This window comes from Zingiber officinale, chromosome 9A, assembly GCF_018446385.1.
Source record: "Zingiber officinale cultivar Zhangliang chromosome 9A, Zo_v1.1, whole genome shotgun sequence".
Classification (NCBI taxonomy): Eukaryota; Viridiplantae; Streptophyta; class Magnoliopsida; order Zingiberales; family Zingiberaceae; genus Zingiber; species Zingiber officinale.
This window is the reverse complement of record NC_056002.1, coordinates 58,076,444-58,148,532: the sequence shown is the minus strand read 5'-3', so window position 1 is coordinate 58,148,532 and position 72,089 is coordinate 58,076,444. Positions and strand designations below refer to the sequence as shown.

At 36.0% G+C, this 72,089-nt stretch overlaps 1 protein-coding gene and 1 long non-coding RNA gene across 2 annotated transcripts; both read right to left on the bottom strand.

The window, feature by feature from the left end:
* Positions 1-33,547: 33,547 nt before the first annotated feature.
* Positions 33,548-40,986, bottom strand: LOC122021675 (uncharacterized membrane protein At4g09580-like). The gene is made up of 4 exons (XM_042579823.1): positions 40,550-40,986; positions 36,874-37,144; positions 36,558-36,728; positions 33,548-33,917 (listed from the first exon to the last, which is right to left on the bottom strand). Exons 1-4 carry the CDS (start codon positions 40,807-40,809, stop codon positions 33,786-33,788), a joined length of 834 nt encoding a protein of 277 aa, XP_042435757.1. The 5' UTR covers positions 40,810-40,986; the 3' UTR covers positions 33,548-33,785.
* Positions 40,987-42,828: 1,842 nt separating this feature from the next.
* On the bottom strand, positions 42,829-43,913 carry LOC122018918. Its single transcript, XR_006121950.1, has 2 exons — positions 43,857-43,913; positions 42,829-43,024 (listed from the first exon to the last, which is right to left on the bottom strand). It is a non-coding gene; the product is annotated as an uncharacterized LOC122018918 (long non-coding RNA).
* Positions 43,914-72,089: the final 28,176 nt, after the last annotated feature.

The window sequence follows — 72,089 nt, the reverse complement described above, 5'->3', positions numbered from 1 at the left end:
TTACAGTTCATGTTTATATGCCTACTGCTAGTTAGTATGTGATAGTTTTAAACATGACATCAGTAGTTATATAACTGTGATTACATTAGTTATGTTATGTTCTCTATGTCTTTAGAAATGGCACGAGGACGCCCAGCTAGAAGGGCACTAGCTACTGAGCCCCAGCAAGAGGCAGGCAGTTCAGTGCCTCCTCCTGACCTTACAGCATTAGTGGCTCAGTTACAGCAACAACTATCTGAACAGCAACAGGAAATAGCCACCTTAAAGGCTAATTAGCAGAGTACCCCCACAGTCACCACGGAACCAAATCTGACGACTCCAGTAGTCTTAGAGGTTCCACCAGCTCAGCCCACAGCACCAGCACCAGCAGTCCCAACAGCTGAGCCAAGAAAGGAAGCCTATCTGATCCAGTGGCAGGGAGTCAAGCCAGAGAACTTCTCAGGCACTAGTGAACCATGGGATGCACAAGCCTGGTTCAAAACACTGGAGAGCACGATGGAGCTTCTGGACTGGTCAGAACACGAGAGGGTGAAGTGTGCCTCCTTCTGCTTGACAGGAGACGCACGCATGTGGTGGGAAAGAATCAGAACGAAGCGCCCAGTGAACCAGATGTAATGGGCTGACTTCGAGAAAGAATTCTTCGAGGAGTTCTTTCATATACGGGTTACAAACCGCCACTACGACGAGTTCACTGAGTTTCGTCAGGGCAACCTTTCAGTTGAGGAAGCCATGAAGAAATTCAACAGGTTGGCTCGTCTATGCCCAGAGCTAGTCAGCACAGAGAAGGAATGAATCCGGTTGATGCTCAAGATGCTGAGGCCAGAGATAACAGTGAACATGGCTGGTGGCATATATAGGCCACAAACCACAGAGGAGTTAGTGAGCAGTGCCTTGACCACAGAGCATTACCAGAACAGCATAAAGCAGCAGAAGCAAGTCTCCTCAGAGTCCAAAGGCCAAGGAAACTCTCACACTCAAAAATAGCAAGGCCACAGCTCTAACTGGAAAGGAAACTCCAACAGCAAGCGCAAGTCAGGGAGTGAACCAAAAGGAGGACCATCTAGCAAGCGACCCAATTATCCAAAGTGTGCTACTTGTGGGAAATTCCACCCAGGGGTTTGTCGCAAGGGCACACGAGGATGCTTTGAATGTGGACAAGAAGGGCACATGGCCAAGCAGTGCCCGAACAAGACCGGTCTTCCTCAGCCACAGCAGATTCAGTATGCAGGCCAGCCAGCTCAGTTATATCAAATGCAGGCCGCTCTAGAAGGTCCACTTATCAGCCAGGGCAGATTAGAAGCCCCTCCAGCAACGGCGAATGCGAGGATCTACTCACTCACCAGAGAGGACGTAGCCAATGCCTCGACAGTTGTCACAGGTCAGATTAACATTTTACAGTATAGTGCTACTATTCTATTTGATACTGGGGCAACCCATTCATATATAGCCAGGACGTTTTCCGAAAAATTAGAAAGACCCTCAGAGGTACTCAGTGGTCAGTTTATGACGGCCCTACCTTCAGGAGAGATCATGGCATCCACGCATTGGCTCAGAGTAGTGCCGGTCATCATAGCAGACAGAGAGCTCTTTTGTGATCTGATAGTGCTAGAAATGACCGACTATGACGTTATCTTTGGAATGGACTTTCTGATCAGATACGGTGCTACCATAGAGTGCCGTAAACAGAAAGTCATTTTCCAACCTGAGGCGGCAGTGCAATTTGAATACAGCGGAGAACCAAAGAGAAAGGCCAAGAAGTTTCTCTCAGCTATGAAAGCACTGAAGCTACTGGATTCAGGAGGTACAGGATTCCTAGCACACGTAGTCAACGCCAGTCAGGACAAGAACCAACAGCTAGCAGAGGTTCGAGTCGTATGTGACTACCCAGCAGTCTTCCCTGAAGAGTTGCCAGGCTTAGCACCAGACAGGGAGATTGACTTTGAGATAGAGCTCATTCCCGGTACGAATCCTATCTCCAAAGCGCCTTATCGCATGGCTCCAGCAGAACTGAAGGAACTTCAGGAGCAATTACAGGAGCTGCTCGACAAGGGTTTCATACGCCCGAGTCACTCACCATGGGGAGCGCCTGTATTGTTCGTGAAGAAGAAGGATGGAAGCATGCGACTGTGCATAGACTACAGATCACTGAACCAAGTCACAATCAAGAACAGGTATCCCCTTCCCAGAATCGATGACCTGTTCGACCAGCTGAAGGGAGCAGCAGTGTTCTCTAAGATAGATCTCAGATCAGGTTATCATCAAGTGAAGGTTAAAGAAGGGGATATACCCAAGACAACATTCAGAACCAGATACGGACACTACGAGTTCGTAGTCATGCCCTTTGGCGTGACCAATGCTCCAGCTACATTCATGGATCTCATGAACAGAGTATTCAGGGAGTATTTAGATAAGTTTGTTATTGTATTTATCGATGACATTCTTATCTATTCAGGAACTCAGGAAGAACATTCAGAGCACCTGAAACTAGTATTGCAGACCCTTCAGCAGAACCAGCTATACGCCAAGTTCACGAAATGTGAATTTTGGTTAGATCAGGTGTCCTTCCTGGGTCACATCATCTCAAAGGATGGTATTATGGTAGATCCTAGCAAGATAGAAGCAGTAAGTAACTGGAAGAGACCTAAGAACGCTAGCGAAATCAGGAGCTTTCTGGGATTAGCAGGATATTACAGAAAGTTTGTAGAGGACTTCTCCAGGATAGCCTCCCCACTGACAGCTCTTACCAGAAAGAACAGGAAATTTCAGTGGACAAAGGACTGTGAGAACAGCTTCAGCGAGCTAAAAAGGAGATTGACCAGTGCACCAGCAGCTTTGACATCTATAGTGATGCCTCTAAGTTGGGACTAGGAGCAGTACTGATGCAAAACGGCAAGGTGTTCGCCTATGCCTCCAGACAACTCAAGGATTATGAGAAGAATTATCCTACTCATGACCTTAAGCTTGCAGCAGTAGTGTTCGCTCTCAAAATTTGGAGACATTACTTATATGGAGCTCAGTGCAAAGTGTATACAGATCATCAGAGTCTGAAGTACTTCTTCACTCAGAAGGATCTGAACATGCGACAGCGCAGATGGCTTGAGCTGGTCAAAGACTACGATATAGACATCCTCTACCATCTAGGGAAAGCCAATAAGGTAGCCGACGCACTTAGCAGAAAATCCAGTGCTACCTTATTATCTCTTACAGCCATATCACCGCCCCTACAGAAGGAGATCGTAGATTTCGGTCTCGAGCTCATCGTTGGACAGCTCTCTAGTATGACCTTAGAGTCTACCTTGTTTGGTGATATTCAGTCAGCTCAGGAGCAGGACCCTGAAATTCAGAAAATCAAGCAAGGGCTAGCAGAATCAGAAAGTAGAGAATTCAGAGTGTCCGATAGCGGGGTGTTGTATGTTGGTGACAGACTCTGTGTTCCAGATCAGGAGGAGCTACGGAGACGGATTTTAGATGAGGCTCACAAGACTCCCTATGCGATGCATCCAGGTTCCACCAAAATGTATCAAGACCTGAAGAACCATTTTTGGTGGCCCGGGATGAAGCGAGACATCGCCAGATATGTTAGCATCTGCCTCACCTGTCAGAGGGTCAAGGCAGAACATCAGCGACCAGGAGGAGTTCTGCAGCCTATACAGATTCCAGAATGGAAGTGGGAGGATATCTCTATGGATTTCATAGTGGGACTGCCCAGAACCACGAATGGTTTTGACGCCATCTGGGTAATAGTCGATAGGTTGACTAAATCAGCTCACTTCTTAGCTATCAAGATATCCAACTCCATGGAGAAGCTAGCTCAGTTGTATCTCCAGGAGATCGTCAGACTACATAGAGTCCCACGAACCATCATTTCAGACAGAGAGAGTGTGTACAGTCAGCGTTGGGCACTAAGTTAAAGTTCAGCACAGCATTCCATCCTCAGACAGATGGTCAGACGGAGCGAGTAAATTAGGTACTCGAAGATATGCTCCGAGCGTGTGCCCTAGACTTCAAGGGAAGTTGGTGCAAATATCTGAGCTTAGCAGAATTTGCATACAACAACAGCTATCAGGCCACTATCGGCATGGCACCTTACGAGGCTCTCTATGGGCGGAGGTGTAGATCTCCAATCTGCTGGTATGAGAGTGGTGAACAGAAAGAACTAGAACTTCAGACAGATCTAGTAGCAGATACCACAGCAGCTATACAGCAGATCCGCCAGAGGATAGAGACAGCTCAGAGCCGCCAGAAGAGCTATGCTGATACACGGCGCAGACCCTTAGAGTTTTCAGTTGGGGATTCAGTGTTCCTCAGGGTAGCTCCCATGAAGGGAGTAATGCGTTTTGGGAAGAAGGGCAAGCTAAGTCCCAGATATGTGGGACCATACCTTATTAGCAGAAGAGTGGGCAAGGTAGCATATGAGCTAGAGCTACCCCAGGAAATGTCAGTTGTCCACAACGTATTTCATGTCTCTATGCTGAAGAAGCATACCCCAGATGCCACCCAGGTGATTGAGCCCCAGTCGGTACAGGTCCGCGAAGATCTCAGCTATGACAGTCGGCCTATTCAGATAATAGACCGAGCAGTTAAGACATTGCGGAACAAGGAAGTACCGTTAGTAAAAGTCATTTGGCAAAGTCACACAGCAGCAGAGGCAACTTGGGAGACAGAAGCCAGCATGAGACAGAAGTACCCAGAATTGTTCTAAGTTCGAGGATGAACTTTTTATAAGGTATGGGGGATTGTAACGCCCGAAAATTCTCAAACTTGCATTAGAATTATTCTATGATTTTTCTGGAATTTTTAGATATTTTTCCGGAATTTTTCGAGTAGCGGAAGTAGCAAAAGTAATTAGATAAGCAAAATGGTTTAAGCGGGAATCAAACCCGGGACCTCTCGGGTCCGCTAAACCTTTAGTTAGCCGTAGTAACCGGTGAACCCAGCAGGGCCGTGCTGAAAGAAAGAGGAACCAATTATATTTATATTAGAGTTGGGTTCAATAATCCACTTAATATAAATTAAGAACTTAAGTTGGGTTTGGTTTAATTTGGTTCGGCAACCCTCTCCCTCTCCAAACCCTCACGCCGAACACCTCTCCCTCTCCTCCCTCTCTCAGCGCCAACAACAAGGGAAGAACTAGGGTTCCATCCCTAGGGTCCCAAGGTCACTTTCTGGCGACGATTTCGGCACAAGGACGTTCCCCTCCGCGAGTAGAGCACGTGGACGCGAGCAAATCGTCGAGAAGTCGTCTCCACCGGAATTTCTAGCGATTAGATTTGTAAGAAATCTAGCACACGAGGTAAGAAACCCCTCACCTGCAGTATATGTAGCTTCCGTTTGGTTTCTATGCACTAGTTTAGTTATATGCAGACTTTTCGACATATAGGGTGTATTTAACCCTCCTCGCAGGTTTAGGGATTTAGTGAGTACCTTTAGATGGGTCGGACACGTCTTTTCCCCTTCAGTTGGAGGTTTAGGTGCTGTTGGGTGCCTAAAGGTAGTCTCCCTAATAGAGAGGGGAGTTAAAGCACACTAGGTGTTCGATAAATTAGCTAGTTAAGTAAAAATGTAAATTAGGCATTTTAACAGTTCAGTTGAATGGATTAGAAGCATCTAAATCAGTTTATTCTAGCTTATATGGGACTACGGTCCAATGGGTGGGCTCCCACAGTCGCCTCTAGGTTCAGACAACCTAGCTCTAGGTTCAGATAACCTAGAAACAACCAATTTAAACAGTTAGCTATATTCAGTATTTTACCTTCAGAGGAACTGTACTGGATCAGATATCCATTGGGTTGGACTCCCACAGTCGTCCCTAGGTTTAGATAACCTAGTTAACCCTACTAAATTCGGGACTTGCAAACCCGGGTCTAGTTAGGGATGCGCGCATAGCAAGTACAGTTGCCGAGCCCAAACAGCATGTTTAGTATTTTCACTTACTATATGTATATGGAGTTTAACCTTTCACAAATTAGTTCGCGAATTCAGTACAGTCCTAGCAGTAGCTCAGTATTAGCTTAGTTCAGTTTTTAGTATCAGCTTAGTTCCTCATTGATACCATGTGATTGATATCATGATCAATTTTAGATATGCCATGATTGTATGCTTATATGTCATGCCATGTTTAGTTTATTCAGTATACTTAGCATAACCTTTTAAACAGCATGATTTAAAAACATATTTGCATCGTATGCATGTTTTAGTGAGGTAGATGGTTTCTTACTAAGCTTTAAACTTACAGATACTATTTTCCCTTATACTGCAGATAAAGGTAAAGGGAAGATGGACTAGCAGAGGAAGCTGGAGTTCAATGCAAAGATGGTGTGTGTGGCAGGAACTGGAATAAAAGATCCTCAGGGGTTTTAGCAAGCTTAAATAGTTGGATTCTTAGTATTTCTTCTTTCATGCATTTTCAGACCTTAGAATGTAGTGAACCATGGGAGATTTATTTAGTTTGTTAGTAATTATGTTAGAATGATGGTTAATAGTTGCTAGAATACATTCTAATTGATTTTAGAATTTGTTGTGTGAGGTTTTGGCACGCCAGAGTGCTGAAATCAGAGTTTCAGTGCGAAATCAGAAACTCCGATCGATCCATGGATCGATTGGGGGCTGATTCCGCGAACAGAAGGCTTCTGGATCGATCAGCCGATGGATCCAGACACATTCTGTCGCAAACAGAAGGCCTCTGGATCGATCAGTCGATCGATCCAAGCTATTCCTCGCGAACAGAAAGGTTTTTGATCGATCATTGGATCGATTGACTTATGTTGGATTGATCAGCCGATCGATCCAAATAAAGTCCCGTGCACAGAAGCACGCTGGATCGATCACTGGATCGATCGGTGAGCCTGGATCGATCAGCCGATCGGTCCAGATTATCACCCGAGCACAGTAGCGGTCTGGATCGATCCCTGGATCGATCCAACATAGAGCAATCGATCCAGTTCAGTCTGGATCGATTGGGAAGTTTAGTTTCGACCAGGAAACTTAGCAGATCAGCTTCTAGTCCATAGGGAATATAGGATACACCTAGCATCCTTTAGATTCTACCCTTCAGCACATGTAGAACCAAGAATAGTTATCAGATAGTAACTAAAATTTAAATTAGATCAGTTTTCCGCACAGCTAGTAGAAGGCGGGTCGTTACATATATGTGCTTGTTAGTATATCAGGATTAAGAGTACACACATCCATAATAATAGAAGTTATGTTCTTTTATGCAGTCGGTATAAAAGGAATAATCTCAAATGGTCCTGCTCAATATACACATAGTGTACTAGTGTAATTTTATAGTCAAGATAAACTAATAACAAATTACACTACAACCATTCTAATGATTTATCCCAATCCATCTTGGTTGTGAGCTACTATTTATAATTTATAAGGAACTGATAACATGATCTTCTGTGTGACACCACACACCATGTTATCTACAATACAAATTAAATGGGCAACTGCATTTAACTAAATGCATACATTCGACCAATGTGATTCTTATTACAAAATAAATGTTCATTCAATAAATGTTTATACAAAAAGCTAGGCTTTTAGTATACATCCTAACAATCTCCCACTTATACTAAAAGACTATGCTGCCATATATCTGCCATACATCTGATTCCCATCCCCTCAACATGCCTATCAAAATCTCTCGCCAGAAGGGCTTTAGTGAAAGGATCTGCCATATCTTCTGATGCAATCTTGGCGACAACAACTTGTTCTTGCTTTACGATGTCTCGTATCAGGTGGTACTTGCGCTCAATGTGTTTACTAGCCTTATGGGCTCGTGGTTCCTTCGAGTTTGCTACTGCACCACTATTATCACAATAAATTGTGATAATTTTGTACAAACCAGGAATCATATCTAAGTCCATTAAAAAGTTTCTGAGCCATACACCTTCTTTGGCTACCTCAGAGGCTGTCACATCCTCAGCTTCCATGGTGGAGTCCGAAACATATTTCTGCTTAACACTCCTCCATGTTATGGCTCCACCTCCTAAAGTAAACACATACCCTGAGGTTGACTTACTATTGTCCATGTCTGATTGGAAATCTGAATCTGTGTATCCCATAGGGAGCAAATCATCTTCCTAGTAAACCAGCATATAATCTCTAGTCTTTCTCAGGTACTTTAATATATGCTTTACGACAGTCTAATGTCCCTATCCTAGATTACTTTGATATCTGCTAGTCATGACCACGGCAAAACAGATATCCGATCTCGTACATAGCATTGCATACATTAGGCTTCCTACAGCCAAAGGATATGGAACTGCCTTCATGTCCTCTATCTCCTTTGATGTTTTAGGACACATCTCTTTAGATAAAGGTACTCCATGCCGAAAAGATAGAAAACCTTTCTTGGAGTTTTGCATGCTAAAACAAGCTAGGATAGTATCGATGTATGAAGCTTGGGATAAGCACAATATTCTTTTCTTACGATCCCTTTTTACTTGGATCCCAAGAATATGTCCACATTCTCCCAAGTCCTTAATATCAAACTGTTTGGACAATCATACTCTTACGTCTGACAACACTTTGACATTGTTGTCAATGAGTAAAATGTCATTTACGTATAGTACAAGAAATACCACCACATTTACATCACTCTTCTTGTATACACAAGACTCATCCGGACACTGAATGAATCCATAAGACTGGATCACTTCGTTAAATCGGATGTTCTAAGATCTCGAAGCTTGCTTCAGTCCATAAATAGACCGATTGAGCTTACATACAAGATGCTCTTTGTCCTTCGCAATGAATCCCTCTGGTTGCTTCATATGGATGTTTTCTTCAAGACTTCCATTAAGGAAAGATGTCTTGACATCCATTTGCCAAATCTCATAATCAATATGAGCGGCAATAGATAAAAGAATCCGGATAGACTTAAGCATGGCTACCGACAAAAAGGTTTCCTCATAATCGATTCCCTCTTTCTGAGTATACCCTTTTGTAACAATCCTTGCTTTGATAGTTTCCACCTTCCCATCTGTCCCTCTTTTTCTTTTGTAGATCCATTTACACCCAATGGTTTTTACACCATTTGGTGGTTCTACAAGCACCCAGACTTGATTAGAATACATAGATTCTATTTCAGAGTACATTGCACTTTGCCAAGATGTTGCATCTTTATCTTGGAGTGCTTCATCATATGTGCAGGGATTAGGTTCATATTTACCATGGATCAAGTCCGAAGACTCTCCCAAAAACATGAATCTATCAGGTTGTCGAACAACTCTCCCACTACGACATGACACTGCTTGTAATTGTGCATTATTTGTGACACGTGTTGCAGTTTCTTGTGGTATCTCATCTTGTACCGTTGGTACTAAGGTAGACGTGTCTTCTCTTATTTCTTCAAGAACAATTTTACTCATGGGCTTGTGGTTCATTATATAGTCCTCTTTTAAAAATTGGTCATTGGTGCTAACAATGACCTTCTGATCTTTAGGACTGTAAAATAAACCGCCTTTTGTTCCTTTATGATAACCCACAAACAAGCAAACTTCTGTGCGTGATTCCAACTTATCAGTGTCTCCCTTCAGCACATGTGCTGGACTACCTAAATCCAAATATGCTTCAGACTAGGCTTACGCCCATTCCGCAATTCTGAGGGAGTAGAGGGTACTGACTTAGAAGGTACCAAGTTTAGAATATACATTGTCGTTTCCAGAGCATATCCCCAAAATGAATTTGATAATTCTGAATAACTCATCATTGATCTAACCATTTCCATAAGAGTCTTATTCCTTCGTTTTACCACAACATTCTATTGGGGTGTACCAGGTGCAGACAGTTGAGATTGAATCCTAGCCTTTGATAAGTAACTTCTAAACTCTCCTAAGAGGTACTTGCCACCACGATCAGATCGTAATGTCTTGATACTTTTACCAAGACGTTTCTCCATATCAGCCATGTACTCTTTGAACTTATCAAAGCACTCAGACTTGCGGCGTATCAAGTAAATGTACCCGTATCTTGAATAGTCGTCTATAAAAGAGATAAAATATTCAAAACCACCTCTTGCCTGGATAGTCATAGGCCCACACAAATCAGAATGAACCAATCTTTGGCTCTATATCTCGTGGCTTTAAAAGGTCTCTTGGTCATTTTTCCTTCCAAGAAAGATTCGCATGTTGGAAAATTTTCCACCACTAATGAACCCAAAGGTCCATCAGCTATTAACCTTTGAATCATACTTAAGTTAATATGACCTAGCCTTAGATACCAAAGATATGTTTGGTTCATTTTCAAATGTTGCTTTCTCTTATTAGAATTAAAAGATGTGTTATTAATTTCTATTTGTTGCAGCGTGGGAGTTATTGGATTTAGAGTATACAAATTATCAACCAATGTACTAGAACAGATAACTTCCCTATTTTTCTTGACAACTACTTTGTCATCAAAAGAAACAGAATATCCATCCATAAAGAGTTTAGAAACTGAAATTAAGTTCTTTCTAAAACTTGGTACATAAAGACAATTTCTCAAAATCAATCTTTTATTCCTATCAAAAGACAAATAAACATCTCTGTTAGAGTGTATACTAAAAGCCTAGCTTTTGTATAAACATTTATAAGAATCACATTGGTCAAGTGTCTACATTTATATATACCAAATGTAGATGTTCAATTAATTTATATTGTAGATAACATAGTGTGTGGTGTCACATACAGAAGATCATGTTATCGGTTCTTTATAAATTATAAACAGTAGCTCACGACTAAGATGGAAAGGAACAAACCATCGGAAAAGTCGTAGTGTAATTAGGTAAGATGTTTATCTTGACTAATAAATTACACTAGTACACTCTAAGTGTATTGAGCAGGACCATTTAAGGAAAGTTCTTTTTATATTGACTTAATAAAAGAACAAGTCCTTAGTTATTATGGAAGTGTGTGCTCTTAATTCTAATATAATAACAAGCACATATATTTAATATTTATTTCTTTAACTTATCAAAGGGAGAGATTTAGCTTGATAAATCAATAAGCCCGATAAGTTGGGAAATGATATTACTTATAGTGTGTGTTGTTGATTATAGAAGGAAACTGTGTCCTAGTAATCTAGGTTGATAATGTCCCCAAGAGGAGCTCATAAGGTTTTTCATGTTAAATCCTACAGGTGGACTTAGTCCGACATGACGATAAGGTTGAGTGGTACTACTCTTGGACTGAGATATTAATTAAAAAAGTTGTCAGTAACTCAATTAATTAGTGGATATCCGACATCTTAAATACAGGGAGACTAACACACTCATAATAAGAAGGAGCCCAAAATGTAATTTGGGATTGGTGCGGTAGTTCAATAATAATTCTTTAGTGGTATGAATTATTATTGATGAAGTTAAGTTGTGTGTTCGGGGCGAACATGGGAAGTTTAATTTCATCGGGAGACCAAAACCAATTCCTCCTCTCGGTCCCTATCGTAGTCTCTTGTATATAGAGAATTATACCCACCTATACCCACTTCTTACCCATCCTAATGGGGTCGGCCAAGCTAGCTTGAAACCCAAGCTAGGGTCGGCCAAGACCAAAGGATTGAGCCAAGTTAATTGGTCGGCCATAGCTTGGAGCCCAAGCTTGATTGGCCGACCATATTAAAAAGGATTTTATTTTTATTTTTTTATTAATGTGGATATCATGGTTTTAAGAGAGAGTTTAAAATTTAAATCTTTCCTTTTATAGCTTTCTACAAAAGATTAAGAAAAGATTTGAAATCTTTTCTTATTTGTAGATTGAAAGGTGAATTTTAATTTTAAGAAAACTTTCCTTTTTAACCATGTTCATGATTTAAAATAGAGTTTAAAAAATTAAATATTTCCTTTTATAAGTTTCTACAAAAGATTTGATATCTTTCCTTATTTGTAGATTGAAAGGAGATTTTAATTTTTAAAGATAACTTTCCTTTTTAGAAATTATCCACATGTTTAAAAGAAATATTTTAATTTATAAAATTTCCTTTTTATAATCTACCATGAAGGGAAAAATTATTGGAGAAATTTTTTATAAATTTCTGGAGACAAATTAGGAAGTTTTAATTCTTATTATAATTAAAACTCTCCTTGTTTATAGCTTATAGATGTGGTCGGCCATGTAATGTGAGAAGAGGAAATTATTTTTAATTAAATAAATTTTCCTTTTCATGGCAAAAGAATTAAGGAAGTTTTTTATTTAAATTTTCTTATTTGCCAAGACCAAGGATTATAAAAGAGGGGGTAGAGGTGCCTTCATAGGTAACGACTCTATTCTATTCTTCCTCTCTTTACCTCTTTGGTGGCCGGCTCTAGCTTCTCCCTCTTCTCTTCTTTTTGTGGTCGGCGGCAACTTCTCTAGGAGCTTGGTTGGTGGCCGGATTTTACTTGAGGAAGAAGAAGAAGAAGAAGGTTTTGTTTCCTAGCATCCCTTGGAGATTGGTTGGAGGTCTAAAGTTCTTCACCCCTTGAAGAAAAGAAGGTGGCCGAAACTTGGAAGAAAGGTGAAGGCTTGGGTGGTTCTCATCTCAGTAGCATTGCCCACACAACGTCCGGGATAAGAAGAGGAATACGGTAGAAGATCAAGAGGTTATTTGCTTACAAAGAAAGGTATAACTAGTAAATATTTTCTACATTATACTAGTTTTCTTTGTATATTTATTTTTGGAAATACCAAACACAAGAGGCATATGATTCTAGAGTTTCGAATTTTTTTTGAATTTATGTTTTTGTTTTTGTTTTTCGAATTTGTGATTCGATTGTTCCTTTTGATTAAACCTAATGTTATTTTAGGAAATTAAATATTGAATTTCTATTAAAGTCTTTGTCGAGGCAGTGGTGGATGATCTCATACCCAAGAAGGCCTTGTGCCTCGCCATGTTTGACCTGGGAGCCGATTTTAGAAATAAATATTTAATTAACTTTGTAATATGGGTTGGACTTGGATCAATAGTGTTAAGTTCCGCTTGCGATCTAAGTCTAAACCATTAAGAATGGATAAGTTAAATTTGGAATCAATAATGTTAAGTTCCGTTTGCGATTCCTAATTTAACTTCTAAAGAACACAATAGGTTATTTAGGAAAGGTTCGACACTTGTATAAATTTTTTATACAGTGGAACCGGTACGATCTTCCTAGGACTAACCAACAATCTCCCACTGCAACAGCCGCCACTTTTGTAGCATTGCCCATGTAGATGGTAATCTCCCCTTCATGTAGTCGTCAAGTTTCCTGGAACTCCTGTAATGAATTGCAGACATGATCAGTGCTCCCGTATCTACACACCAGGTACCGGTAGATAACACCACTAAACATGTTTCAACTACTAGAGAATAAGATATACCTCTATTGTTCTCCTTTCTACGAGGACAATCCACCTTCCAATGTCCAGACTACTTGCATGTGAAGCACTTGCCCTTCGGCATCTTCACACCTGCTTTTGGTCCAGTCCCTAGAGATTTATTCACTTTCTTTGCTGAACCAACTTGTTTCTTTTTCTTCTTTCTACCTTTCGGTTTAGAAGCAGAAACATTTTTAGCAATGTGAATTTAAGAGCTTTGATGAAATAACCCTTTTGCTGCTTGAAGTTCTGTCAGAAATTCAACCAACGAATAAACCCTTTTGTTCATGTTGTAATTCAAGCGGAACTGCTCAAAACGTTTAGGCAATGTTTAGAGAATCATATCGATTTGGGTTTCCTCATCAATTTCAGCCCCAAGGATTTCTATCTCATTTAAATGAGCCATCATTTTGAGAATATGATCCCTTACGGGTGTCCCCTCAGTCATGGTGGTCATCATCAAGTTTCTCATAGCCTGTTGCCTAGCAGCCTGATTCTGGTGTCCGAAGAGTTCCTTGAGATTACGCATCATGTCATAAGCAGTAAACATGACCTGATGTTGATGTTGCAGTACATTTGACATAGAAGCCAAAATGTAACACCACGCCATCTCATCTGCCCTGACCTATTTCTTATGACACTCAATCTCTTCTTCACTAGAATCACTATTAGGCAATCTTGGACAGATCTCATAAAGTACGAACTTATAGCCTTCAGCAGTTAAGACAATGTCCAAGTTTCTCTTCCAATCTATATAATTGGATCCAGTAAGTTTGTTCTCTTTCAATATAATAACAAGAGGATTGAAGACCATTTGAAATCCTAAGTATCACAAAATATTTAGTCAAAACATAAGAATTTAAAAATAATATTGATTCCTCAAACAATATCATTTAAATTCACTAACACCTCAAAACACCGTGAATTTTGTATGCCACGATAGTGTGGACGTATACAAATTCAAACATTTGTAAGAGGGGGTTTTACCCATTAATTTTATTATCTTGTCAACCTAACTTTATGACAAATAAAATTAATAGTTGGTTTTTCTTCAGTCACACAAATAATAGCAGTGACTCCGATAGGGAGGATACAATGAAATGCACCTAAGTGTATACCATTAATTGATACTTAGTCCATTAAATAGGATTGCACCCTTCAGATGGAGAAGATCACATAAACCTAAATAATTTCCTATAATCATCCATAAAGGAAGTTTGATCTAGTGATCTGCAAACAAACTCATCCAATATGGAGGAAGGCACTCAGAGCCAATGCGCAAGTTTGAATGCATCACTTGCAAACCAGTAATGGAGACCGTGAAATTTAAATAACTCCTCTCCCACTTAGTTATTTAAAAATGAGGAATTTTAACATACATATACACGCAGCATATATAGACAGCATAAAAGGCAATAAATATGAAAAATAATTTTCCAACTATTATGGCCTCATCCATAGTTGTCCTCGATGTGCCACCAACCCTAGCCGTCGTCATCGGGTCATGTTGTCACATCAATCTTGCTTCCTTTTCCGCTACATCTATAGTCCACAAGATAGCACCACGCATAGTCAGGAGACGAGCCGTAACAAAATAAAATTTTATATTTATCGATCCTATATTCCACAAGGGAATGTACATGTAATCTAGATCGAACAGAATGTAAAATCCTAAAACTAATACAGCTCCTGCTGTATTTAATAATTACAATCATGCACACATATAAAATGTCCTCGACATGCCCCAGGGTCCAATGACACACAAACACAATAGGGTCATAATAGTTGGAACTAGGATGCCTGTAACCACCAAGTTAATCTATTTGCACATCCTACTATTATTCTGCCTAAATTCATGTATGAACCGTGCATAATTTAACTGAAAACCAAACACACAGAGGAAGAAAACTTGCTCTGATACCAATTGTTGATCACTACTCTGATCTCTATCCTACTTCCCCTGTACAAAAATTTGTACAAGCATAGAACTTTTCTAACAACCTATGTGTTCCTTATGAGTTAAACTTGAATTGGAAACCGAACTTAACATTTTTACTTCAAGTTCAATTCATGTATTCTTAAGTAGTTAAAACTTGGATTGCAAATGATACTTAATATTATTAATCTAAGTTCATCCCATGTTACAAAAGTTGATTAAATATCTATTTCAAGGATTGACTTCCAGATCAAACATGGCGAGGCACTCAACCTTCTTGGGTATGGGATCATCCACCACTTCCTAGACAAAACCTTTCAAAGAAATTAGATATTTAAACTTCTTACAGTAACCCTAGGTTTAACTACAAAGATCTCAATAGAAGCATAAGATCAAAAGACTAAATCGAAATACAAAAAATGAAACACGAAATCGCTAGCCTCTTGTGTTGGTATTTCAGGATCCATACAAAGAAAAAACTAGTTTCGCTGCGGAATTAAGAACTAGTTATACCTTTCTTTGTAAACAAAGACCTCTTGATTTTCTGCTGTATTCCTCTCCTCCTCTTGGGCGTCGTGTGGGCGACGATCTATCAAGATGAAATCCACCCGAACCACTTCTTCTTTGCCTACAAGTTTCGGCCACCCAAAAAATGTCAAAATAGGAAACTTCCTTCTCTTCTCCTTCTTCTCCAAGCAACCAGCCACCAAGTGCTTCTTCTTTTCTTTCAAGTTTTGGCCACCAAGAAGAGATGAGTGCCGACCTTAGAAAGAATAAAGGGAGAGAAGAAGATGTGTGTCGCCGGCCTTAGGGAAGAAAACAAGGTGAAGGGGAGAAGATGAGAGAGCCGGCCACACAAGGAGAAGAAGAGGAAGAGGTGCCGGCCCTAAGGGAGCAAGGGAATTATGGAGATGTGTATATCCCATAAGGCACCCTCTACCTCTCTTTTATAATCCTTGTTCATGGCAAAAAAGGAAAATTTAATAACAATTAAAATCTCTCCCTTTTAAATTTCCTATTGTGATGGCTACAAAAGGAAAGTTTTAAAATTAACCTCTCTCTTTTAAACAATGTAGATGGCTACAAAAAAGGAAAGATTAAAATTAAAGCTTCTCTTTTAAATCATGGTTACAAAAAAGGAAAGTCTAATCACAATTAAATTTTCTCTTTTAAACATTATAGATAACTACAAAAAGGAAAGATTTTAATAAAATTAAAATCTCTCTTTTAATCCTTTGTAGATAGCTATAAAAGAAAAGATTTTAAAATTTAAAACTCTCTTTTAAAACCATGTGGATGACTTCAAAAAAGGAAAGATTTTACCAAAATTTAATTTTAAATAAAATCCCCTTTTCTATCATGCTATGGCCAACCCCTTGCTTGGGCACCAAGCAAGGCCTGCCCGGCCACTACTTGTGCTCCAAGCTAATGCTTGGTCGGCCCCCTTGCACCAAGCAAGGATGTGTCCAGCCCATTACTTGGGTAAGAAGTGGACTTTGTGGATACAAGGCTTTATAGATGTAGGTTGCTACTCGGAAAACCTAGAGGTTCCACTGTACAAAAATTTTGAACAAAGGTCTGAACCTTTTCCTAGCTACCATGTGTTCTTTTAAATTAAATTTTGGATCGCCTGCGGAACTTAACACGTTTGATCCAAAACTTAATCTATTTGTTCTTTAAGGTTTAGACTTGGATCTCCTGCGGAACTTAACACGTTTGATCCAAATCACCTAAGTTATTAATTCCATTAAATATTAATTTCCATAATTGGTTCCCAGTACTGACGTGGCGAGGCACATGGCCTTCTTGGATATGGGAACAACCACCACCGACTAGACAAAACCTTTTATGGAAAGCTAATATTTAATTTCCTAAAATAACTTTAGGTCAACCAAAAAGAACAATCAAATCACAAGGAAAATAAAAATAAAAGAACACAACTTCGAAAACATATTCAAAATACTAGAATCGTAAGCCTCTTGTATTTGGTATTATTTCCATAAATAACTAGCATGATGCGGAAAGGAAAAATTACTAGTTATACCTTCTAAAAAGACCTCTTGATCTTCTACCGTATTCCTCTTCTAACCTCGGACGTTGTGTGGGCAACGATCTTCCGAGATGAGAACCACCAAGCACCTTCTTCTTCCTTGCAAGTTTCGGCCACCACAATTCTCCAAGAGAAGTAGAGGTCCGGCCACCACCACCAAGCTCCAAGGGATGCAAGAAACAAAACCACCTTTCTCTCCTTCTTCTCCTAGCTAGAACCGGCCACCATCAAGAGCTCCAAGAAAGGTTGCCGCCGGCCATAAGAAGAAGAGAAGAGGAAGAAGCTAGGGCCGGCCACCAAGGAGGAAAAGAGAGGAGAAGAATAATAGAGTTGATCACCCATGAAGGCACCTCTACCCCCTCTTTTATAATCCTTGGTCTTGGCAAATAAGGAAATTTAATTAAAAACTTCCTTAATTCTTTTGCCATGAAAAGGAAAATTTTATTTAATTAAAACAATTTTCCTTTTCTCAATTTACATGGTCGGCCACCCCAAAGCTACAAACAAGGAGAGTTTTAATTAATTAAAACTTCCTAATTTGTCTCCAGAAATTTATAAAATTTCTTCAATAATTTAATCCCTTCATGATTGGTTTATAAAAAGGAAATTTAATAAATTAAAATCTTTCTTTTAAACATGTGGATAAAAACCAAAAGGAAAGTTATCTCTTAAAAATTAAAATCTCTTTTCAATCTAAGGAAAGATATCAAATCTTTTCTTAATCTTTTGTAGAAACTAATAAAAGAGAATATTTAATTTTTAAACTTCTCTTTTAAATTATTATCATGGTTAAAAAGGAAAGTTTTTCTTAAAAATAAAATCTCCTTTCAATCTACAAATAAGGAAAGATTTCAAATCTTTTCTTAATCTTTTGTAGAAAACTTTTAAAAGGAAAGATTTAATTTTTAAACTCTCTTTTAAAACTATGATATCCACATAAGAAATAATTTTAATAAAAAAATCCTTTTTAATATGATGTGGCCGGCCACCTAAGCTTGGGCTCCAAGCTATTGGTCGGCCACCTTAAGGCCAACCTTTAGGCTTGGCCGGCCCTAAGCTTGAGCTTCAAGCTTAGCTTGGTCGGCCCCTATTGGTTGGGTAAGAAGGTGGGTATGTGGTGGGTATAAATCTCTATATACAAGAGGCTACGATAGGGACCGAGAGGAGAAATTAGTTTTGGTCTCCCGATGAAATTAAGCTTCCCGTGTTCGTCCCGAACACACAACTTAATTCCATCAATAATAATTCATTCCACTAAAGAACTATTATTGAACTACCGCACCAATCCCAAATTACATTTTGGGCTCCTTCTTATTATGAGTGTGTTAGTCTCCCTGTGTTTAAGATGTCAAATGTCCATTAATTAAGCGAGTTACTGACAACTCATTTAATTAATATCTTAGTCCAAGAGTAGTACCACTCAACCTTATCGTCATGTCGGACTAAGTCCACCTGCAGGTTTAACATGACAATCCTTATGAGCTCCTCTTGAGGACATTCTCAACCTAGATCACTAGGACACAGTTTCCTTCTATAATCAACAATACACACTATAAGTGATATCATTTCCCAACTTATCGGGCTTATTGATTCATCAAACTAAATCTCACCCATTGATAAATTAAAGAAATAAATATCAAATATATGTGCTTGTTATTATATTAGGATTAAGAGCACACACTTCCATAATAACTGAGGTCTTTGTTTCTTTATAAAGTCAGTATAAAAGAAACGACCTCTAATGGTCCTACTCAATACACTCTAAGTGTACTAGTGTAATTATATAGTTAAGATAAACTAATACTTAATTACACTACGACCTTCCAATGGTTTGTTCCTTTCCATTATGGTCGTGAGTTAATGTTTATAATTTATAAGGTACTGATAACATGATCCTCTGTGTGTGATACCACACACCATGTTATCTACAATATAAATTAATTGAACAACTACATATATCATAAATGTAGACATTTGACCAATGTGATTCTTATTTCTAGATAAATGTTTATACCAAAAGCTAGGCTTTTAGTATACACTCTAACAATCTCCCACTTATACTAAAAGACTAAGCTGCCATATCTGCTGCCATACATCTGATTCCCAACCCTTCAACATGTCCATCAAAAGCTTTCGCCTTAAGGACATTAGTGAAAAGATCTATAGGTCATCATCTGATGCATTCTAGGCGACAACAACTTCTCCTCGTTTATACGATTTACTTGCGCTCTATTGTGTTTACTTGCCTTATAGACTCATGGTTTCTTCGAGTTTGTTACTGCACCATTATTATTACAATAAATTGTAATAATCTTTGGACAAACTAGAAATCATATCTAAGTCTATCTTGAGGTAATTAAGTCATTCAGCTTTTATGGCTTCCTCAGAGGCTTGCCATATACTAAGCTTCTATGGTGGAGTCCAGAAAAACACCTATGCTTATCACTCTTCCATAGTTATGACTTTACCTCCTAAAGTAAACACAAAACCCCGAGGTTGACTTATTATTGTCCCTATCCGATTGGAAGTCAAAATCCGTGTAACCCACAGGGACCAAATTAATTGCCTTGTAAGCTAGCATATAATCTCTAGCGCCTCTAAGGTACTTTAATATATGCTTTACTGCAGTCCAATGTCCTTGTCTAGGGTTACTTTGATATCTGCTAACTATGCCCTTGGCAAAACAGATTTCTGATCTCGTGTATAGCATACATTAGGTTGTCTAACTGCCGAAGCATAAAGAACTGCCTACATGTCCTCAATCTCTTTTGGTGTCAACGGAGACATCTCTTTAGATAAAGACACTCCATGCTTAAAAAGTAAGAAACCTTTCGAGGAGTTTTGCATGCTTAAAACGAGCAAGGATTTTTCGATGTATCAAGCTTGGGATAAGTAAAATATATTTTTTCTTTCGATCCCTTATTATTTTGATCTCAAAAATATATACATTCTCCCAAGTCCTTTATATCGAATTATTTGGACAACCATACCCTTACTTCTGACAACATTTTGATATTGTTTCCAACTACCAAAAATGTTATCTACGTATAGTACAAGAAATATCACCACGCTTCCATCACACCTTTTGTATACACAAGACTTATCCAGTTACTAAATAAATCCATAGGTCTGGATTACTTTGATAAACCGGATGTTCCAAGACCTTGAAGCTTTGCTTCAGTCCATAGACTGATTGAGCTTACACAAGATGCTCTTAGCCCTTTGCAATGAACCCTTCTGGTTGCTTTATATGGATGCTTTCTTCAAGACTTCCATTAAAGAATGCTGTCTTGACATACTCTTGCCAAATAGATAAAAGAATCTGGATAGACTTAAGCATGACTACCAGTGAAAAAGTTTCCTTTTTCATCAAGCCTTGCTTTGAAAGTTACTACCTTCCTGTCTATCCCTCTTTTCCTATTATAGACCTTTTTACACCCAACGGCTTTTACACCATTTGGTGATTCTACAAGCTTCCAGATTTTATTAGAATACATATATTCTAATTCTTTTATTCATTACTCTTTGCCAAGATGCTGCATCTTTATCTTGAAGTGCTTCATCATATGACCGGAGATCAGGTTCATGTCCTCCAGGGATCGAGTCCAAAAACTCTCCCAAAACATGAACCTATTTAGGTTGCATAACAACCCTCCCACTACAACAAGACACTTTCTGTAATTGTGTATCAATTTGTGATACGTGTTGCAGTTTTCTTGTGGTATCTCATCTTGTACAGTTGGTACTAGGTTAGACATGTCCTTTATTATTTCCTTAAGAACAAATTTACTTATGAGCATGTGGTTCATTATATAGTCCTTTTCTAAAAAATCAGTCATTGATGCTAACAATGACCTTCTGATTTTTAAGACTATAAACCTACTTTTGTTTATCTAGGATACTTACAAACAAGTGAACTCCTATCCAACTTATCATTGTCTCTCTTTAACATATGTGCTGGATTACCCGAATCCGAATATGCTTCAAAATAGATTTTCACCTATTCAGCAATTCTATATGAGTAGAGAGTTCTAACTTGGAAGGTACTATGTTCACTTTCGTTATCAGAGTTTATGTTTAAAACAAATTTGGTAATTTTCTGAATAACTCATCATCTATCTAATTATTTCATAAGAGTCCTTTACCTTCTTTCTACTACACCATTCTGTTGGGGTGTACCAAGTGCAGTTAGTTGGGGTTGAAATCCAACTACTGATAAGTGACTCCTAAAATCTCTTAAGAGGTACTTGCCACTACGATCTTCCATAGTGACTTTTTACTTTAACATTTCTCCGCATCAACCTTGTACTCTTTGAACTAATCAAAGTACTTAGTCTTGCGGTACATTAAGTAAATTTATTTGTATCTTGAATAGTTGTCTATAAAATAGACAAAATATTCAATACTACCTCTTGTCTGGATAGTCATAGGATCACACAAATCAGAATGAACCGATATCAACATATCTTTGACTCCATACCCCTTGGACTTAAAAGCTTCTTGGTTATTTTCCTTCCAAGTAAGACTCGCAGGTTGGAAATATTTCCACTACCAATGAACCCAAAAGTTCATTAGCTACCAATGAATCCTACTCAAGTATAACCTAGCTTTTAGATGCTAAAGATATAATTGGTTCATTTCCGAAGGTTGCTTTTTCTTAAAATTAGAAGATGTGTTACTAATTTCCATTTGTTGCATCGTGTGAGTTATTGGATTATAAATTGTCAACCATCATACCAGAATAGATAACTTCCCTATTTTTCTTGATAACAACTTTGTTATCAAAATAGACACAATATCTATAATAGTTTAGAAACTGAAATCAGGTTCTTTCTAAACTTGGTACGTAAAGACAATTACTTAAAATCCATATTTTATTCTTATCAAAGGATAAACATCTCCCACTGCAATAGCTACCACTTTTACAGTAGTGCCCATGTGGACGGTGATTTACCTTTCATTTAGTTGTCGGGTTTCCTGGAACCTTGCAATGAATTGCAGACATGATTAATGGCATCTTGTATCTACACTCCAGGTTCTGGTATATAACACCACTAGACATGTTTCAACTAATGAATTAAATACACCTAAATTATTCTTAGTTCTAAGAAGACAGTCTACCTTAATGTCCAAGTCCTATTTCTAATCATTACAATTGAGACTACTAAGTCTTTTTCTATAGTATGACTACTAGGGATTGACAAACATGCTAAGAATCACAAAAATATTTGGTCAAGATCAACTCCTTAAAATCTCCATAAATTTTGCGTATACAAAATCGAAGAGGAGATTTTATTCATTAATTTTATTATCTCGTCAACTTTACTTTATGACGAATAAAATTAATAGTTGATCTGTCTTTGATCAAATATTTGGTCAAAACTCTTTGAATTTAAAATAACATTGATTCCTCAAACAATATTATTTAAATTCACCAACACCTCAAACACCGTGAATTTTGCATGTCACGTTAGTGTGGACGTATACAAATTCATCATTTGTAAGAGGAGGGTTTTACCCATTGACTATCTTGTCAATATAACCTTTTGACAAATAAAATTACCTCAAACACCATGAATCTTGTATGCCACGTTAGTGTGGACGTATACAAATTCAAACATTTGTAAGAGGGGTTTATTAATTTTATTATATTGCCAATCTAGTTTTATGACAAATCAATAGTTGGTTTCCCTTTGGTCACACAAGTGATAGTAGTGACTCCGTTGGGGAGGATACTATTAAATGTGTCTAAGTGTATACCATTACTTGACACTAAGTCCATTAATAAGATTATGCCCCTTCCGTTGGGGAAGATCACACGCTCTTAATTAACTTCCTATAGTCATCCAAAAATGGAAGTCTGTTCTAGTGATCCACAAACAAGCTCATCCGTTATGGAGGAAGGCACTCAGAGCCAACGCGCAAGCTTGTCTGCATCACTTACAAACCAGTAATGGAGACCATGAGGTTTACTTAAAAATCCCTCTCCCACTTAGTTATTTATAAATGAGGAATTTTAACTATGCTAGCCTACTAAATATGTAAACCAACATGCACACACAGCACAATATAAAAGCAATAAATAGAAAATCTAATTTTCAACTATTATGGCTTTTATCTCTAGTTGTCCTCCGTGTGTTGTCATCCCAAGCTGCTGCCATATTTGGCCACCGCCACCAGGACTAGCTGTCGCATCCATCTTGCTCCTAGTTCCGCTGCGCCTCTGGTCCTTAGAAGGTTCCACGCTTTGCAAGATTCGATCCGTGACATAAATAGAATTTTACATTTTTGATCCTATATTCCATAAAAGGAATGTACATGTATCTAGATCAAAAATAAAATCATAATCAAACTAAATACAGCTCCTGCTGTATTTTATAATTCAATCATGCACACACATATAAATGCCCTTGACATGTCCAAGGGTCCAATCACACACATAATAACTAAAAGCCATAATAGTTGGATCCTGCATCCACAAAGTTAGCACATCCTACTATTAACCTGCCTAAATTATGTATGACATGTGCATAATTAAACTAATACCAAATACACAGAGGCAAAACCCTAGCTCTGATACCAATTGTTGGTTGCTACTCGGAAAACCTAGAGGTTCCACCTGCATAAAAATTTTGTACAAAGGTCGAACCTTTCCTAGATACCATGTGTTCTTTTAAATTAAATTTTGGATCGCTCGGAACTTAACACGTTTGATCCAAAACTTAATCTATTTGTTCTTTAAGGTTTAGACTTGGATCTCTGCGGAACTTAACACGTTTGATCCAAATCACCTAAGTTATTAATTCCATTAAATATTAATTTCCATAATTGGTTCCCAAGACTGACGTGGCGAGGCACATGACCTTCTTGGATATGGGAACAACCACCACCGACTAGACAAAACCTTTTATGGAAAGATAATATTTAATTTCCTAAAATAACTTTAGGTCAACCAAAAGAACAATCAAATCACAAGGAAAAGAAAAATAAAAGAACACAACTTCGAAAAACATATTCGAAATACTAGAATCGTAAGCCTCTTGTATTTGGTATTATTTCCATAAATAACTAGCATGATGCGGAAAGGAAAAATTACTAGTTATACCTTCTAAAAAGACCTCTTGATCTTCTACCGTATTCCTCTTCTAACCTCGGACGTTGTGTGGGCAACGATCTTCCGAGATGAGAACCACCAAGCACCTTCTTCTTCCTTGCAAGTTTCGGCCACCACAATTCTCCAAGAGAAGTAGAGGTCCGGCCACCACCACCACCAAGCTCCAAGGGATGCAAGAAACAAAACCACCTTTCTCTCCTTCTTCTCCTAGCTAGAACCGGCCACCATCAAGAGCTCCAAGAAAGGTTGCCGCCGGCCATAAGAAGAAGAGAAGAGGAAGAAGCTAGGGCCGGCCACCAAGGAGGAAAAGAGAGGAGAAGAATAATAGAGTTGATCACCCATGAAGGCACCTCTACCCCCTCTTTTATAATCCTTGGTCTTGGCAAATAAGGAAATTTAATTAAAAACTTCCTTAATTCTTTTGTCATGAAAAGGAAAATTTTATTTAATTAAAACAATTTTCCTTTTCTCAATTTACATGGCCGGCCACCCCAAAGCTACAAACAAGGAGAGTTTTAATTAATTAAAACTTCCTAATTTGTCTCCAGAAATTTATAAAATTTCTTCAATAATTTAATCCCTTCATGATTGGTTTATAAAAAGAAAATTTAATAAATTAAAATCTTTCTTTTAAACATGTGGATAAAAACCAAAAGGAAAGTTATCTCTTAAAAATTAAAATCTCTTTTCAATCTAAGGAAAGATATCAAATCTTTTCTTAATCTTTTGTAGAAACTAATAAAAGAGAATATTTAATTTTTAAACTTCTCTTTTAAATTATTATCATGGTTAAAAAGGAAAGTTTTTCTTAAAAATAAAATCTCCTTTCAATCTACAAATAAGGAAAGATTTCAAATCTTTTCTTAATCTTTTGTAGAAAACTTTTAAAAGGAAAGATTTAATTTTTAAACTCTCTTTTAAAACTATGATATCCACATAAGAAATAATTTTAATAAAAAATCCTTTTTAATATGATGTGGCCGGCCAACTAAGCTTGGGCTCCAAGCTATTGGTCGGCCACCTTAAGGCCTACCTTTAGGCTTGGCCGGCCCTAAGCTTGAGCTTCAAGCTTAGCTTGGTCGGCCCCTATTGGTTGGGTAAGAAGGTGGGTATGTGATGGGTATAAATCTCTATATACAAGAGGCTACGATAGGGACCGAGAGGAGAAATTGGTTTTGGTCTCCCGATGAAATTAAGCTTCCCGTGTTCGTCCCGAACACACAACTTAATTCCATCAATAATAATTCATTCCACTAAAGAACTATTATTGAACTACCGCACCAATCCCAAATTACATTTTGGGCTCCTTCTTATTATGAGTGTGTTAGTCTCCCTGTGTTTAAGATGTCAAATGTCCATTAATTAAGCGAGTTACTGACAACTCATTTAATTAATATCTTAGTCCAAGAGTAGTATCACTCAACCTTATCGTCATGTCGGACTAAGTCCACCTGCAGGGTTTAACATGACAATCCTTATGAGCTCCTCTTGAGGACATTCTCAACCTAGATCACTAGGACACAGTTTCCTTCTATAATCAACAATACACACTATAAGTGATATCATTTCCCAACTTATCGGGCTTATTGATTCATCGAACTAAATCTCACCCATTGATAAATTAAAGAAATAAATATCAAATATATGTGCTTGTTATTATATTAGGATTAAGAGCACACACTTCCATAATAACTGAGGTCTTTGTTTCTTTATAAAGTCAGTATAAAAGAAACGACCTCTAATGGTCCTACTCAATACACTCTAAGTGTACTAGTGTAATTATATAGTTAAGATAAACTAATACTTAATTACACTACGACCTTCCAATGGTTTGTTCCTTTCATGGTCGTGAGTTACTGTTTATAATTTATAAGGTACTGATAACATGATCCTCTGTGTGTGACACCACACACCATGTTATCTACAATATAAATTAATTGAACAACTACATATATCATAAATTTAGACATTTGACCAATGTGATTCTTATTTCTAGATAAATGTTTATACCAAAAGCTAGGCTTTTAGTATACACTCTAACAATAGAGGCTACAACAGGGACCGAGAGGAGGAATTGGTTTTGGTCTCCCGATGAGCTTGAGCTTCCTGTATTCGACCCGAACACCCAACTCAAGTTCATCAATAATAACTCATACCATAAAAGAGTTATTATTAAACTACCACACCAATCCCATATTACATTATGAGCTTCTTATCATGAGTGCATTAATCTTCCTGTGTTTAAGATATCGAATGTCCATTAATTAAACCAGTTACTGACAACTGACTTAATTAATATCTAGTTCCAAGAGTAGTACCACTCAACTTCATTGCCATGTCGGACTAAGTCTACCTACAGGGTTTACATGACAATCCTTATGAGCTTCTCAAGGGGACATCATCAACCTAGATAAATAATACATAATTTCCTTCTATAATCAACAACACACCATATAAATAATATTATTTCCTAACTTATCGGGCCTATTGACTTAACGAATAAATCTCACCCATTGATAAATTAAAAAAATAAATACTAAGTATATGTATTTGTTATTATATCGGGATTAAGAGTACACACATCCATAATAACAGAGGTTATGTTCTTTTATGCAGTCAGTATAAAAGGAACAACCTCAAATGGTCCTGCTCAATACACACATAGTGTACTAGTGTAATTTTATAGTCAAGATAAACTAATAACAAATTACACTACAACCATTCCAAAGATTTCTCCCAATCCATCTTGGTTGTGAGCTACTATTTATAATTTATAAGGAACTGATAACATGATCTTCAATGTGACACCACACACCATGTTATCTACAATATAAATTAAATGGGCAACTGCATTTAACTAAATGCAGACATTCGATCAATGTGATTCTTATTACAAAATAAATATTCATTCAATAAATGTTCGTACAAAAAACTATGCTTTTAGTATACATCCTAACAGGTACAACGAGCCAACGACCAACGCGACGCCTCTCCATCACATTCTGTCGTGCCCTAATACCGAGTTCCCTTACGATTTCCTCCTTCGTCAATAACTAGGTTTCGGTGAGGTGGGTTCTAGTCGGAGAGGAAGCTGTGGACACCGAGATTGGGTAAGGCATTTATAGTTTCGGGATGTTAGATCTGTAGATAGAGGTTTTGAGTTTCGCGAGGTCGACGATGCGATGTTGTGTTTTGCGTTGTTTACTCAAGTTTTCTTCAGATCTAGTGGTGTTATTTTAGGGTTTTGATTTCATTTTCCTGATCTTGTGTGATCACTGAAGAACTCAATGGGGTGTATTGTTAGTCTTGTGTTGTTTCGGGTTCTTGAAGGATTATACTCAAGTTTATGATCATCTTTCCCTCTGGATTTGGTTTATGTTCTATGCAATGGATTCTCGGTGTGGGTGTTATACTGTTGCAACCTTGGATTCTTGAATTGTTAAGTCTCTGTATGAATTTCTGGAGGTGTATTGATTTGGAATTTTTTTTATTTGATGTGTTAGGAGTTGTGTATTACATATATGTCTAAAGCATTCTTGATTTATAGCTTGTTAAACCTAGAATTGGAGTTTGGTAGGTGAATTAGGTACGGATTTTCGTTTGAGTAGTATGTTAAATGAATGACGTATTTCTTTTAGGTATTCACAGATATTCATTGTTAGCATGCCTGATTAAGCATGATTTCAATTGTTCCCTTAGAATGTTCAATCTGTGATGGTCCAAATGAATTCTTTATATGTAGATTGGGTTAATGGGTATCATGACCACATTGTTTTGCCTTGTGTCATAATTTCTTGAGTAGCATTAGGTGTTTATTGTTGTGATCTAGGGAAGTTTCAGATTTAGTTCTCTGTTTTACCTGTTAATTGCTGTAATTTACTGTTGTCCTGCACATAAGTGACATAGAGTAACTTACCTCAAGGAATGATTAAGGTTTTGGATTTCTTCATTATGGGTTTAGTTGTAGGCTTATCTGATACCAATTGTTAGGACCAAAAGGGGTTTAGATATTTTAATTCATATGAAGTTAGTTAAAATTGATACGTTGACGCAGGGCTTTGATTGAGGCGGGCGTCGTGACGAAGGGGGTATTGGATTCAGACTACGTTTAGAGGCGGGTACTTCTTACTTTGACTCTCTTTAGTTCTTTGGAACTTGGTGCATGAGCTATATTTTTTATAAGAACTGCTTTATCTTGACTCCACTCGTAATATTTCCTGTGCTTGATACTTCCACTCAAACCTTTGAGATATTCATTTCTATATCCATACAGTCTTTTGATGTCATCTATGATATTTAACAGATATTAGATACCAACCTTGTATGCTTTGATTGTTGTTTATTTATTTACCATATTGAGCATGTTGGCTTCATGTAGTATACATGATTCCTGTTTATATGTATATGATGACTGTTGTATTTTGCGCATCATATCATTGCATGCATGTCAACGACAAATTCTCTCTTGCGGTCGAGAGAGTCATTGACCAGGGCCGTATGCTCGACCACTCGAGAGAGTGGTAGCTGGAGCAGATGCTGCTTGTCATGTCATGCCCCCACTCGCTCACTCATGAGTAGAGAAAGTTGGAGTTGCGAGCAGCAAGGACCCCCGTCGTAGATATAGCTAGTTAGATACTATGCAACTGTCCACTCGGCCACTCGAGAGAGTGGTAGCTGGAGTGTTGTATAGTTTGTCACTGACCCGACCTCTCGACCATACAAGGGTCATGGAACAGAGGGGTGGGCGGAAGTGACCATCAGTGCATACCTTTTTATTATTGTTATACCTGCCTATGCTGTTGCTTTCTTATGTTTACAGTTGTTCATTTTTCCATGTAATACATTTATACTTGTTGAGTTATATATGTATTGATCGCATGTTGTTCGACTCCGGTTTACTTATTGATAGAATGTCTTTACCTCACATGATACCTTCGTAGTGATGAACAGTTCAGTAGTCGATCGGTATTACTCCTGATCTTCTATTACCTAGCCTAGGATATGGTTTCAGGTATGAGCATATATTACAGTTTTATTTTAGTATCTGTTATTCCTCTTATGAGACTGTATATCTTTGGCTCACTCTCTATTTGTATGTTATGTGCATGCACTATCTTTCCTTTACCTGTTGAGTCCCAACACTCACCACCCCACAAACTGGTTTTTCTTTCGCCAGGTAGCAGGTAGATGAATCAAGGATGCTTGGAGAGTCTTGGCTGCCAGTCCCACTACACCTTCGAGGACAGTTTTCCTTTCGGTCTTATTACTGTTTGAGTGGTATATTGATCTTGCGTATTTGCTTTCTAATAAGTTGATGTGGGTTTGGAGTTTAGTTTGGTGGTTGCAGGTATTTTGGTTATGACTTTGTTGGTCTTACATTCGTATTTTTTGTGATTTCCACTGTGTTTACTTCCAGCCGTGTGGGTTATTTATAAACTGCGTGGTTGTGTTTACTTCCAACCGTGTGGGTTGTTTATAAACTACGTGGTTGTGTGTAAATCCAGCAGTATGGGCTATTGATTATGCTTATATGTTGAGTGTGTATGTATATTGACTCCAATTTATCACTGTTACAAGAGAGGTGCTGTCCGATTTTCGATTGGACACCCTTAGCCTCGGGGTGTGACAAGTTAAGATTCTACAGTCGAGAGTCAGCATTTGGGAGTTTGCAGTCTTTGTAACTCGAACTCTACAGTCTTCTACAATTCGGACTCTTAAGTCGGGACTCTTCTGTCGAGAACCTCCAAACAAGAGCCTTCAGTTGGGAACCTCCAATCGGGACTCCATATTCAGGAGTCTCAAGTCGGGAGTCTATACTCTAGAGTTTGCACTTGGACTCTGTACTCCGGAGTCTGCACTCTAAGTTCAACCAACTCAGTCATCCTAAGTAACTCTTCATTTTCTACTTGACAGTCTGAAATTATCCGTTCAGATCAACTCAACATATAAAACTGATTTAATTTATAATTTCAATTAGAATTACTCCTCTATCTCTAATAAAATTATCCAACACCACGTGTCTGTTGACTACCACGTGGGTTGTCACTCTCAAGCATGCATGTAGGCCATGCATCTAAGGTGGGCAGCGTAACACCTCTCTCGAGATATATATATATGACATTATAATAAATTACTAAATATCCCTCCAATGTTTGATTTGTTCAATTTTGAGTGGAGACAATTCTAGCATCTTGACGAAGCAATATGAAAAACGGGGCTTGTGTTGCACAAAGAGACGCGAAAAAAAAAAATCAAAGTTATTTGTTGCTACCCACTCCCACATTAACCTATGAACTACTATTATTTGAACTTGTCAACAAGACCAAGTATATATGACCACTATTAGAGCATAGAATTTAAAATAATCAAAACATCCCGTTATATATATATATATATATATATATATTTTGAATCACCCGATTAATTTTGGAGTCGAGGATTGAATCTCGTATTCTGCCAATAAGTTAATTCAGAAAGTACGGTAAGTCTGTCGTGCCGTACTCTCATCCGTGGTTTAATCATCATAAACATATCCTGCATGAAAAATTAAATCCTAATTATTCGAAAAATACATACTACCTACCTCCCAGCAAACCCGGGGAGGCCAAGTCTATTGCTAACGATTTTCATTTTAAAACTTTTTGTTTTGTTTTTTTGGACCTCCTGCATCTTCTATTTTTGTTTCATTTTATAATGTCCAAGGCAATCTGCGTGCGACAGGATCAATCTAATGTCTAACCAACCACTTACCCGTACAAGCTGACCTAATTTTTACGTGGGCAAAAATTAAAGAATATTTTTAAAAAAACACTAAAATAATGTTTTAATATATTTTCCATTTAAAAAATAATGCTATTATAACAACTTCACGTAAAATTATTATATATAAATACTATTATATTTAAATACTTTTTATTATTAATTTTTAAAAAAGTACTTAAAGTGAACTGATTTTAATTAAATAATAATAATTTTGATAAAGTTGAGTCCAGTTATTTTAACACATTATAGTAGTTGATTGTAGTTGTTATCTGCTCTAGGTCATAATTGCTATAATAATATTGAAATAAAAATATTCTTAACATTCTTTTGAAAAAATATATCCTTTTGATAAAAAGGACAATAAGAAGAGTTCTCTTAATTTTTATCCTTTTGAATTAAAATTTTAAAATATATTAGAGAAAATTAGTATATGAAGTACTATTATATTAAAATATTTTTTTCAACTTAATTAAAATTATTTTAATTGATAAAGAATATTTTGATATAAAAATATTATAGGTATAAGAATTTTAATTAACTTGAGCAAATTTAGTTTAAAACATAAGTGCTACAGAAACATTAAAATTTGAGACAAAAAAAACATATGGTGGATATGCAATGGTACCTGATTCATTGACCTACTTGCTATCAATTTTTTTTTATTTGATAATTTAGATATTTAATTTTTAGAATTATTAATTTTGAAAATGATCAGTCTAGTTTAATTTCATAAAAAAATTTTATTAATCATTAGGATAAATTTAAAAAAATACAATTAAATTTTAATAGACAATCCAACATCATGAATGATTCGAATACCTCGGATGTATGATATCTTATAAAAAAAATCAAATTCTCATTGTATAAAAATCTATTCTATTTTTTATCATCGCAAAGTGCCCAAAAAGACAATTACTATCATTTTATTGTTGTATACTGATCCTGCCCGAAAGTTAAAGAAATAGAAAGTCAGGATGTGGCGCTCCTGCTGGCCGCCTGTAGATTTCGCTCGGACCTGCAATACTAACTACGTCAGTGCCGAGCCAGGGAAGGGATCTTCGGCGTTGGCCCTCCGACGCTTATGTCAGTCACCAGCGATGAAGTATAAGGCGGAGCAACAAGAAGACTGTAGCGCAAATAATGAATATCGCATACCTCCGCCGATGCTTGCACCCCCCTTATATAGACCTCCTGTAGTACACGTGCATGCTCCCTGAGGTGAGCATGCTTCTCAAAGTTTTCCCTGAAAAAACTTATCAGTAAAGTATCCCTGACACAATACCTTAATGGGTCGAGCATATATATGAAGTAACAGTGGAAACTTCCATTATACGATCTTCTGGCTATCCATGCCCAGTGTCAGCGGCACCAACTTCCAAAAGGATGTCGATAGATATCAGAGAGAGAGAGTGTACTGCTAGGCCGAGTAGGATGGCCGCTCGGCCGGCATTACGTCGCTCTGGTGCCCCGTCTGATCGGCTAGAACCTCGCTATTCCTTAGTGTGTGTCAGCTTGACCGAAGGTCCACTTTGTCACTGTCGAGACCTACTGCCAGGTTAAGCGGGGTAGCCGCTCGGCTGAAGTTAAACCCTGCCCATATTAAGCTCTGATGTATGGCCGAGCGAGGGAACCGCTCGGTTCGGCTTCTGCATATCGTCTCTATTGAACGTCGATTGTTTGAGTTCTCTTCGTAACGAAGGCGACGATGGATCAGGGCCTTCCCCTCCGGTCGAGGCATGCTTCGCCCGACCGTCCGGTGCTATTTGCGCATTGACTATCTTAATTTTAACTTCCACTGTGACCACGAGGTGGAGCTCATCATCATCACCGCATCATATACATACATAGCTTCATGACCTAATTCCCTAATTTGGAAAACTAAAATAAAATAATCAATATATATATATACCCTAATTTGGAAAACTAAAATAAAATAATCTATATATATATATATATATATATATATATCTTAATTAAAAAAAATTATCTGTTAATTTACTTTAGCCAAGACTCTACCACTACATTATTACCCACAAGGTGAAGACAACGTTACATTGACCATAAAGAATTGGCAAAAAGAAATCCTCACGTAAAGAAAAGACGCGGGGATATTAAATTGAATTAAATGATGGAACGAATTCAAAAATTCAGTTTTTTTTAATAAAATGTTGATTATTAAGATTTATTCCGTTCTGCCCCGATTTTAAATTTTAAAAATTAATTAAATCGAACAATATATTATGAGTAGAGTAGCTCAGGCTCAAGCCAAAACAAGAGGCAAATAGTTGGGACTTAGTTAACATTGCTCTAATCAAATAGAGACTTCTTGCCAGCCCCCAATGATCTAAGTCAGTTCGACAACACAGATTATATAAAGAAACAATAACCATTTAGTGCCCCTAAGGATTTACACCAATGTTATAATCTCTACAGGAAAAATAACAAACAATGAGCAAATATTTCATTTTGACATTACAATCTACTTCCTCTTGATTCCAGAAAATTGGCAAATTAGTAAAGCAAATTTCTGATATCATAAGAGATCGTAAGACATGGTAAAATAGTTGTTTAGAAAAGCATGAAAAAAAAAAATTACTTGACCTGGAAGTCTTATTCGTATATCCGTTTTCTCTTTAAGATTGTAGGAAATATGGTGATGAATCCAATCAGGAAGAGTACTACGAGCGTCTTCATGTCGTACAGATCTCTAATTGACTTCAAGTCACCAAGAGCAAGGCCAGCCTGAATACATCACAAGAATGTATATGATGGTTAGAATCGATCTTAGCTTGCTTAGAGTTGAATTCATTAGCAGGACGAATAGTCTCATTTAGAGAAGTGAAAAAACGATGCGTTCAGTAATTTGTGAACTATGATCAATTGAAAATTGTCATCATGGATGGATGTAAATAGTGCAAATTCTTCTCATTATAATGTGTTTTGCACAAGATGAATGCAAGCAATATGCGACATCACAATTCATATCAAGAAAAAAAAACTCCAATCCTATATAAGATATACAATAAAAAGAATGAAAATGTTGTAAAAATTGCTAGATTCAAGAACCCAAGTTTCTAAAATATGTCAAAACAATGTCCTAAATGACGGCCTCGGTGATAGTTTTTTTGTTTCTTTTTCTTTTGGGAGGCAGAGTGGTGGGACGTAGGATAGCTAGATCCAGAGGACTTACCGCCGAAGGTTGGATGGGAGGAGTTGTGTCTCCTACCCCAAACATATTCCATATCCAATATAATGTAGACACCTCATGATCAAAAGAGGTACAACTTAGTTTCAGTCCATATAATCTCAAAACATGAACCAAATGACAGTCTTGTTAGATGATTATGAATATCAGATTAACAAAATACAATCGCATGATAAAGAATTCAATTCTGATATCAGATTGAATATAATTTGAGTTACATTAGTCTCAAATATAGAGCCACATATCGGCATATGTTGATCCAAGCTTACATTCATGCTTAAGTCCAGACTGTATAGAGAAAGCAAAAAATTTCCATCTCTCTCTAGACATGATATCTTAGCTTAACTTCCAAATTATGGAATATATTTTGATGTACAAGTGATTCCCAAGCAAAGACTTTTGGATATCCTGACGGTTGAAATCCAAACTCAAATTTCGTAAATATGTAGGAAGTAAGAAAGTTTGAGAAAGACATGAACAGATAGGTACTCCAATGTGTTCAACAAGTTAATTGCAGACATCAAACTCAAAAAGGGATGAGATGCACTTCAACTAGAAGTATCCTAATCCTAGCTATTACCTAATCGAATGGACTAAGCACTTCTGCCTAAAATGACTCCCTGCATTAGTATTCCAAGTAAACCCAGAGAAAAGAAGGTATCGTTTGCATTAGATTCTTATTTATCTTAAGAAAACTTCTTTCAGATCTTGTGGTGTGAACCTCATAAGCCACAATCAAGTTAAATATCAATTTGATGGAATTGCACATAGTGCAAGGATCTGTATTTTGTGTCTAGCATGAGCAATGGGAACCAGTTATGTATCAACCATATCACCCAACAGGTACAAAGCATGTGAACTGGAACAGGGTGGCAGAGCTCCATTGAACTGATGTATAGTTGAAAGACATGCCATCTAACAGGTGCAAGCACATGAACTGGAAAAAGGTGACAGGGCTCCATAGAACTAATGCACAAGACATAGTAGTTTTTTTGCCTGGATATTGCCAACCAAAGTTGTCCTGAGTGCCAACATAGATTTCTGACAGCGAATGAATCTTATCTTATGTCAGATACTGGGTAGCATATGGTCCCATATGTCACAATTCAATTAACATGACCCAAAGGTGCCCCACAAAATTGCTTAACAAATGCACTTTGTATCAATTCTCTCAAGAATTACCCAAGAGCCTAAAGTAATTTCAAAGAAGACAGGTCAATGTCGTGTGATTTCTCTCTCTTATACTCTCCCTAGATCTTTGCATCAATAGACTCTTCCCCGGGAGTCTGCATTGGCGAGAGCTTTGTGTACCAGGCTATCTTTTATACTCTCCCTAGATCATGCAAGCGCAAATGATGAAGATAGAGGGAGAAATAGATCAACAGCATCCTCCTTCCATTCCTTTCTACCTAATCCAAAATTAATATGTCCATAATTCAGCCAAATTCAATTAAATGACTCCACCAAACTATATGCCTAAATTGGACCAAATCTGAGCTCCAAACCAACCTTAATTAGTAAAACCATGTCCAAACCTAGAGTTCATCTTAAACCCTCCAGACGCCAATTCAAGTGATGAAACTCAATTAAATCTAATTTAGGTCCAACTCCAAAATTTTCACCATCATTTTGACTGAACTAAAAATTACTACAACATACAAGTATGTAATAATACGTAAGTATTATATTAGGTAACAATAGATCTCTACAATTTGTTTCCAGGTATTACAAAATTTAATTGATTATATTCTTTTTTTAAGAAAATAGACTAAGTGAGAAGAAGTTGGAGCGGTGAGCCAGCCTAGAACATAGTCAACATATCTGACCTGCACAGACCCATAGCACATGTTGATACAAGTCAATGCCATTTTAAAGTGTCAGGCATAGACAAAAGTGGAATAAGCAGAATATTAGACCTTGCTCTTTGTTTCTTTCACTGCAGAAGAAATCAAATTCTTCATAATATCAGATTACTGAGTTCAAGTTTGGACAACAAATACCATAGCATGCATCTAAAATGATAAAAATGCACGAGTGCTCTAAGCATGGAAATTTGTAAATTCACTTATCATTCAAACTAAACTAGATACAGATAAGACAAAAGAAAGGTGAAAGTGGGGCCTAACAAAAAGAGAACTCAAAATGGGTAAATTCTTTTAAATCATAAATGCACTTACTCTGGCAGTAATATAAGATGCTGGAATGAGACCAACTAATGTAGCAAGAAAGAAAGTACGAAAGGGAATGTCAACAATTGGAGATGCCAGATTTATAAACGTGTTCGGCAAAGATGGAGTTATCCTCAGAAAGAGCAAGTAATTTAGTAGCTTTTCTCTGTGTTTTGCAATCTGTATCCAGAAATAAACATAATTGTATATCAGTTAACCAGAATTTCATTTAGAAGGTAGTTATGGTCTCAAAATGATGTGACAACTAGACACAAAGTGTATGAGAAAATCAAAATTAAGTCTGAGTAACGAAATCAGTTAGTACCTCTGTTTGGAAAAATTTCAACTTATCTGGCCACATCCAGTTAACCAAAGGCCGGCCAACCAACTTTGAAAGAAAATAGCAAGATGAAGCACCGGATGTTGCAGATAAAACAATCAGAATAATACCTTTTGCCACACCAAAAAGCGCTCCAGCTAGTAATGACAAGAATATGGTTCCAGGTATCATGAATGTCTGCATGAAGATGTAGATAGAACAGTACCCAAATATAAATTTGGCTTGGTGATCTCTCGCATATACAGCCAGATTTTCTCTGCAAAAGTGATTGAAAATGGTAATGCCAAGTTAACCAAAATCATGAATTAGGGAGATGAATGAAGTTATATTATTGTCAAATATTGTATTTAGCCAGGCTATTGTGAATGTCATCATACACAAATAAAGAAGATAATAGAAGAAGAAAAACAGAATGTTGATCTTTTTGCCATTCTGAACAACCAAAGTTGTAATTAAAGGATGACAATAGAAGAAAGTATTATGTCAAGCACAGGGATATTTTTGCTGCTACTTCAAAGCACAAGGATATCAATTACTAGAAACCTCTTTCAAGTTCCAATCAAATAAACACGCAGCAACACTGACTGAATTTTTCACATCATAATTTTCCATATAATATTGTTCGTACAAAAAAATTATCCATACAATATAATAGAGTTGAGTCATGATTACTCTTACTTTTGACAGTTTTCATTCCTTATGTAAACACAATAAAATGATAACTACTCAAATTTCTAGGTTATGATTTATTAGTGCATCAAAAGTATCAAGGTTTTAAGCAAATGCAACTATTATGGGTTTATAAGAATTAGGACATAAATGTGGGCACTTATGCAGTGAATACTTAAAGATTAATTCCATCAATAAAATATACGATATGTATAACCAAGGTTTGAAATATTGTTCTTAGACAAGGTTTCGGTCCCTAGTCAGAATGAAAGTGTCAATCAAACACTATTTTAATTTAATATTATTTTAATACTGACCAACTATATGTTCTTGCTTAGGCACCTGCTTATTGACTAAGCCCTATGCAGTGGGTTGCCCACCTACCACTTGAAACTATTTTAAAACCTTTATTACAATTATTATCAACTAACCTAAAAACTAAAAGACACAAACAAATAATATGTAACTAAACCCACTGCACCATTAATATTATTAATTCAATACTCTTGGCATTCCCCCCTCAAATTGGAACACAGATACTCTTAATGTCCAGCTTGTTACGTATAGTAGAATACAAACTAGATGCAATAACAAGTGAGAAACACACTACTTGCACATAGACAAGATAAAAGTTGAGTTAATGGAGCACATCATCAACAATCCCTTCAAGTTAATATCAACACACAAGCAACTATGTCTTCAACATAAAATCACTGTATCAACAAAGATGGAGAGAATAAAGAGAGGAGAATGTAGATAAATCTCAAAACTAATCTCACAAATAGGCCTCTTCCTAAAGCGGTGATTCCAATAGCACATAATAGATTGAGAAGAAAAAAGAGCACGAGAGTCCTAAGGAAAAAATGGCAACATGACCAAATCCTTTACTAAACAAAATAAGACCCAAACAACTTCTCTTTTCATGTTTTCACTGAAGAAGAAAAGCACAGTTTGATGTAAAAAAAAAATAAGAACAAAACATTTTCTGGTTTTTAGATCTTCAGTAATGAAGGAAAGCACAACAACCCCTTTAGCTTTGCAAAACGTAGAATTTTCTCTATTCAAATGACTTTAAGTGACACATATGCAACACACACATATATGATATAGAATAAAATATGTAGACAGCACAATATAAAATCCAAAATGAAATCAAACCAATAAAGCTACAAATCATTAGTTTAGTGGTTGAATGGTGGATCAATTGGTAGATCTCATGTATACAAATATTGAATAGTGATATAGATCCACTAGTTAGACTGCAAATTTGTTGATTTCTCCATAAGCTATAAATTAAGTAATGAAGAATTACAGAATTATGTCAAATAATCAAATTCCAAAACACAATGCAATGCTTTGCTATGACATTACAATTTGGTGCGCATCAATAAAAATAATCTAAAATAAAACTTAACGAGCTCTACATTGATTTAAATTACTAGTATATGATGAAATATAAAATATAAAAATTTAATTTACTAGTACATATTGAACAATTATTGATGCAAAAAATTGAATAATCAACTTGCAATTATAATATAAATAGAGGATTTTAATGTTTTATGTATTATTATTAGAGTAGGTTAAAATATTGAATTTAATTATTTTCTCATCCCATGTTTGTTTATTTAAAATTTCAAATGGTATCTTTTGATATTTCAAGTTTATGAGTAATTGACCCAATTCTCTAGAAACATTTTTAACCGGCTCATTTTAACAAATAAAGCTTAATCCGACCTCTTGTTTACCTATTATTTTGCATGAATGTTCAACAAACTAACACAGACCAAAGAAGTATTCTGTTATAGTTTTCTAGGTCGTATGGGGGTTGAGTCCAATTTTAATGACTTTGGGTAAAAGGAGGAAATAACAGACCAAACACAGAATGCACATGAAATAAGAAATAAGGAGAAATGAGCAAAAGTGGTACCTAAATGTCCAAGGACTCTCCTTGTAGCATGATGAATAAATGTCCAAGGACTCTGCTTGTAGCTTGACCAAGTGAATATATGCACGCCAAAATTTACAATAGGATGTAGACAACACACAAAGAAGATGCAAATGGTGTTAAAGCCCTCACATAAGGAGACAAGTTGTCAAACTTTACATGGTGAACAAATTAAAACCACCTGGCGATGCCAAGTTGAATATAAGGGAAGAAGTCAAAGTTGAGAGTGGCACAACGAAGAATGATAGGATGAGTGATATGTCAAGCATGAACCTTTATGAGTGGCACAACGAAGAATGCTAACATGCTCTCCCTTGGAATGTTTTAGCTTAGAAGCTCCACTCATCTTGTCATCTTACGTAGAAAATGTGTAAATAAGGAGTGTCCTATAACTTACATAGAGTAACAGATATAAGTGCATACATAATTTCAAGTTAAAGTGCAGAGAAAAAGGAGATTAAGAGACATCAAAGTGAATTTAAGACCCCAGTTCATTGTGATATATAAAGAAAAAAAAAAACTCTACTGCTCAACTAATCAAATATGCTAACAGTTGAAATATATATCCAAACAGGCCAGCAAGCATCCAAATTGAATACGAAGCATTCAAGTAGCATATGTGCAAGCAACACTCTTGACTACTGCAACATAATTTTATCGAGGATAGAGGAGGACATGAAAAGGAAGGGACAGGAAGGAAAACCAGGAGGAGCTAACAGCTTCCCCCTCTGGTCTAGATTGTCAAGCATCACTTCTTTATCCTGATTTTTCACTGTTTTTGACAAATTATAACCCTCTAAAATTTAAGCATGGCTTTCTGCATCATGTTGCTTGAAACTTCTTACGTGAAACAGAATGTTGTTTGCTACTCCTAGCAATAAAGATTTTTTCTGGTTTCATCAGACAAAACTCTATTCAACCAATCCTGAAAACACTTACAATCAAGGGGGCGTATAAAGGACGAAAAAACAAAGGAGGCTAGCCCACCGCATTAAGTATTAGCAATTTCATGAAAAACAACTTGAGAATTAAAAAGGAGCTAACTTGAGGACACGAAGATCCGAGAGATTCCGCGGAAGCCTGAGGATCTTATCGTACTCAGCCTCAGCCATTGTAAAGAAGATGCAGCACAGCCCGACAGAGAAGACCAAAAACACGGTCGCCGCGGCAGCAGCTTCCCACCTCGTTAAGGAAATTGCGGATTCGTCCCTAGGAGGTCTCTTCGATGTGGGCGAGTCGTCCTCTGCGCTTCCACCAGCGCTCTCCTCGTCTCGAGGGCTGGCCGCGATCCTGAACTGCGCCATGGAGCAAGGGACAGGACCGGGCTGCAGAACCAATTGGGCGACGAGGGATCGATTGTAGGAGCTGCGACTGATTCATGGACAGAGGCGAGAGCAAGATCGCACCATTGAGGAGGAGGAGAAGGATTCCGCGAGGGATCGAAGAATTGAAAGGGTCGAAGTAGAACGAATTAAAGTCGTAGATTGGGTTTTTAAGAAGGGACGAGGAAAGGGAGGGGTTTGGTTTATATATTTTTTTCGGCAATTTTTTTTTTAAAAAACAAACGTAATTATTAGAATCTTAAAAATGAGGCTATTTTTCTTAAAAAAAAATAAAATAATATCTATTATATTTCTTATTCTTATACTAAAATAGCAGTGTTGAAATAAATTATTTTTTTATTCAACTTAATCAAACATATTATATAGAAAATATTTGTATATAATTGTTTTTACTAATTTCATTTTTTTAAAAATAAATTTGATTAAATTTATTTTAATTTGATCAAAATCATTTTAAAATTATTATAATAACTATAAAATAATTGCATTATTGATGAAAATGGTACCTCGAATGCGACTCTCTACTATCTAGAAGGGAAGTAAATAGACTGACTCTCTACTATCTAGAAGGGAAGTAAATGGACTTCGCTCACTAAATAACAATAGTGTATGTAAGGAGAGGTAAAGGCAACGAATAGGATATTCTATACCCATTAGAAATTGATCTTAGACATATTAACATCAATACCTTTGTATTATAAAATAATTGTATTATTATAGTAAAAGCACAGGCGCTCTTTATAATCCGTCAAATTATATGAAAAGAGATAAATTATAAAATCGATTGTGATTAAAAATAAGAGAATTTGCACCTATATATCGAAAATCAATTCTATCCATTATTATAAATATGTCACTCTAAGTAACATCCCACGTAGACAAAACTAACTATTGTATTCTACAATAGTACAACAGTGTTATAATGATTGCTATCATCCTGTAGTAATTTAGTTCACTACAAAAAATAAGATATTTTGGGATAAAATTGGGGACGAATTTTAAAAAAAAATTCATTGCAAAAATTTTAGGGACAAAAATTGGGACGAAAATTTTTTCGTCCCAAAATGGTTGATGCCAACTTTTGGAACGAATTATGGATTGTTGCAAATTTGGGAACGAATTTGGGGACGAATTTGGTGACGAATAAAATTTTCGTCCCCAAATTCGTTGCAAAAAAGTATACAAATTAGCAACGAAAAATATTTTTGTTGCAAACTTAGGAACGAATTTGGGGACAAATTCACATAAATTTTTCACCAAATTTGTCTCTATTTTTGCAACAAATTTGGGGACGAATTCGGTGACAAATTATATTTTGTTGCCAAGTTTGTCCCTAATATTGGAACGAATTTGGGGACAAATTCGGTGACAAAATTTCTTTTGTTGCCATTTTTGTTCCTAAGTTTGCAACGAATAATAAATTTGTTGCAAAATTGGCAACAAAAACTTGCCAAATTCTTTGACAATTATAAGATAAATTTTCGTCCCAAAATTCGTCCCAAAATCTGGGACGAATTTTGGGACGAAGTTTGTGATTCGTCCCAGAATTCGTCCCAGAATCTGGGACGAATCCACAAAATTTGTCCCAGAATTCGTCGCAGATTTTTTGTTGCCATTTTTGTTCCTAAGTTTGCAACGAAAAATAAATTTGTTGCAAAATTGGCAACGAATTTGGCAACAAAAACTTGCCAAATTTTTTTATAATCATATGATAAATTTTCGTCCCAAAATTCGTCCCAAAATCTGGGACGAATTCTTGGACGAAAATAATTTTGTCCCAAATTACGATAGAATTGGGACAACTCATTTTCGTTACCAAATTCGTCCCTATATCAAATATTTTTTTCCAGCTTCAATTTATTTCTGCAATACAATCCAAATACATAAAAATAATATGCATTCAACACATCCTAATTTAACATCAACACATCCTAATTTAACATTCAACACATCCTAATTTAACATCAACACATCAACTCATAATTCAAGAAATATAAAGATTTCAACAAAGTTTACATACAAGATCCATCTTGTTCAACAAAGTTTACAAGTTCAACAACCCAAGTCCATCATCCATCTAACAACACTAAGAATACATAACTTTGATCCCCAACACATCAACCCAAGTCATATTCGTGTGCCACAAAATCTTTGATCCCCATAAAATCTCCTTTGCCTACATAACAACAAACAAATAAACTAGATTATGTGTAACAAGAAAGATTGTAAATATTATACGATATAGCCATGTAAAAAGAATAATTAAAAACAAAACATAAATGTGAAATTCCTTAAACATTCTAATAAAAGCCCTAATTCTAATAAAAGTCATATTTACCAACGATATGAATCATCCATGTCATAGCAACGGTAAATAAAATTATAAGAATTATTTTGAAACTAAATACATGTATCGTAACTATGATACAACCTAATATAATTGGCACATCATATAGAGAGAAAGAGAGAGATCTTGTGAAGTATGGTATTAGGGTTCAAATTTCTCACTTAGTTAACTTTATTTTTCATTTTAATTTGCTGAATTTATAGTTTTATCTTTGGTTGGTATTTAATGTAAACTAAAGGATGTTTAAAATAATTGTTCCTTTCATTGTGTTAACTAGTTGACAATTTCATATGAATAACTTTAACACATTTTTAACAACTCTTTGCAAAATTTTAAAGTAGGAGGATGCATCGTTATCTAGTAAAGAATTTTAGAATAGTGTGATGTAATTCTAGATGAAATATAGAACTTTTATGTATCTATATAGTTTTGAGATTGTACATAGATCAAATTCAGAACTTTTATGCATCATTATCATTGAAGACAAAACAAGAAAGAGCAGCTTATCAAAAAGAAGGAACACAATTAAACAACTATTTAAAGCTAACTTTAACATAATTATTTAAAGTTAACTTTATATAATTAAACAACTATAACATAATTATTTAAAGTTAACTGTATATATAGATCAGTAAATGCATATTAATGAACTTAGGAATACCGAAAAGAAGTGAACAAATACAGCTGTCTTCAACTACAGTGAGATCACACCAAATTGTGACATGCACAAACAACATTATAAAATCAGGACAAAAATAAAGTCAGAGTATTAGAGACTCCATTCATATTGCCTAGTTATGCTTTAATTTTGTTACTGGTGCACAACTAATAATCATATAAATTAGTCCAGTGATAAACTCAGGAGTTAAAAATTGAGTAGATGCAAAATTTAAAAATTGCCTCAGTCCAGTGATAAACTCAGGAGTTAACCCCTGACGATTAGGCAAATTTTTGTTATACATCCAACTTCGCTCATTCTGCATTTTACCTGAATTCAACTATTCAGTTAAACATTATTAAAAGTTCCTATAGATAAATCTTATCATTGAATACAAAACAAAAACAACAGCTAATCAAAAGAAGGAACGCAATTAATCAACTGTAATATAATTAATTATTTAAAGCTAACTTTATATACAAATTATTAAATGCATAATAATGAACTTAAGAATACCGAAAAGAGGTCGACAAATACAGCTGCTTTCAACTACACTGAGATCACGCTAAAATGAGACCTGCACAAACAACATTATCAATTAAGACAATAAATTTCGAAAATTAACTTAAATTCAAGAAGGTGCGTGCACGGCGGCAGCCATACGTCGTCCAGCCATCGCAAGCCAGCGGGCAGCCACACGCCGGCCAGGCAGCGGCCTGCCGGCGGCCAGACAAGGACTGCCGGCAGCCAGACGGAGCCAGCCGTAGGCAAGGAAGGGCCTGCCGGAGGCCATGCAGGACCTGCCGGAGGCTAGGCAGGTGCTTGGCAGCAGCGCCTGGAGGCGGCCACGCAGCGCCTGGCGACGGCCAGGCAGCGCCTGCACGCAGGCAACCCACGCCGGCAAGCAGCCCCGCGACGCCGACAAAGAGAGATCAGAGAGCAGAGGGCAGAGGGCTTACGAAACGAAAACCTTCCACCGCCGATCGTCGGAGATCACGCCGTCGCCGGTCGGAGATGCGGCCGAAATCCTGGAAATCGCAGCTGGAAAGGGGAACGGGGGAGAGAGAGGAAAGAAATGAGGGAGGGGAAAAAGAATCGGGTAGAAGATTAGATCTAGGGTTTTTACGAACAAACCTTTTTTGTTCCCAATTTTGTCCCTAAAATTGGGACGAATCCATGGATTCGTCCCAAATTTTGGGACAAATACTGGATTTGTCCCAAAATCTGGGACGAATTCAGAAATTTGTCCCAGAATTTAATTTTTTTTAAATAAAAGAGGAACAAAATCAAAATGAATAAATACAGACCTAGAGACATCGGAATTTGATGAAACAAGTTTCTATGTGCTCGTATCATTATCCTGATCGTAAATCTATCAATAAAAATATTTTTTACCAAATAGATATATTTTTGGAATTTTTTAATCCCAAATTGACCTAATTGGGAGTTAAAAATTCAAATCGCTTAAAATATTAATTAAAAATTATGGATGAAGACGTATTTACGATCATCTCAATGATACGGACGCATAGAAACTTGTTTCATCAAATTCCGATGTCTCTAGGTCCATATTTAGGCCTTAGGTGTTTGATTTTATTTATTTAAAATTATTTTCAGTTTTGGGACGAATCCTGGATTCGTCCCAAATTTTGGGACGAATCCAGGAATTCGTCCCAAAGTTTGGGACGAATCTCTGGGTTCGTCCCAAATTTTGGAACGAATCCAGAGATTCGTCCCAAAATTTTATTTATTAAAAAATAAAAAAACAAACTTGGACGCCTTAAATACGGACCTAGAGACATCGGAATTTGATGAAACAAGTTTCTATGTGTTCGTATCATTATCCTGATCGTAAATCTATCAATAAAAATATTTTTGTTCGAATTCTATGTGTTCGAATTCTATGTGTCCTGATGAAACAAGTTTCTATGTGTTCGAATTCTCGATTTGTTCCCAAATCTGGGACGAATCCAGGATTTGTCCCTAAATTTGGGACGAATTTTTAATTCGTTCCTGATTTGGGGACAAATTTAGCAACGAATTTTTTTTATGTTGCAAACTTGAAACGAATTTTTTTTGTTGCAAGTTTTGTTGGTTATTTGGGTCGAAATTTATTTTCGACCCTAAATTTGTCCCAATTTTGGGACGAATTATTTTCGTTCCAAACTTTTGTCCCCAAAGTTATGTTTTTTTGTAGTGGTTAATAGCTCTTAGTAGTTACTAGGTAATTACTAAGTTTATTAACTAGCTAGTTAAAGATCTTGATCGAATTTAAATAATTTTGATTAAGTTAATCTGTGTTTTTATGTAAAAATATTATATATATATATATATATATATATATATTTTGTTAAGTTGAAATCATTTATTTTAACATATTATAACCAGCACTTCATAATTACTGGTGTTAGAATAATATATATATATTTTTTACGAGAAATACAGGGAGACTTTCTTTTAATCATTTTAATAGTTAGGGATTCCTTTTTTATTTTTACCTATATTTAATCTTACTTTAACAAGTAGCTTAGTTCCACTACATTGAATCGAAAGAAGATATGAGTGGGTGCAGATGCTTTTAGACAGCTAAAGCCAAGCTTGTGGTCGGGCAACATATATGAGGGATGGGTCACGCAAACCCAAGTTGTGCTTGATCTAAGTATGACTTATGGACACTTCTAACCTGGTTAAGACCGACTAACTTGACCTAAATTGACTGGCTTGGATCAATCTGTTATTTGAATTGGTAATAGTGGATAAAAGAAACACCACACGAAAAATCACTTTTAGCAATGAAGATTTCCATCGGTATTCAATTATAACGATTTAATTATGATAGAAATATGTTAGTTGCAAAAATTAGGTCGTACGAAATTTAAATTATGTCATAAATTTACAACGGAATATAATTTCATGGCTATGATTAGTGACAAAAATATAATTTCCGTCGACGGAATTTATGTTTCTATCACTAATCATGCCACGGAATTTATATTTCTGTCGCTATTTAGCGATGGAAAAGTAAATTTTGTTGTTAATTAGTTGATGAAAAAAATGTTTCCATTATGCTAATTAGTGATGAAAGTTATATTCCATGGCTAAACTTAAAGATGTAATTTACGTTTCCATCGCTAATTAGAGATGAAATTTATGATTCCATCGCTAATTATTGTAAAGAAAAATACTATTCCTATGTATGATCATTAGTGATGAAATTAAAGTTTTCATCGCTAGTTAGAGATGAAAATGTAAATTCTATCGCTAATACAATAACAACAACTAAGAGAGTGTTTGGCTAAACTTATTAAAAACAGCTTATAAGCTCGTACAGTTTATAAGTTGTTAGGTCTTATTTTAAAAATAAGTTGTTAAAGTGTTTGGGTGAACTTATTACAATCAACTTAAAGGTATTGATGTGTTTGGTATTATAAGATCTTTTTATTAATAAAATTACCAAAAAGGGTACAATACTATTGATAGAGGGGTTTGAGATTTTTATTAATAGAGGGTTTTGGGCAAATTTCTGCACCAGGGGAGAGAAAATTAGAAAGAGGCGTTGGCGGAGAAGATGACACAACGTAGGAAGAGAAGTCGGGGGAGATAAAAAGATATTAGGCTTATAAAAATTTATAGAGGATAAGATGAGGATTTATGAAATTATATAAGGATATTTTAGAGAAACAAATTATTAAAATAAGATGTTTTTTTAAAAATTAGGGTCTTCCATACTTTTTTAAAAGCAGCTTATAAGCTTCAAAACAACTTATTTTGACAGCTTATAAGTTGTTTGAAAAAAAATTTACCAAACAAATTTGAAGAGCTTATAAGCTCCAAAACAGCTTATAAGCTGTTTTATAGAGCTTATAAGCTCAGTCAAACACCCTCTAAGTCTTATCCCACTAGGTGGGATGAATCTTTTTACGCAATTGAGTTCTATCTCCTATTATATCATCATCTATACTTAAATAAATGTTATCTTATTTTATTGTTACTAACTACATCTTTTTTGGTCTTCCTCTTCCTCATTTAATATGCGTATTTGTCATAATTTGACATCACCTAACTAGAGCATTTATTAGTCATCTAAATACATGTACGTACAATCTTAAATGTGTCTTTTGAAGTTTTTCTTCAATAGATGCAACTTTGACTTTCTTTCTAATGCTCTCATTTATTATTTTATCCATTCTCGTATGTCAACACATCCACCTTAATATCCTCATATCTACAACTCTCATCTTTTGCTCATGTGCTCGTGTCATAGTCTAACATTCGGTTCCATATAACATGACAGGTCTGTTGGTTAGTCCTAGGAAAACGTACCGGTTCCATTATACAAAAAATTTTATACAAGTGTCGAACCTTCCTTAAATAACCTATTGTGTTCTTTAGAAGTTAAATTAGGAATCGCAGACGGAATTTAACATCATTGATTCCAAATTTAACTTATATGTTCTTAATGGTTTAGATTTGAATCGCAAGCGGAACTTAACACTATTGATTCAAATCCACCTATGTTATTAATTCCATTAAATATTAATTTTCAAAATTGACTTCCAGGACTGCATGGCGAGGCACATGGCCTTCTTAGATATGAGAGCAACCACCACCGCCTAGACAAAGCCTTTTAAGGAAAGCTAATATTTAATTTCCTTAAATAACTCTATGTTAACCAAAAAGAACAATCGAATCACAAATTCGAAAAAGAAGAAAACACAAACTCGAAAAATAAATTTGATAAACTAGATCTAATTGCCTCTTGTATTTAGAATTCTTACAAAGAAAATAACTAGTATGATGCGGAAGAAAATTACTAGTTATACCTTCTCTTTGTAAGTTAATGACCTCGAGATCTTCTGTCGTATTCCTCGCCTCGCCTTGGACGTCGTGTGGGCGATGATCCTCCAAGATGAACACCACCCAAAAGCTTCTTCCACTTCTTCTAAAATCCGGCCACCACCACCACCAAGGAGAAGAGAGCAAAAGGAAAAAGAGAAGGGAGAGGGCCGCCCACACCAAGAGAGTCTCCAAGCAAGAGAATAAGAGTTGTATCTCATGAAGCCTCCTCACCCCTTCTTTTATAATACTTGCCCAAGGCAAATAAGGGAAGAATTTTTATAAAAATTAAAATCTTCCTCTAGCTTTTCCTTTTCCCTTTTAATTTTACTTTTCTTTCCTCTTGATTGAATCAATCACCAAAAATAAATTTGATGATTTTATAATTTAAACATGGCCGGCCACCTTGCTTGGGCACCAAGCAAGGGTGGCCGGCCCCCATAAGAGGAAAAGGAATTTTAATTTTTTTATAAAATTTTACAAGAAGAAAAACTCTTATAAAATTTTACAAGCTCTCTTTCTTAAAGTAGGAGTTAAAAAAGGAAAGTTCTAAAAATTAAAACCATGTTTTAAAATTTAAAACTTCTCTTATAAAATTTCCTTTTTTAACATGATGATAGAAAATTTTAATTTTAAAACTTATCTTCCTTTTTTTCTTAAACCATTTCTTAAACCATGAGGATGGTTAAAAAAGGAAAGTTTTAAAACTTTTAAAACTCTCTATTAAAACATGTGGCCTAATTCAAATAAGGAAAGTTTTAAAAATTAAAATCTCTCTTTTAAAACTTATAGTTTTCTACAAAGAGAAGATTTTAAAAATTTAAAACAACTCTCCCTTTTTGATTTATTGTGGCCGGCCCCTTCATGCTTGGTCACCAAGCAAAGGGCCTGCCCCTATAGAAGAGGATATGGTCAGCCCTTGCTTGGTCACCAAGCATTGGACCGACCCCCTTCTTGGACACCAAGATGAGCCTTTCTTTGGATGAACTTGAGGCTTTAATGAGGCTACGACAGGGACCTAGAGGAGAAATTAGTTTTGGCCTTCCGATGAGCTTGAGTATCCCGTGCTCGCCCCGAACACACAACTCAAGTTCATCGATAATAACTCATTCCACTAGAGAGTTATTATCGCACTACCGCACCAATCCCAAATTACATTATGAGCTCCTTCTTATCATGAGTGTGTAAGTCTCCCTGTGTTTAAGATAACAAATGTCCACTAATTAAGTAAGTTACTAACAACTCACTTAATTAATATCTAGCTCCAAGAGTAGTACCACTCAACTTCATTGTCATGTCGGACTAAGTCCACCTGCAGGGTTTAACATGACAATCCTTATGAGCTCCTCTTGGGGACATTTTCAACCTAGATAAGTAGGACACAGATTCCTTCTATAATCAACAACACACACTATAAGTAATATCATTTCCCAACTTATCGGGCATATCGATTTATCGAGCTAAACCTCACCCTTTGATAAGTCAAAGAAATAAATATTAAATATATGTGCTTATTATTATATTAGGATTAAGAGCACACACTTCCATAATAACTAAGGTTTAGTTCTTTTATTAAGTCAGTACAAAAAGAACTTACCTAAATGATCCTACTCAATACACTTAGAGTGTACCAGTGTAATTTATTAATCAAGATAAACTAATACTTAATTACACTACGACTATTCCGATGGTTTGTTCCTTTCCATCTTAATCGTGAGCAACTGTTTATAATTTATAAAGAACCGTCAACATGATCTTCTATGTGTGACACCATACACCATGTTGTCTACTATATAAATTAATTGAATAATTACATTTAACACATAAATGTAGATATTGACCAATGTGATTCTTTTATTTCAAAAATAAATGTTTACAAAATCTAGGCTTTTAGTATACACTCCAACAAGGTCTAACTGCGATTTTATAGAATTTTCCTTTAAATTTTAGAGGTACTTTACGGTCACATAAAACATCTGACGCTCTCCTCCATTTTAGTCATCCTATATGTATTATATGTAAGACATCTCTCTCAATTCCTCCATCATTTTATAAAAATGATCCTAAATATTTAAAACTCTCGGGTTTGGACAACTCATCATCTCTTATCTTAACAATTATCACATTATGTCTAATATTGCTAAACTTAAATTTTATATACTCTGTCTTTATTCTACTAAGCTAAAGCCTTTCTCTTCTAATATTTCTTGCTAAGATTCTAGTTTAGTATTTACTCCTTCACATGTTTTATCTACCAAATAATATCATCTGCAAACAACATGCACCATGGTACTGTGTCTTGAAGGTGTGTAGTGAATTCATCCATAATTAGTGTAAAAAGATAGGAACTTAGAGTTGATCCTTGATGTAATCCTATCATTAGTAGAAATGCTTCAGTTACTCCACCTGAAGTCTTTACTTTAGTCATTACATCCTTGTACATATCCTTAATTAGTTCAATATATGTTATGCTAACACCTTTTTTTTCTAGAATTTTCTATATAATTTCTCTTAGGACTCTATCATAAGCTTTTTTAAGTCAATGAATATCATGTGTAAATCTTATTTTAGCTCCAAATATTTTTCAATTAATTATCTATGAAGGTGTATAGCTTCTATTGTCGACCTTTCAGGTATGAATCCAAATTTATTTTCCGTCACCATAGTTTCCTTCCTTATTTTTTTTTCTATTACTTTTTCTAAAAATTTCATAGTATAACTCATTAGTTTAATACCTCGCTATAGATTGCTTAACTCGGGTGGAGGACTCCTTAAGCCTAGTAACTCTATCCTCTAGCGTAGGAGGTGCTGGAGGTGGAGGTAGCTGAAGGAGATTAGCAAGAATATCTGGCATGTAACGACCACCCTTCTTACTACTACTACTACTCTCTAAGAGTGACCGTCACTTATCTACTAACTCTACTTAACCGATTTATTAAAAATCTCTAGGAAAACCCTACCGAAAAATTTCGGCAGAGTCTCCCCTATACCGGTGACCATTTCCCATAATACAAACAAATAATAAACCATCAGCCACATGCGGCTGGTATAAATACTTCACAACCACGCAGTAATAATATCACAATAACTAAAAGGAAACTATTCTAGCAATAGTAAACAAATAGAACTCCAACGATAAGACATACCAAACTACAAGTGCGGAATAGACTCAATTACAATCTCAACTTCATCATAGCATTAAAAGAGAACTAAAATAACTAAACAGAAAAGTCTTGGCAATTTGCCAACTCATTCTGGATCTCTCCATAGTCCAGCCATCACACACCTTCATCACCACCACCTTGTCGCCTTCCTTGCTAAATCTTTTCCTTTCCTTTATCTGCAGTAGGAGGAAGTGCAGTCTATAAGCATAAAGCTTAGTGAGCGCTATCTACTCACAAAAACTCGATATGCATGTATATAAATAAAAACATGCTAAAACTAAATGCTAACATATAAAACTACTCATGCTCATATATAGCAAAGGAATCATGCTAACTGAAATACTAAACATTTGTAGTTCATCATGCTCATAAACCAATAAAAGAAGCATACTAACTGAAATACTAAACATGTATTGTTTATCATGCTTATAAACCAATAAAAGAAGCATACTAAACATGTAAAACTAAACATGCTGGATAATCTAGTAGCAAGAAACAAATAAAACTATTACTGCATGCTTCAAATAACAAGAAACTAAACTTTCTAATTCTAAACATATTTGAAGCTTGTTTCATTTGTTTCAAAACTTATACTTTAATACTTCAAAATAATAATAAACTTCTTTTGGGCCCGGCATTGTACCACTTTGCGCGCATTCTTAATAAGAATCGAGGTAGCTAATCCTGAAACTACTAAGATACTTCTAGGCCTTGTGCCTAGGGGCAACTTGGAGCCCATCCCTTGGACCTTGTGTCCGGTACATGCCCTTTAAAAGTAAAATACTTTTTATCTTAATTACTTCTTCTTTAAATGCCTTGGCATTTTAATAGACACCTTGTGTGCCATAAATCCCTAAAATCTTGACTTTGGGATTTACTTAAGGCCTTGGCCTTTCTCTTTCTTCTCTTTTTCTTTCTTTTACTTGTTAATACTTCTAAAAGTATTTAATAGGATTCTCATTTTTCCACTAGAATACATGGCTGTTCATGCATATTAAAATAGCAAATGAAAACAACTTTGAGCTTACTAATCATGCTATAAAATAGAGCAAAAGAAAGCAACTTTGAACTTACTAATCATGCTATAAAATAGAGCAAAAGAGAGCTTATTTGGACTTTCTAACATGCTGTAAAATAGGCAAAAGAAAGCAACTTTGAGCTTTCTGTACATGCTGTAAAATAGAGCAAAAGAAAGCTAACTTAGACTTACTAAACATGCTGTAAGATAAACAACTGAATGCTACTTTAAACTTCCTAAACATGCTATAAATAAAGCAAAAGAATACAACTTCAAACTTCTTTAACGTGCTATAAAATAGGCAACAGAATGCTACTTCAAACTTTCTAACATAATATGACTAATACACAGCTTATCTGGAATTCACTCAATAAAGATATTATAACTCGTATTCCATTTAAAATTCCAGAATCAACCAAGCACAGATGTTGTCCATATACTTGAATGGAAGTAGCATAACTAAACCTCAAGCTCAGATTAAGCATAAGCAATTTATCTAAACCTCATGCTCAGATTTAATGTAAGCAAATTATCTAAACCTCATGCTCAGATTTAACATAAGAAAATTATCTAAACCTCATGTTCAGATTAAAGAACCTCAAATCCGTATACTCTAAAGACTTAATCAAACTTCACTATAATCTTTTAAAACTGCACTATGAGGAGATCTAAACTTCCAAATTGATTTCAATTATCTCAGTTTCCCCACTCATCTAATATCAAAAATCTGCACTATACTAGACTTGACAAAAATCAGCATATTAAACTTATAAAATATGCACTTGTGATCTTAGTCAAATCTGCATTATACACTTAACTAAATCTGCATTATACACTTAACAAAATCTACTCTAAGATCTCAACCGAATCAAGCACAGAAACCTTGAGTTACTTCAAGAACATCACAGAATAAAATCAAATCTCATATCTGGCAACAGGATACTAATTCTTGCTACTACAAAATTTAAAAGCAAGGAAAACAAAAACGCATGCTTCTAAAACTTCAACAAAACAGAACCCTAACCAAAAAGGGAACAACATGGCAAGGCTACACGGAAAATCCACCATTGTGGCAAGAAACCAAACCAATCGAAAACAATCGAAGGGAACTACTCCTACTGCAGGTGAGAAGCAACTCACTTTTGCTTGTCCTTGCACTTACAACCGAGAAGAAGGGAAGGAGGGCTTCTAGGGCTCGGGTAGCATCTTTTCCGGCGTGTTCTCGGAGCTCTCGGGCTTCTCTCCGTCGGGAACAGCCACCGTGGATGAGGGACGGCTGGAATCAAGTCTCGCCAGCGCCGGAATCTCCAACCCTAGCTCGCTCTAGGTTTCCGCCGCAGCTTTGCGCCGTCGCGAGGGAGAAGAGCGAAGGAGATTAGGTTTTCGGGAGAAAAAGTTAGGTTTTCTTAAAATCCCAAAACTTATTTCCTTTTATAAGTATTCGGATATAACCCAACTATACTATAACCTTATTTAACTCTATATGAGATTAACATAAATCTCTTATCCCAGCTGGTCAAGCCGGTTTGGCTTGGTTCAGTCCGACTCGAGGTCGCGGGTTTGAACCTCTCCTCCAACGTTTTTTGCTTAAACTTCTTTGGTTTTGTAAAAATACTAAACGACCTCCAAATATTACGCAAAAATACTCTAAAAATTTCTAAAAATCTCTAGAATATTTTAACAGTATTTTCAAACATTTTTATGGACGTTTGAAACTCAGAATAGGGAAAATTGGGGCGTTACATGGCATATCCTCCTCCTTTACTAGGTCTGGGTTAAGCAGAAGATGAGCTACTAGATTAGGCTAATGCTAAGCCTCTCTCCTCCAAGAAATGACTCCCTGATCATCTATATGAAGACCAGCTAATGATAGGTTCCTAGGAACTACTATGTCAAACTCATTTAAGATTTTGACATCGCCTATGGAGACATCAAAACCTAGTGACGCTAAGTAGGAGGTAAGAATATGACAATAAAACATATGGACCCGTCGGCTAGTGCTAACACTAGTTGAGTAAATAATGGTATGAAACATATGCAGACTAATGTTTATGTCTAGCCTTTGACATAATGCATAAAGAAGGAACAAGTGAAATGGGTACATCATGGCTACATCTCGGGTAGTCAAAGGTAGAACACACATGACTAGGACCCTATAGAAGACATAGTATTGGATCCTAAGGGATAGACTGGAACTGAGTCACAATGGGTTCTCGCTATCCCCCCCACCCCCCCTCCAAATACGAATATATCGTATCTAGAGTAACATGGGAGTTATAGGGATCACCAAATGGTAGATCCCTAGGGGGTAGACATGTAGAGTATCTAAATCCTAAGTGATCTCTAATGGTAGTAGGAGAAAGTATAATATCTCTACCTGCTACTCTGGTAGTGTATATAAGATCATCGACTTTAACTAAATTATTGTATAGTTCAACACACAAACCTGTGTTAACTGGATTAGAACAATAAACTAAATTAAGCAACCTATAGTAGTCAATGATCTCTACAGTTGGTATACATGGCCTCATAAAGAAACTCCTACATAGATATCTAGAATGCAGTGGAATTTAGGAAATGGATGAAAATATAATCCTAAGTTCCTCTTTAGGAAACCTAGCATCAGTACTATTGGAACCCTAAGGTTGTTTTGATATGATCAAACAAGTTAAGTTAGGTCATGTGATTCTTGATCCCTGTGGCTAAGTGTGCAGGAGCTTAGGAGCATAGGAAGTCGAGCGGAAGACGCAGCTAGCAAGAAGGACGACACGGGAGAGAGCCGACGGGCTTGGTGCGTCTAAGGGATGAGGTGCCACGGAAGAATACACCGGTGGACGAGAAGGATGTGCACAACATTTGAGGGACGAGAAGCCGAGCGAAAGCCTGCTCGAGGAGAAGGCCGAAATTGGGTTCGGGTGAGCCTTATTTCGGTTGACGAAAATCATCCAACCGAGCGGAATTGGAGCAGAAGACCAGGACCGAGGTGAGCAGCACTGGAGTAGAGGGTCCAGACCGAAAAAGTCGACCATGTTGACTTTAAGGGTCCGGGCGCCCGGACCAGTCTAAGTGCCCGGAGCGATTCCGGGCGCTCGAAACCCAATTCTATCTAGATCATGTTTGACCACGATCCATTGCGGAGGGTATAAAGTTTTATCCCCCTCCAGGCGCCTGAAACCCTTCCAGGCACCCCGACCAAGGCTATAAATATAGCCTTGGTCCAAGAAGCTAAAAACAACAAGCATTCTTACAACAACACTTGTACATGTTTTAGTTTTCATTTAACTTCTAATTTTTTGTGCTTACACTGCTATAAAGAGTCTTCTCCGTTTAAAGGAGAGTTAGTGCATTTCACTTCCTTGGATTAATAACTTCCCTGGTTGTAACCAAGGAAATTCAGGTGTCTCTTTCTTTTTAGTCATTTTCTATTCTATCTTTATGTAAGTGTTCATTTAAGTCCGAGAAGGGTATTTTATGTTTTATTTTGCACAGGGTTATTCAACCCCCCTTCTAGCCGGTCCAACGGTCCCAACAAGTGGTATCAGAGCCAAGGTGTTTTAGGAGGACTAACCGCCGATCGAAGAAAAAATGATGGCCGAAGATAGCATCTACCCACCAGTATTCGAGGGGGAGTTCACTTTTTGGAGACGTCGAATGGAGGTTTATTTTAAAACCGATTTTAATATTCTACTAAAAATTAAATACGGTTTCAATACGCCCAAAAGCAAAGAGGGAAAAGAACTTGAGAAACATCAATGGATTGAAAAGCAGCGCAAGACTTCATGGCTAATGGTAAGGCTAAAGTTCATCTTTTAAGCATACTACCGGTTGAAGATCTTGATAAAATCAGTGACTACCAAAATGCAAACGACTCTGGGAAAAGTTCTTGAAGCTTCATGAAGAATCAAAAGTAGCCGAATCTAACTCTTCGATGGACACCAAGTCATCAGAAGAATCTGAAATCGAGGAAATCGCTGAAACAACTCTAATAGTCGAGTACCTACCAGAAGACGAAGATGAAGAAAACCCGTCCGAAATGAGCATCGAGAGTATCGATGAAGGGAGAGCTACATTAGAAGAAAGTAGCAGTTCAGGGGGAGCTACGGACAACGAGATTGACAAGGTAAGTCAAGTACGATTTCTCCCACCTAACAAGTTATTTAAATTTGTTAAATTACTAACTAAAAATTGTTACAAATTAGAAAAAGAAATTAAAGAGCTAAAATTAATTCTAGAAAAATCTTTTCCATTAGAAGATTTTGATAAATTAAGGATAGAAAATGATCAATTGAAAATAGAAGTAGAAAATTTAAAAAATCATACATGTTCAAAATTCTCTGCTTCAAATTTTAGAAATTATAAAGAACTACATTGGAAATTTAAATATCATAAAGGATAGATTAGAAATATTTCAAAGAAATATGTCCCTAGGAAATACCTAATCAATCTAGTTGGCTGAAACCTATATTGGGTTCCCAAGTCTTGCCTAATTTAAACTTTATTTAGACTTTGAGCTTTCAGCGAGAAAATTAAACGTTTAATTTCTTTATGCGACTTTGTCTAGAAGTGGTTGATGATCCAATAGCCAAGAAGGCCTAGTGCCTCGCCACAGCCTAGAAGCCAAATATTGAAATAAAATATTTAATTGACTAACTGATAAATCATTAAAATTGAAATTAGATAATGCTTTGAATAGTTATTCAATTTTTTAAAATTTAAATTTTTTTTTACGAATCTGCTTAACTTCTTTAGATTTTTTTTTTTTAAAAAACTTAGAAATTTTTTACTTTACCAAAATTTCTAAAAAAAATAATTCTTGAAAATTTTCTTTAACTAAGGAAATTTTTCATTTTTTACTTAGAAAATATTTCTAAAATTATATTTTTAAAATCAGAGTTTATTTAGAAATTTTTTAAAACTTTTTTGGAAATTCAGAGTTTTATAATAGTTACCCTTAGATTTTTATTGAACCTCATTTTTTATGTGATCAAAGGGGGAGAAGAAAAAGATTAAGTCTAGGGGGAAGTAGCTTAAAATTAAATTTCCTATTTTTTGTGCTTTATTATAAAATTTATTTTTTACTTTACTTTATGTCTATTTACCCTAGTTTAACTTGGGGTGCTCACATCAAAAAGGGGAAGATTGTTGGAACCCCAAGGTTATTTTGATGTGATCAAACAAGTTAAGTTAGGTTATGTGGTTGTTGATCCCTGTGTCTAAGTGTGCAGGAGCTTAGGAGCACAGGAAGTCGAGCGGAAGACGTGGCTAGCGAGAAGGACAGTATGAGAGAGAGCTAACGGGCTCGGTGCATTTGAGGGATGAGGCATCGCGGAAGAGTATACCAGTGGACGAGAAGAACGTGCACGACGTTCGAGAGACGAGAAGCCGGAGCGGAAGCCTGCTCGAGGAGAAGGCCAAAATTGGGTTTGGGTGAGCCTTATTTCGGTTGGTGAAAATCACCCAAGCGAGCGGAGCCAGAGCGGAAGATCCGGACCGAGGTGAGCAGCACTGGAGTAGAGGGTCCGGACTGAAAAAGCCAACCATGTTGACTTTAAGGGTCCGGGCACCTGGAGCGATTCTGGGCGCCTGGAACCTAGTTCTATACAGATTGTGTTTGACCACGATCCGTTCAGAGGGGATAAAGTTTTATCCCCTTCCAGGCGCCTGGAACCCTTCCAGGCACCCTGACCAAGGCTATAAATATAGCCTTGGTCCAAGAAGTTAAAAATAATAAGCATTCTTGCAACAACACTTGTACACGTTTTAGTTTTCATTTAGCTTCTAATTTTTTGTGTTTACACTACTATAAAGAGGCTTCTCCGCTTGAAGGAGAGTTAGTGCATTTCACTTCCTTGGATTAACAACCTCCCCAGTTATAACGAAGTAAATTCAGGTGTCTCTTTCTTTTTAGTTATTTTCTATTCTATCTTTATGCAAGTATTCATTTAAATCCGAGAAGGGTATTTTCTATTTTATTTTACACAGGGCTATTCAACGCCCCTTCTAGCCGGCCCAACGGTCCCAACAAGTACTAGGAGTCTGAGAGGGGCTAGCACCAGTATTCTATTTCTTCTTATTTAGCAAAATTATAAAAGTGAAATTCTAAACTAATATTAAACAAACAAAACTCTAAGTTTAAGATATTATCGAGGTATTTCGAATGTTTATATTAGAAATGATGACCTTCATTATTCCTTAGCCACTCTTGAACATTAGGAGTAAAAAGTTTAGTTTGAGGAAAAACCTAATTTTTAGAAGTTCAAATATGCAAACCTCCTTGTGCGCTTGAGGATGAGGTCTCGGGTGCCTTTTATAGGCAAATCCAAATGCTTGGAGATGGATCAGGCACCTTTACAGCGATAGTGCGAAGGCACCCGGACCAAGTTTGGGCGCCCGAAGACCAATTCTATGGGTGGTTTGGCAAAACCACAGGCTGATTTTGTTGAACCTGCGAGGGCGCCTTGACTAGATCCAGGGCTCGATATTAATTTAGGTGTTAGTTAAATGTTGTAGTTTTAATTAAGTTCTTTGAGTTTTAATTAAATTCTTAATTAAATTGTTAATTTTCAAGTTTTAATTAATTTTTTAAGTTTTATTTAGAATCTAAATTTTAATTTAAGTAATTTAAAATTGAGTTTTAATTTTGGTTTAAAGATTAAGGTTTTAATTAAGTTTAGTTAAAGTTTAATTTTGGTTTTTAAAATTAAGTGTCTAATTAAAGTTTTAATTAAGTTTTATATTGGTTTTTAAAATTAAGCAGGTTTTAATTTAATGAAGATTTAATTAAGTGTTAAATAACCTAAGTTTTAATTAAGGTTTAAAATAAGTGGATGAAATTTTATGTTTTTTTTATAAATTAACTAGGTTTTAATTAATTAATGTTTAATTAAAGTTCAAGTTTTAATTAAATTATGAAGTGTTAATTAAGTTTATCTTGATTAAAAGTTTTAAAATAAACTAATTTTTAAGTAATTTATGAAATGGAAATTTTAAGTAATTTTACTTTATTTTAGTTTAGGCCTAGTGTTTAAATTGTTAATTGCTTAAGTTTCTAGATTTTAATTATGTTTTAAAGCTAAGTATTAAAGTTTTAATTAGTTATTTTAATTTCAATTAATTTAGTTTTAATTAGATTAAAATTTTAAGTTAAAGAAAGTTTTTAGGTTAAGTTATTTTAAAGTTTTAATTAAGATTTAAAAAAACTTAAGGTAAAAATAATCATCCAAAAAAATTATCCTTAGTTAAATGTATAACCACTATTTACTAACTAGATACCAGAAGATAATAGTATTCATTTAGTTAGTCAAGTTAAATATATTTGTCCAGCTAATTGTTTATTAAGAAGGATTACTTAATTAATGTACTGTAGTATTTTTTGCTAATACTTATATTGATGCACTAATATAAGTATCTAAAGTTCAGGTAAAATCCTATGCATCTCACATCATTCTAAATTTTTAAATACACAAGTAAGATAGTCCTATTGTGCTTATGAGATATTGGTTGTCTAAAGCTATAGTTAATGTTTTCTAGGGGAAAACCTAGATTAAGTTCATAGAAGTTTAAATCTAAAAACATAGCTTTAATCAAAAATAGGTTTTATAAAACATATGTTTTGAAACATAAAAATGATAATAAAATAAGACAAGTTATAGTTTATCATGCACATTTCTAATTTTCTTCGTAAATTATTAAACTCGGATTCTGATAGTGGTTTAGTGAGATTTCAAGTTTGGTTACGTTTAAGTTTAATTAATCAATAATTAAGTTTAAGTTTATTATGATTATTATTTAATTTTGAATTGAATCGATGGAATTGAATAATTATTAATTAATTAATTTTATGATTTTAGGTTTTAAGTTAAGTTTTTAATTTTTAGCTAAGTGTTAAAGTTTTAATTAAGTGTTTAAATTTTAACTAGGTTTTTAAGATAATTTTTAAAATATTTTTGAAATGATTTTAAAAAAGATTTTTTAACGTAATTTTTTTTAAAAGATTCTTGAAATGATTTTAAAAAGGGCTTTTAAAAAGATTTTAAAGTAATTTTAAAAGGTTTTTAAGATAATTTTTAAAAAAATAAATGATTTTTAAAAAGGGTTTTAAAATAGCTTTTTTTTTAAAAAAAATAATTTATTAAGTAAGAGTTTAAGTTTAATTAAGTTAAAGTTTAAATTAATTGTTTAATTAATTTTAAAATGTTCAATTTTAGAAGGTTTATTTTAAAAGGTTGATTCATTTTAGAGGGTTTAATTAATTTTTAAAAGTTTAATTCATTTCTAGGTTTAAGCGTTTACAAAGTTTAATTAAGTGTAAATTTTAATTAAGTTTAATTAAGTCAAAATTTGAATTAATTTAAATTTAAATTTAATTTTAATTTTAATATACCTTAATCATTTCACCCAGTCTGTAACACCACAAATTTCATGATTTGGAGTCCTAAAAGACCTTATTAAAATCTAGAAATGCTTTAGAAAAATTCTAGAGATTTTTAGGAATTTATAGAGTATTTTTATGTAATTTTTGGAGTTCATTTGGTATTTTTACCAAAAGGAAGAAGTTGGAAAAAAATAGAGAGATTCGAACCCGAGACCTCGAACCCAAACCAAACCTTAACCGAACCCAGCCAACCAACTGTTCCGCGATTATTTCGTGAACAGATAAGAACTTGTAATATAGTTAAGTTATAAAAGGGAGATAAGTTATGAGAGGAACTTAGGTATTATTTTTCCGTGACCTAAACTTCTCCTCTTCTTTCCTCTCTTCGGTGTGCGACGGCGATTCTTCTCGGGTGAAATCGTGGCAGCGAGCGATCATGTCTCTGGCGGCCGGCGAGGTTGTTCTCCGAGGGGTTTTCTTCACTTCTCGTCAAGGAGAAGCTTTGAGCACGAAGAAGAGCCGAGATTTGAAGCTTTACCCGAACCCTAGATCTCCTCCTCTTCGGTTGTAAGTCCAAGAACAAGAGGTAAGTTGCTCACTCACCTGCGGTAAGAGTAGTTCCGAGGTTTTCTGCCTTGTTGCTGTGAATTTGAGGTTTCGGATCTTTGTGTTCATGAATTCCGAAGCTTGCTACTGTGTTGATTTTTATAGCTTGCTGCTAGGGATTTTAATTTCTGTTGATGATTCTTTCTTAGTTTTGTTTGCTGCCGTGAGCCCTAAAGAAAGAAGGGAAGGATTGATTTAGTTTAAGCATGAAGAACAGGAGAATTAGTTTCGAGTTTTAGTTTCCTTCTTTGTTTCGGATTGTGTTGCACAGAAATTATGGTTAGGGATTTAGCCTCCCTTTCATGCTTTCGGAACATGTAGAATTTAGGTTTGTGTTCCTTTGTTTGCTGCTGTATTAAACCTGAATTTGCCTTCATAAGATTCAGATTGGAGTTCCTTTGTATGCAGTAGCCTTTTAGCAGGATGGTTGTTAGGCTTCTTTGATTTCGGAACATGCTATAGTTCTCCTTCTTTGATTCGGATTAAGTTGTACATTCCTTCTTTGTTTTCGGTTCATGCTGTACAAGAATTTTGGTTGCTAGGCATTCGGTTGTTTTCAGAATATGTTGTACAAGAATTTAGGATTTGCTAGGGATTTAGATTTCCTGTTTGATTCCGGAACATGTTGTACAAGATGGTTCCTAGGGCTTTGGTAATTTAGATTGGTTGCCTAGGTAGATTTAGTGAAGATCAAGGAATCTGGATATAGAGTAATGGAAAGAGAAGCAACGTCAGATGGAAATTTTGTTATTTAGATAGAGTTTTATCTCAAGATCTACTTGATTATCTTTAGGTTTACTATGTTGATTTCATTGCTTGGTATAGCTTTACTGAAGACTTTACTAGAATGTGAGTGCATGGAAGCTGTCACGGTTAGAAGTTTCACTCATTAGCATAGCCACCTAGGGATATTTGGATCAGGACATTATGATCTATTGGAACTGTAGCATTGACTTCAAGCATAGTTCATTTGAATTTCACTGTCATTGAGCTCAAGTTCATTCTGAGGTAAAAAGTGAAAACTTGAATTATGATTTAAGTATAAGATTTCAGTTTCAGATTTAGTTTCTGATGCTTTCTTAATTAGTTGGAACAGCCTTGCCTTAAGCTTGATGGTTAGATCTTTTTATGCTATGCATTGGGCAAGAACAGTCCTCATTTTTAAAGTATACAGTATAGATTTTTGGTTAAGCTAGTATGTAGATTTTTATTGAGTAGAGTAGTGCTGATTTTATTGAGTAGAGCATGTGCAGATTTTTGTTAAGTAGTGCATGTGCAGATATTTAATATGCATTGCAATGTAGATTTTTCATTAAGCATTTCAGTTACAAATTTTGAGTTTAAGAAAAGTATAAGAAAGATAAAGAAAAGAAAGAAAAGGCCAAGACCTTAAGTTGATCCCAAAGTCAAGACTTTAGGGATTTTGGCACACAAGGTGCTAAAGAAAATGCCGAGACATTATATATTAGAAGTATTAAAAGATAACAAGTATTTTGCTTTTATCATTGGCACTGTACTGGACTCTCAGTTGTCCTTGGGTTGGGCTCTCATAGTCGTCCCTAGGTTTAGATAACCTAGTATGCAGGACTCTCAGTTGTCCTTGGGTTGGGCTCCCATAGTCGTCCCTAGGTTTAGATAACCTAGTAAACCCTACTAGATTCGGGACCAGCTATCTCGGGTCTAGTTAGGGATGCGCGCATAGCAAGTACAGTTGCCGGCCCAAGAAGAAAGTTGATTATTATTTTGAAGTATTATAAGTATAAGTTTTTGAACAAGTAAAATAAGTTTCACATAAGTATAAAAGTATTAAAGGATGTTTTAAAATCCAGCAAGTTTAGTTTCCTTTTATGCTAGCATGTTATTTAGATTAGCTTACTGTTCTTTGCTATTAGAAGGGCATGAGTAGCTTTACATGTTTAGCACTTCATTATGTTTGTTTATTTACTAGTAGATGAGCATGAGTAGTTTCCTTTTGAGCATTCAGTTTCAGTTTTCAGTATATTCACATGCATATCGAGTTTTTGTGAGTTAGATAGCGCTTACTAAGCATTTTGCTTATAGTTTGCATTTCCTCTTACTGCAGATAAAGGAAGGCGACAAGGTGGCGCAGATGATGTGTGATGCCAGGACTATGGAACTCTTGGGACTAGAAAGGAGTTCCTTTAGTCTTCTTCCTTATTTTTTTTAGTTTCCGCATTTTAGTTATTGTAAACATTTGAGACAGTACTTTACACTCCGTGTCATTCGAGTTTATTCTTGTTCTAGGTTGTATGTAGGATGAGTTCGGTTTAGTAAGTAGATATTTGTGTGTTTGATACTTATTTAACTGCGTGGGTGTTTGATAAATGTTCCAGCCGCCTGTGGCTGATGTATACTATGTTTGTATCTTGGTTTATGGTCACCGGTACAGGGGAGACTCTGCCGAAATTTTTTGGTAGGGATTCCTCGTGGTTTCGATCACACCGGTTAAGTAGAGTTAATAGTTAAGTAACGGTCACCTTAGAGAGTAGTATAGTATAGTAAGAAGGGTGGTCGTTATAGTTGGTATCAGAGCAGTTCCCATTCTCCAGCATCACACATCAGCACCATCCTTGCCGTCTTCAAGTAAGAAAGTATTTAAGTTTTCCTTTTATGCTTTCTTTATTATTTGTAGTATGGAGTAATTGCTTATATGCGCTTTAGTAAGATAGAAGTTTTGTTTCTCTTATATTCATATACATAAGTATGCTTAGAAATGATAGAGAAGATACCAAGCCTTCCAACGACCACTAATGGGTACGATGCGATATGAATAATAAAGGACCGAGAAGTTAAGAGACTAAGGAACAAAGAGAATCATTAGTGAAAGTCATTTAGAACCAGAAGCACGAGGAAGTTACTCGAGAGCGTGGAGACAGCATGAGACAGAAATGTCCAGAATTAGTCTAAGTTCAAGGACGAACTTTTTATAAGGTAGGGAGAATTGTAACATCCCAAATTTCATGATTTGGAGTCCTAAAAGACCTTATTAAAATCTAGAAATGCTTTAGAAAAATTCTAGAGATTTTTAGGAATTTATAGAGTATTTTTATGCAATTTTTGGAGTTCGTTTGGTATTTTTACGAAGAGGAAGAAGTTGGAAAAAAATAGAGAGATTCGAACCCGAGACCTCGAACCCGAACCACACCTTAACCGAACCCAGCCAACCAACTGTTCCGCGATTATTTCGTGAACAGATAAGAACCTGTAATATAGTTAAGTTATAAAAGGGAGATAAGTTATGAGAGGAACTTAGGTATTATTTTTCCGTGACCTAAACTTCTCCTCTTCTCTCCTCTCTTCGGTGTGCGACGGCGATTCTTCTCGGGCGAAATTGTGGCAGTGAGCGATCACGTCTCTGGCGGCCGGCGAGGTTGTTCTCCGAGGGGTTTTCTTCACTTCTCGTCAAGGAGAAGCTTTGAGCACGAAGAAGAGCCGAGATTTGAAGCTTTACCCGAACCCTAGATCTCCTCCTCTTCGGTTGTAAGTCCAAGAACAAGAGGTAAGTTGCTCACTCACCTGCGGTAAGAGTAGTTCCGAGGTTTTCTGCCTTGTTGCTGTGAATTTGAGGTTTCGGATCTTTGTGTTCATGAATTCCGAAGCTTGCTACTGTGTTGATTTTTGTAGCTTGCTGCTAGGGATTTTAATTTCTGTTGATGATTCTTTCTTGGTTTTGTTTGCTGCCGTGAGCCCTAAAGAAAGAAGAGAAGGATTGATTTAGTTTAAGCATGAAGAACAGGAGAATTAGTTTCGAGTTTTAGTTTCCTTCTTTGTTTCGGATTGTGTTGCACAGAAATTATGGTTAGGGATTTAGCCTCCCTTTCATGCTTTCGGAACATGTAGAATTTAGGTTTGTGTTCCTTTGTTTGCTGCTGTATTGAACCTGAATTTGCCTTCATAAGATTCAGATTGGAGTTCCTTTGTATGCAGTAGCCTTTTAGCAGGATGGTTGTTAGGCTTCTTTGATTTCGGAACATGCTATAGTTCTCCTTCTTTGATTCGGATTAAGCTGTACATTCCTTCTTTGTTTTCGGTTCATGTTGTACAAGAATTTTGGTTGCTAGGCATTCGGTTGTTTTCAGAATATGCTGTACAAGAATTTCGGATTTGCTAGGGATTTAGATTTCCTGTTTGATTCCAGAACATGTTGTACAAGATGGTTCCTAGGGCTTTGGTAATTTAGATTGGTTGCCTAGGTAGATTTAGTGAAGATCAAGGAATCTGGATATAGAGTAATGGAAAGAGAAGCAACGTCAGATGGAAATTTTGTTATTTAGATAGAGTTTTATCTCAAGATCTACTTGATTATCTTTAGGTTTACTATGTTGCTTTCATTGCTTGGTATAGCTTTACTGAAGACTTTACTAGAATGTGAGTGCATGGAAGCTGTCACGGTTAGAAGTTTCACTCATTAGCATAGCCACCTAGGGATATTTGGATCAGGACATTGTGATCTATTGGAACTGTAGCATTGACTTCAAGCGTAGTTCATTTGAATTTCACTGTCATTGAGCTCAAGTTCATTCTGAGGTAAAAAGTGAAAACTTGAATTATGATTTAAGTATAAGATTTCAGTTTCAGATTTAGTTTCTGATGCTTTCTTAATTAGTTGGAACAGCCTTGCCTTAAGCTTGCTGGTTAGATCTTTTTATGCTATGCATTGGGCAAGAACAGTCCTCATTTTTAAAGTATACAGTATAGATTTTTGGTTAAGCTAGTATGCAGATTTTTATTGAGTAGAGTAGTGCTGATTTTATTGAGTAGAGCATGTGCAGATTTTTGTTAAGTAGTGCATGTGCAGATTTTTAATATGCATTGCAATGTAGATTTTTCATTAAGCATTTCAGTTACAAATTTTGAGTTTAAGAAAAGTATAAGAAAGATAAAGAAAAGAAAGAAAAGGTCAAGGCCTTAAGTAGATCCCAAAGTCAAGACTTTAGGGATTTTGGCACACAAGGTGTTAAAGAAAATGCCGAGGCATTATATATTAGAAGTATTAAAAGATAATAAGTATTTTGCTTTTATCAGTGGCATTGTACTGGACTCTCAGTTGTGCTTGGGTTGGGCTCCCATAGTCGTCCCTAGGTTTAGATAACCTAGTATGCAGGACTCTCAGTTGTCCTTGGGTTGGGCTCCCATAGTCGCCCCTAGGTTTAGATAACCTAGTAAACCCTACTAGATTCGGGACCAGCTATCTCGGGTCTAATTAGGGATTCACGCATAGCAAGTACAGTTGCCGAACCCAAGAAGAAAGTTGATTATTATTTTGAAGTATTATAATTATAAGTTTTTGAACAAGTAAAATAAGTTTCACATAAGTATAAAAGTATTAAAGGATGTTTTAAAATCCAGCAAGTTTAGTTTCCTTTTATGCTAGCATGCTATTTAGATTAGCTTACTGTCTTTGCTATTAGAAGGGCATGAGTAGTTTTACATGTTTAATACTTCAGTATGTTTGTTTATTTACTAGTAGATGAGCATGAGTAGTTTCCTTTTGAGCATTCAGTTTCAGTTTTCAGTATATTCACATGCATATCGAGTTTTTGTGAGTTAGATAGCGCTTACTAAGCATTTTGCTTATAGTTTGCATTTCCTCTTACTGCAGATAAAGGAAGGCGACAAGGTGGCGCAGATGATGTGTGATGCCAGGACTATGGAACTCTTGGGACTAGAAAGGAGTTCCTTTAGTCTTCTTCCTTATTTTTTTTAGTTTCCGCATTTTAGTTATTGTAAACATTTGAGACAGTACTTTACACTCCGTGTCATTCGAGTTTATTCTTGTTCTAGGTTGTATGTAGGATGAGTTCAGTTTAGTAAGTAGATAGTTGTGTGTTTGATACTTATTTAACTGCGTGGGTGTTTGATAAATGTTCCAGCCGCCTGTGGCTAATGTATACTATGTTTGTATCTCGGTTTATGGTCACCGGTACAGGGGAGACTCTGCCGAAATTTTTCGGTAGGGATTCCTCGTGGTTTCGATCACACCGGTTAAGTAGAGTTAATAGTTAAGTAACGGTCACCTTAGAGAGTAGTATAGTATAGTAAGAAGGGTGGTCGTTACACAGTCTAATTGTTCAACCAAGTATTTCTATAGTTTTGTGAGATGAATTATGTTAAAATTTTAATTTAAAGATAATTTGACCTTATGTTAGATTCAAGTTTAATCGTCAATCAATTAAATGTACATTTCAAAAATCATCTTCTAGGTTGTTACGAGGTATAGGGAACTTCTTGGGTATCAGAGCAACAACTACTTCTAGACAAAGTCTTTTTAAGAAATTAGACATTTAATCTTTCTATTGATAACCCTTGGTCTAACTAGTCTAAGATGTGACGAGGTAGCTTCAGTTAGTTCCACTCAGCTAAGTAGACCAAGTAGGGTATGCCTTACCCTACTTGACTTTTTAGACCAAGTTTTTCTAACGTACTATCATCTCACCCCACCTTGGTACTATGTTGGACAAGAATCAAATTATCTTTTAGTACAATTCTAGTTACCCAAACAAGTAGGTTATGTTTTGGAGGTGTCAACTAATTTGGTGCCTCCCCTTGAATCATATATTCTATGTTTTGTTTTAATATAATAAATTTTATTTTTAGGTACATAGTATTGATTTGGTTCAACTTGCTTTGTTAGATTAGCTTTCGAGACCTAGACTTTACTTGATTTCATATTTTGAGTTATTAATGAAAATAAAGGTTTTATTTATTGTGTTGGATTTGTATCTGAGTCTGAATTTATTGTACATAGCTCATTGGGATCCAAGTATCATATTTAGGTACTTGGATCTGGTGGTGAATTTTTCTAATGATTCTTTTAGATCGGTTACTTTAGTTTTAGGTTAGAGTTTTCTTCCTCAAGTCTTTCAACTTGAGTTGAGTTAGTCTTTTTAGTTTGGGAGTTTAGTCATTTCTTAAGGTGTTGATTTTTCTTTAGGAGTGTTTTAGTTTGTTTTTCATATCTAGATAATTTCCTATTCATGCATGCAATTAATCTAAAAAATTTTGTATTTAAGTTAAATGTTACCTCGTTGGAACCTTCGAAAATGAGCATAGACTCTTGGTTTGACTTATACTTAGACTCACTTTCACAATTAGAATAGCTTTCCATCTTAGGTCTAGCTACCATAAGTGTAAGGTAGCTGACTTGCTTTCGATTTTCTATATTTGATTCTTCTGAGGAAGATTTTTCCCAGGTGGTGTGGAGTGCCTTCTTCTTTTCCATCTCCTTAGTCTTATCCTCCTTCTGATTTGGGCACTCGTGCTTGAAATGTCCCTTTTTGTTATATCCAAAGTAGGTGATGTTGGCTTTTCCATCATTAGAGGTTAACTTGATTAGTTGATTACCTTTTGTAGATCCTTTTTTGTGAAGCCCTTCTTCTTTTTAGTAAATATTCTTCTGACTATATTCACTAGTTGCTCCTCTTCATCTAATTCTAAATTCGACTCATCTTCTATCCAACTCATCTTCTGACTCAGGTTGGGTTTGGATTCTTGTCTTCATCTCCTTGGTTGAACCTGCAAGGAAACCTATACCTCTCTCGATCTTTTAGGAGTTAGTTTGTTCATGTAATTTAAGTTCACAGAATAACTCATTTAATTTTAGTTTATTTAAATTCCTTAAAACTTTATAGGTATCTATTATAGATGCTTACAGTGCATTTTACTGAAAAGAGTTTAAGACATACCTTTTGACATCTCTATTTTCCAATTGATGACCGATCAGATGAAGTCCATTCAGGATGTCTTTGATCCTTGCATGTAGTTGAGTTGCTATTTCTCAGTCTTGTATTTTAATATTAATCAAATTATTTAACAATAAGTCATGTTTTGTTACCTTTGCATCGCTTGTGCTTTCGTGCAGCTTAATCAGCTTGTCCCAGAGTTCCTTTGCATTCTCAAATGGTCTAACCTAGTTGAGTTCTTCCTTAGTTAGTCCACACTAAAGAGTATTCAGTGCCTTTGATTGAATTTGGACCTTCTTCTTATCTTCTGGATTCCATTTCTCTAAGTCGAGAGGTACTCTTGTTGCTTCATCTATTGGTGCCTTATTTCCTTATTAGATGGTGATCCACTGATCGATATATGTCTTTAGGTATACCTCCATTTTTTTTCTTCCAGTAAGGGAAATCATCCCTGCTAAAAAGTGGTGGGCGAGCAGTGTTATAACTTACATTTTGGGTCATTTAATCTAAAATAAAAAAAAAACTCGCGAAGATTCCAAGACTATGTCTTCAGATAAGTAGTGTGGGAGATAAAAAAAAAATAAGACTCTAGTGGTGTTGTACCAATTTCGAGCAATCTAAAGAATTCACAATGAAAAACTTATCTGAAGAGATAATTGTACCAATTTAGATATATTCAAAAAAACTAAAACAACAAAAAGCAAGACAAAAGTAAAAAAAAAACCCTGCTCAATTGGTGGTTGCAGCAATTCAGAGCGGACCTCACTCTGATACCACTTGTTAGATTATGAGCACGTGAGAGGGGTGGGTAAATCACGTGATTTAAAAATATTTCTTTTCTTTTGAAATCGAGTGTGCAGTGAAAAAAAAAGAAAGAATCAAGCGCTAATACAAGTTCGTTTTACTTGGTTTGGAGCCTTCAGTGACTCCTACTTTTTTCCATCTTGTTGATTTTCTACATCACAAGGTTATCACAATAAGCAATAATATGGAAAAAGAGTAGTAATATATTTGACAGTCTTTGGACTGTCTGATCCTGAGTTTGAATTTCAGTGAAACCCTAGGTCAGACCGACGCCTACTGTTCCCTCAACCAGGAATGCGTTCTCACTAGATCTCTCATCTAGTGACTTATCTTTACTTACCATTTATAGTCACTTGACTTGTCTCTTGACCTACCATGTTTTCCTGTCAGTTGTTAGGTTGACAGACCCAACTGGATTTTAGCAGTTGTTAGGTCTCGCAGACCCAACTAGACTTTCTGCCAGATATCAGGTCACACCTTGACCTATCTAGACTTTGTTCTAATTATCAAGTCCTCAAACCTAATTGGGCTTTAGACTAGTGTCAGGTCCCTTAGACCTATTAATTTCTACACACTTGGTAAAGATATTAGATCATACAGAATCTAACTTTAACTATTTATCATTCATCAAAACTAAAGTTCAATTATTAGTGCCAACTACACTAACAATGTAAATCCAGTTTGGATTATGATTCATATTTTCACCAGATTCTTTTCATGGTACTCCATTCATTCCTTCTAATAGCCAAAGTCCTCGCCAGAGAAAAGAGGCAGACATGCGGTGTTGTAGCATTCTTGATGTGTCATTTAAAATCTTGCACACACACAAAAGTTGAAATATTCCAAGACTTAGTCTTGGGTTTAGTAGTGCGGGAAGATAAGAAAAAAAATAAATTAGCTCTAGTGGAGTTGCACCAATTTTGAGTACGAAAAAAATTGAACGAAGAGAAAAAAAATATCATAAGGGGTGATTGCACCGATTCTGATTAATTATGAAAAAAAAAACTCTTATGGTGGTTACACCAGTTTAGAATGACTCTACTTTAATACCAATTGAAGGATTGAAAAGCACGCTAGAGGGGGGGGGTTGAATAGCTCTCGTGGCTTTTTTGTTGGTGCAATCGACCTCTAGGGTTTTGATGTTTGACAATATACCAATATCGGGTTAGGTTGACTAAAGGTTAATCCAAACAGAACTTGATGTTTGGAAGAGTGAAGTCTAGTCAGGACTAGATGACTAGTAAGGGTAAGTCCTAACCGAAGGTTAAGCAAGTGAGAAGTCTACTAAGTGACCAGTTCTAACTGGAGGTTAGGCAAGGGTAAGTTCTAACTAGAGGTTAGGCAAGGGTAAGTCCTAACTGGAGGCTAGGTAGGCGAGAAGTCTACTGAGTGACTAGTCCTAATTGGAGGTTAGGTAAGGAGAAGTCCTAGTGAGTGAAGTTGGGTGGTTGAAGTCCTAGTGAGTAAAGTTGGGTAGTTGAAGTCCTAGTGAGTGAAGATAGGCCCTAGTCAGTCAAGCTAGGTGATGAAAGTCTTGGTAAGTGAAGTCAGGAATGGAAGTCCTAGTGAGTAAAGCTAGGTCCTGGTAGGTGAAACTAGGTGGTGGAAGTCCTAGTAAATGAAGTTAGGTAATGGAAGTCCTAGTGAGTGAAGCCAGACAATCCTAAGGGGAGGTAACCCTAGGTAATGAGAAGTTTTGGAAGAGTAAGTTTCAAGCATATGTGACCGATT

Excerpts from the sequence above, each read along its gene's own strand:
- LOC122021675 (XM_042579823.1), bottom strand. The coding sequence starts at position 40,809 with ATGGCGCAGTTCAGGATCGCGGCCAGCCCTCGAGACGAGGAGAGCGCT. Across the intron at positions 36,729-36,873 it reads TGAAATTTTTCCAAACAGAG|ATTGCAAAACACAGAGAAAA; the intron begins GTACTAACTGAT and ends TTCTGGATACAG. Across the intron at positions 33,918-36,557 it reads CATCTTATATTACTGCCAGA|GCTGGCCTTGCTCTTGGTGA; the intron begins GTAAGTGCATTT and ends TGATGTATTCAG.